This window comes from Thermobia domestica, chromosome 8, assembly GCF_964235325.1.
Source record: "Thermobia domestica chromosome 8, izTheDome1.hap1.1, whole genome shotgun sequence".
NCBI classification, from domain to species: domain Eukaryota; kingdom Metazoa; phylum Arthropoda; class Insecta; order Zygentoma; family Lepismatidae; genus Thermobia; species Thermobia domestica.
The window spans coordinates 204,807,195-204,879,283 of record NC_137461.1 but is presented as its reverse complement, the minus strand read 5'-3'; the positions used below and the strand labels follow the sequence as shown (position 1 = coordinate 204,879,283).

The 72,089-nt window shown below is 34.3% G+C and overlaps 1 protein-coding gene across 1 annotated transcript; it reads right to left on the bottom strand.

Moving 5' to 3' along the window:
- Nucleotides 1–47,371: 47,371 nt before the first annotated feature.
- LOC145692432 (uncharacterized) lies at nt 47,372–55,217 on the bottom strand. The gene is made up of 2 exons (XM_081767741.1): nt 55,184–55,217; nt 47,372–48,807 (listed from the first exon to the last, which is right to left on the bottom strand). Exons 1-2 carry the CDS (start codon nt 55,215–55,217, stop codon nt 47,372–47,374), a joined length of 1,470 nt encoding a protein of 489 aa, XP_081623867.1.
- Between the last annotated feature and the right edge of the window lie 16,872 nt (nt 55,218–72,089).

The following is a 72,089-nucleotide window of genomic DNA, read 5'->3' as shown; positions in this document are numbered from 1 at the left end:
GTTAGCATACGCGCCTTTGGCATGGAAAACCTGGCTTCGATTCCCAGAGGGAGATCATGTAGTTCGGATTCCACGTTAATCAGTTGGTACCGTTTTATATAGTCTCGCTATTGAAAGGGACGTTAAACTCAAAATCAACTCAATTCAACTACTCTCTCTCTCTCTCTCTCTCTCTCTCTGTCTGTGTGTGTGTGTGTGTGTGTATGCAAAGTGCTGAGAACATACCTCGAGTTCGTAGAGTACAAATATCCCATTCTGTTATTTAAAATTTTAATTTATTAAAAGTCATGAATATTTTCCGGTTCATAAAAACATGCTCCACTTATTCATTCGATTCATGAAAAATTGTTCCACTTGTTCCTACATAGTACTGAAAATTGTCTAAGCCATGAAAATTTTCAGTTTCTTTAAACGATCAGTCACTTTTTTACATTTCTATATATGAATTCGATCAATTTTATGAATACTGACGAATTGTTACTTAATCACTGATATTTGTTAAGAACGGAAAATTTTCCGGAAAAATATAGAAGAAAATTTTCCACGTCACATCTCGACTAAACAACGATGTAGGAATATGTGGAGTATGTTTTTATGAATCGGAAAATTTTCCGGAAAATTTTCTGGAAAATTTTCCGTTTCAAAATTTTCCGGAATATTTTCATCACTGCTTGGGGGCCACATTTCGAAAACTCCCGTCCTATCTACAGCCTTAGAGTTCAAGGAGAATATTTGTACAAAATTTCAAGATTCCATGTTTCATAGTTTTAGAGATATGACGAACGGAAAAAATCATTCAAATTACATAATAACTCCTGAGGAGCGGCACTTCAAACAATGTTGTCTTATATACATCTCAGAGTTCAAGGAGATCATTTAAACAAAATTTCTAGGTTATAAGTTTAGTAGTTCCGGAGCTCTGTAGATTACTGAATCAGTGAGTCTGTCAGTGAATTCACTTTTTTGTGTATAACGAGTGTCTCAAAAAGAACGCCGAATTTGAAGCTACTATAAATCGAATTTATTTATCAGAAAGAAGCAAACAAAACACACCATTCTCTTCAGGAGATGTTGAGGTTTAAATATGAAACAATATCGGGCATATGACACCCCATACTAGACATATGCGCTGTCGCTCGGTCCAAGAAATTAACGATCACCCGCTCACACATTTCCCCATCAACTTCGTTGAGGACACGTCGAATTTCTTGTTTGAGTTCCAACAGATTACGAGGTTTGCCCTGGTAAACTCGTGACTTAGCGTATCCTCACAGGAAAAAGTCACAAGGTGTCAAGTCACAAGATGGAAGGTGGGTAGGTTTAGAGTAACGAGATTAGTCTGTCCGGGAACTCTTCACGCAGCAGAGCGATTGTGTCGTTTGAAGTGTGGCAAGTTGAGCCATCTTGTTGGAACAATAAATTGTCGATGTTCATTTGATCCGAACGGGGCCAAAGGAAAGCAGTAAGCATCGCACGATAACGAACCTCAGTCACTGTGACAACCCTTCCTTGATCATCAAAGAAAGTAAGGACAGATTAAGCCCACACTGAACTCGCTGAGGATGCATATATTTTTCGTGAACTACTCTTGGGTTCTCTGATCCCCATATTTGGCATTTATGCTTGTTCACAAAGCCGTTTAAATGGAAGTGAGCTTCATCTGAGAAAATGATGCGCTTTTTTGAAACCATGGCTCTCTCGTTCCTTTTCCATGATCCATTGCACAAATTGCCGTCGTTTTCCATGATCCGCTAATTTAAGTTCCTGTATTAACTGAACTTGTAAGTGTACATTTTTTTGTTAAAATTCTGTTCATTTGCTGGACACACGTGCATTAGTATAGCATAGTGATAGTTGTATTTAAACAACAAAGCAAAGCTGTAGTCCACGATATACTGGTGAATTCTGAGTAAACATATGAGTCACTAAATTCTTATATGAGACTGAATTGTTTCGTATAATTTAACATTTTTTAAAAGTGAAAGGGACGAGTATTCTGAAATTTCAGAAAAAGTATTAAATAGCTCACGTCACTCTTCATTATACGATTGAGTGAAACAAGATTATATTTTTGGATTCATGTCAAATCAAAACTTGACATATTTTTAGAATTAAGAAGTGGAATTTTTAGTTTCATGTGTCATGTGTATGCCCTTTAGGCTAAAGAAGACGAATGATTAATGAAAATAATTGATTATGAAATAATTGGTGGAATAAGAATGTGGGATAAAACGGAAGAATCTTAAGAAAACCCACGTAGGCAATGTTGACCACAATCACATATTGTTAGGAATAAAACCAAAAACCTTTGGCAGTAGAGGTGATCGCTCTACCACTAAGACACTGTATCCCCTTTTAGCATGATTTAGTTAAACGTTACTAAGCACAAATTCCTGACTTACAAAAAATAGCCCTTGTGTCTTGTGTCAGTTTTTTTTCCTCACTATAAAACTGTTCAGTTTGTTTCCTGACAGTCATAGGAATTTTTGTTATTCTTCTGGGTTTCTTGAATCTTCAGTTAGGTCTCACACTAAAAAAAAGTTGAGAAATCACTAGATATTGAGTTATTATGAAATTAATGAGGGATTTTCAACCTTAACTTTGAACTGACCTGACTTGCTTCAAGTTGAACGAAATTGAAAAATCATTATAAACACAGATTTGTCTATTAAAAATGAAAATGAAATCTTCCAGTTTAACGTCCTAACATTATGCCCTTTCGGCTAAGGGTGACGATCATTAAAGGAAGTGAACGATGATGGAAGAATTGGAATAAGAATGTGGGAGGAAATATCTCGTAGAGGAGAGAGAACCCTGAGAAACCTTCAGTACAAACTTACATAGCCGGGGATCGAACAAAGGGCCAAACACGCACAAGGGATAAGCACTCTATCTCTGAGCACCCGTGCCTCTGTCTGTTGATTTAGTGAGGGAATTTCCGTTGATTTAGTGGGTCTAGTGGCTAGCACCGTAGCAGCGTGGTCCCCTGGTTCGATACTCAGAGGGAGAGCAGATTTTCCTCCTTTACCCAAAAGAAGTAGACGCGAGACGTTAAATTATATATTCAATGACATCTTCTATTGACGAATGCTTGAAACACTGCTTGGTGCATTTCGTGAACTTCCAGAATTCTTGTCTGTGATGTATTCGCCTGGATTGTGTCAGCTATAATGGATCACTGTCAGCACGAAGCACATCATACCCGTCATAAACTTATTTGCAAGCAACGTCGGGACTGGAAACATTTGAGGAGTGGACACGCGCTCCAGACATTGGTAGAATGTGTCGATTGCCTTACAGGATTCACGTTCCTTTATATTTGTGAATACGTTCAAAAATAGATCTTTTTTGGAGCAGAAGCAGCAGCGTAGTGCAAAATTTAAACGGCCCATTTCTATGATTCTTGGTCAATTTGCTATTCTTTTCACATATTCTATTTTCTACAAATGGCATGCTATAGTCGAACGAACAACTCTCAGTTCCTCTACAACCTCTCACGACGTTTTCCATGGCTTTGCTTTGAAGATGAACTTCAATTTGTAGTCGCTAACAATCCGTGACTTTTCTTATCCTCGAATCATAAGTTACTACGACAGAATTAAGAAAGCCGACGTTGAATTGTATAATCGAGCACATTTCCTTCTTTTACCTATCACTTTCATTAATATTTGGAAATCTTTGAGATCCTCTGTAACCGAATTTAAGTACGTGGTGTAACGGTTAGAGATCTAAATCTCTATTCCGTAGTTTAAAAAAAAAAGGGGAAAGGTCTCTCGAGAGTCCGGATAATTTGGTTTAGTTTCCTACCCTGTAGTGCTTTCAGCTACTGTCGAGAGGAAGCTTAGTATCGTTCTCCGTATGCTTGGTTGTCAGCGCCAACGGTCATTTTTGGAACTACTCGTTCTACGTTTGAATAGCTCCGGGTTGGGCTAAATATAATAGTTCGGAATTGCTAAGGTGCAACATCACCTAATAAGTGAAGTAAAAATCGACGGAGAAAATGTCTTTACAATGTTTGAAAATTCCAAGTATAATTAATCGTGAAGTTATTACCAGAATTGTTATATAGAGCAAATCCTAATATGAAGTTAATATATATATATATATATTTTATTGTGAAGTGTGTTTGAGTAAGAAAAAGGATTTGGAAGTAAGTTTCATTACTAGTGACCATTTTGATTGTGATCAACATGTGATAATCGGTCATTTAAGGTGGTGTATTTCGTTATTGAATTTTGGAAGATCTCCTATTATTCAATTTATACAGTAAATTGGTAAGTTCTTTAAATATATATATATTTAACGTTAATATTTTTGTATCTATTTTGAAGATTGTTGTAATTCTATTCCTATCAGTTGTATCGAAAAGTCACTTGCTTAGATTTTTGTATTCAACTCTATTTGACCATATATAAATCATACAGAAAGAATTACCTTCTTTTCTTATATAATTAATCATTATATAAACCTTAGCACATTTATATTTGACATTTTGAACTTTAGATGAGTAATTATTTACTTTTCTATGTGATATAAGTTCACGTCATTTTTAAAATAATAATACTAAAAATAATTCTCTCCGATTTTGCTGAGCTACATTCCTATTCTGAACAATTATCCTGAATTAAAGGACCTGAAGCTAATATTCTATTCTGTGCAACTGCATTTTTGTTTAGAATTTTTTATTTGCTAATGTGCGTTACACAGTTAAATTCCGAACTATTATTTTTCCTTACAAGCACCAAAGTTTTGGATAGACCTTGTATAAGTGCTATAAGAGTAGTTTTCTTAAATGTATTTAAGAGAATGATCGTAAGGATAAATGATATTAGCAATCAGTGTCCTTGTTAAGATAGAGCAGTCAGAATGTCAGTTAGGAGGTGTTTCTATTTGTATATTTACATACAAGAGACATATTTTTAAATCACGTAAACTTCAAGTTAATAATTTAGTGTCTAAGCAAGTGAAAAGTACAAAACGTTGCATTCTACATCATAGTTTTGTTGTTGTTAAGTACGCATCGAATCCAAAAGCTGTGCCTTATTAATTGTAATCCTTCTGATAGCAGGAGTATATTAAAAAAAAAAAAAAAAAAAAAAAAAAAACTCAATAAAATGTACAGGAGTTCTTCCAGTAATAGTCGTCCTGAAGGCTTGTGGTTAAACGGGTTTTCCAATGGTGACCATGGCCTCTTTGTTAGGAGTCATAGACCACGAACAGAAAGTAACAGTTCGAGTGAATTGTCAACTCCCGATCCTTTCTTGCATACCTATAGCGATTCTTGGTTAGTTATGTCTGGTAGCTATTCTTCATCGCGTGGTGACAGACAAGTAGGAACTAACGTGATGCAAAATATAAACAATGACGATACGACTCGAGCAGCCGTATCGTGTGTAAGTGCACATAATCCTTTCGTCATGGAACAAAATTCATTAATAAGACAAGAACCAGTTTCTGTTCCGATGGAACCAGGTTTTCATAAGTTTGTAGAAAAAGAAGGAAATAAAAACACAAATCCTTTTATTTCTCTTACCGATAATCAGCCAACAGTATTGGAAAATAGTAGACTTATAAATATTGGAGTACCTTTTTCTACCAATATTGACAAGTTAACAGTAGATATAACTAGTAACAACTTCACAGATATATGTAGATCCATACCAGTATGTGACGGGAGTAACGACCTATTAATTTTTGAATTTTTGTTATCGGTTTATCGGATTGTCAAGCAAGGCATATATCCGATAGAGGCAATACTCATGGCATCTATTGGGAAAACTCGTGGTGGTTTTCATACTGAATTCTTAAGAGAAATAGGGTTATCACATGATTGGATATACATAGCAAATGTTATTTTCACAAATGTAGTCACACCCATAGGCCAGAGACATATTTATGATAAATATATTTACTGTTTACAACAGACTACAGAAAGTGTGTTGGAATACGTAAACAAAGTGATAGACAGTTTTACGATTTGTTATGGTGGTATGCAGGACGATAAATTGAGAGACATATTGTTGCGGGGTTTGAACCCAGTAGTCAGACATGAGGTTTTTCGATATAATATACCCTCATCTTTATCAGTATTTGTGCAGGAATTAAAGAAATACAGAGTTCACCAGCGTAATGTTGACATGTATAATTCGTTGGTAGGTGCCAGGCGTGAAAGGTCGAACTTTACTATTCGAGGGAAGAAAACAACACCGAGGTGTTTTGAATGTTTAGGTCCGCATCTGGTGGCTCAGTGTGATCTACGACGTAGATTCGTTAGTGTTAATAGAGCTACGATTAATAATAATAATGATAGACAGAAATATGCGAGTGGGCAAGGTTCTAGCTTCAAAACTGACAGGCCCTCAGTTCGATCCCAATCCTTGAGAATAGAGCCAGAAGTTAGTGCAGAGAACAATATAAGTCAAAAACATAATGCAAATTGTGTCCTGACATCACACTCAAGAAAACTAGTGGCGGCTTTTATAACAGGTTACATTTTAGGTGCGCAGAATTGTGGCGCCATCGATAGTTGTGCTTCCGCTTCGCTAGTAAATAAAGAGAGCTTTTTAAAATGGAATAGATCTTTGAAAAGACCGGTTAAGATTTTCACAGAAAAATTTATTGGTGTTGGTGTAGGAAATACGAAAATCAAGTTAGACAGTTTGGTATGGTTACCAGTGAGATTATATCAGAAAGTATATAGACTCAAATTTTATTTAGTACCTGAACTTAAACCTATATTTTTGATAGGCATAAATGAATTGAAAATGTTAAAGGCGCGAGTAGATATTGAAAACAATCAGTTATATCTTGAAATAGAAAAAGTGAATATACCTTTACGGTATGAGTGTAAGGAAAACTCGTCTTCGGACAATTTACATGACATTAATAGTGTTTCTCAAAGTGCGGAACAAGTAACATTCAGTGACAGTGTTAACATTTCAAATATATTTTTGAATTCTGAGTTAATGAATATTCAAGATAAATATGTGTGTTTAGGGAAGGAAGATGATGTAAGGGGCACCGTTAAGGTAGGTTCCTCTGAGTGCACCCCTACGAGGGAGATGGAGCCGAATGGACAGCAGATACATCTTGCATCCAGAGATCTTCAATCCTCAAATCCCTTTAATAAAGATATTCCTCATCCCTCTAATCTTTATTATGGTCGCGTTGATAGGTCTATGGAGCACAGGGTTGCCACATCAGATAGAGAATCACGAGTGTCTCATATAAAGAAGATCTTGCGTACTCATGATGGGATCAGTGGTCCATCACATCTCCACATCAATAGTGATCTAACTTCCTCAGTGGCCCATCCAGCATCCAACCATCAACAGATGAGAGGACAGCATCCTTCATTAGATGAACCGAGAACATCTTCTAGTAGTTGGGTGTTACCTTCTCCAAGTGGACATAGTGATCATCAATCAATGGGATGCACAGGTTTATGGGAGAGAAGAGATGCTACATCTGGAGTTACAGTTCAGAGTGACAGCAGTGTTGCCAGTTCTATAGTGAATACAACATTAGTTGAGAATGGTACAAACAATTTTCGGACTTCTTTTATTCATCGAACTTCTTCGAAGGTTGGGGACTTAGACCATACCTTAGGTTCGGTACACAGTGTTGTCAGACTTAATCCTTTTCTTAGTGACAATGAAAATCCACGTTTACATTTGGAACTTAAACAATCCAGATATATGAATGAACATGAGTTAACATCCGAACATGATGTTCTCCCATCATGTTCAAAGAGGAACAGTGTTGCCATCTTCATGCAAGAAAACACCAGTGATAATGATTCAAGAGAAGAACATAAAACTTCTTTGTGTAATGAAAATCTGATGGATTTTAATCAACTTTCTGCTACTCGGAAGTGTAGTGTTGCCAACTCTAAATATTTGAAGAATTCTTTATTAGATGATGGTGATTTGGAACTTCAACCTCTTATCAAACATGCATCTTTTTCGAACTCAGTATCGTGTATTGACAATAATAATGATCCATTTACTTTAAATCTTCATCATCCGAGATTCCAATTTAGGTCCAATGATAATAGATGTCTCGATCCTACTAATGATAGCAGAACTAGTGGTGGAAATGGAGGAGCGGCTTTCCATGATGGTGCCAGTCCAGTCCAAGGTTCCAGTCAGCTATTTGGAAGTCAGGAAATATGGATGGAGGCTAAGCCAAGCAGTGTTCCCGGTAGTCCAGCCAAGCTGAACTTAGGTACTTCTGCCAGTACAAATGATTCTGAGTGTTCATCCCGAATGTTCCAGATCCTGAAGGACGATGATCGACCACCAGCTATGACAGTGGATCCAATTCTCCTAGAACAAGATCCTAGTTTGGATGAATATATAAAAAAGTTAAGTATAAAGTATCCTAGTGTATTTTGTAATAGAGTAGGAGAAGTTCCTAATTTTCAATATAATATTCAACTTAAAGATTATAAACCAATTAGACATAAGGCATATCCGATGTCCAGGGTTGCACAAAGAGAGTTAGACAAAATATTAGATTCACTATTGGAACAAAATATTATTCAACCTAGTTCAAGTGAGTATGCTTTCCCATGCTTTTTAGTGGGAAATAGGGATGGTTCTAAGAGGCTAGTTGTCAACTATACTGATCTGAATAAAGAACTAATAGTCAATACTCAATATACACCACGTATTGAAGATGTCTTAGCAGAATTATCAGAAGGTGTTGTGCTATCTAGAATAGATATAAAGAAAGCTTATCATACTATAAGATTAGCTCCAGACTCATATAAATATACTGCATTCCTCACGCATAGAGGATTATTTGAGTTTAAGTATGTTCCATTTGGCATTGCCTCTGGATCTTTTCTACTTAGTAAATTGATAACAGATATTTTGTATCCTCTGAAAGATCTAGGAGTAAGTTGGTATGCAGATGATGTAGTAATTGCCAGTTCCGATATTCCTTCACATATGAAAACATTAGATTTAGTCCTGAGTAAACTTGCTCAGAGTGGATTAACGTTGTCAGTAGATAAATGTTGTTTCTTTCAACGACGAATTTCCTATTTAGGTCAAATAATAGAAAATGGTAAAATGTATTTAGATCCAGCTCGATTAGAAGTAATAAGGAAACTACCAAGACCTAAAAATAGGCGCGCTGTAATTGCCTTGTGTAGTTTTGCTCAATATTATAGTAGATATATACCAGATTTTCAAGAAATTTTAGAGCCAATTAGTCGTCTACGTTCTCCTAAGGTTCCCTTTGAGTGGAAAGAAGAACAAGATGTAGCTCTTAAGAGATTGAAAGAATGTTTTGAAAGTCATGTAATATTGAAATTACCGGATCTAAATAAGCCTTTCGTTATCTCAAGTGATGCCTCAAGTCATTCAATTGGAGGCGCTATCTCACAATTAGATGCTGAAAATAGACTAGTTCCTGTAAGTTTTTATTCTAGGAAGCTTAAAAAGTATGATGTAAACAAGCCAATCTTTGTTCTTGAACTCATTACAGCTTTAGAAACCATGGAACGTTTTCGTACATTTTTACATCAACCCTTTGAGTTGAGAATCGATAATTTGGGTCTAGCTTATGCTCTTAGAAACTTGAAAAGAGTTAAGAGATATGGTAGTTTATTATATAGGCTTTTTGAATTTAACTTTACAGTTAAGAGTGTACCTTCGTCCTTAAATGTACCTGCAGATTTCTTATCACGTTTACACAATATAGAAGATTTCGAAGATTTTAATGAAGACCCCTCATTAGATGAAGAGGTCATTAACTTATTTATGGTTAATATATGGAATATGCCTTATGCACAACTTTCTATTAAGGATCATCAAGAAAAGGATCCCGAATTGAGCCCTATAATTGCTAGGTTGAAAAACAGAGAGGAGGTTCAGGGATATAAACTTGTAAAGGATATCCTATGCAAGCGTACTAAAGCTTTGAAGAACCCTTACAAGATTTGTTTGCCCAGGAGTTTATCAAGAAACATCATTGAATTCTACCACTCCTATATTCTTCCAGGGGCGCACTTGGGTTTTTCCAAATGTGCTTCTAAGATCTGTGCAAGATATACGTGGCCAGAAATGATAGCAGAAATTCGAGATTATGTGACTTCTTGTATTGAGTGCCAGAAGTCCAAAAGTAAGAATACTAAACCTATGGGACAGTTGGTATCAACCTATGAGACGTTTGCAAACGGGAGATGGTCTTGTGACGTCATTGGACCACTCGTACAGTCCAGTTCGGGCCGATTTTGTTTAATTGTTGTAGATTCTTTTACGAAAAGAATTTTCTTAGAACCTTTTAGAACTTTATCTAGCCAGGTTATAATTAACAAGCTATACAAGTTGATGTGCCGTCATGGATTTATTCACGCCTTATGCCATGACAATCACTCTGTGTTCGTATCAGCAAGATTCCAGGATTTCTTGTATGCAAACGGTATCAGGGATATTAGAATCGCACCGTACCACAGTGGAAGTAACGCAAGTGAACGTTACATACGAGTGATCAAGGACTCTTTGAAAGCATACTTTGCAACGAAGCAACATCATTGGGACAAAGGCATTCATGAAATTGAATTTTCTCTGAATACATCTGTCCACTCAGAACATAAACACAGTCCGATGGAATTAGTATATACATATCCAGTGTTTGATCCACTAAATGTGAAATGGAATGTTGATTCTCTTGATGTTCGACACAGAGATCCAGATATCTGGTTGAATGCCTTGCGGAATATGGAACGAGCATGGCTGCGTAGAAAGAAGCTATACGACAAAAACAGAGTAATGTCATCATATCGAGTGGGAGATAAATTATTAATTAAGTCCCAATTCCAATCTTCCCTTGCAGATAAAGTTACGAAAAGCTTATGTCATCGATGGCTAGGGCCATACACTGTTATTAAGCTGTTAACGAAAAATACAGTCCAGGTACAAAATGATTCGGACGAGCGTGATATTAGGAAATGTCACGTCTCTTTAACAAAGAAATTTAGGGTACCACGATCATAAAGATATGTGTTTACAATTCTGTAAATTGTTATAGTGGGATAACTTAGTGTAAAAGTGATGGTATTGGTAGATATTTCTATATGAATACATCATAATTTCGTAGTTCATTTTTGCATATGTATATAGTAAAATCATTGATATCATTCTTGTATAAATGTTATTTATTTGTATTGTTCCGGAACTCAGTCATTAGGAATTGTAGTATGATTGTTATCATTTGTATGTTCCTAAGTTGTAAAAATTTAAATTAATGTGTGCACATATACTAAATTACTTTTATTTTCAGGAATAACAAAGACCTTAATGTAAATTGGAAGATGTAAAGTCGCTGATTCGACTATTCCATAATTATGTATTTGGCCTTATTATGTGGATGTTATGGAATGAATGAGCTCATCACTCTCATAATTTATCATCTAGTCATTGAGAAATTGGAAATATCTGAAGAAATCTACCATCAAGATAACTATTAATACTCACACATATATAGATTTGAAATAAATGAAAGAATTAAATTTGTCAACTGTTAATAAGACAAATATATATGCATATATTTGAAGTTATATATGATGATAAAATTCTATATATTTATGTTACATATTATTCAGCTTATTATTTATTGTAAAATAGGAGATCAATATATATATATATATATATATGTATGTATAGAGCAGATTTTGTATAATTTTGGATATGTAGTTTGGTTATGTATTTATAATTTATGAATGTATATTGTTGTCATACAGTAAATTTTTATTACTTTACGTAGTTATTTGGGAATTTTCTTTAGTTCTATTCTGTTTAAGTTTTGCATTTAATTTTATTTAATTTCCTTTGGTTTTCTTATTTTGGGTTAGTTTATAGTAGTAAATAGTAATTAACAATTATTCGACAACAATATAATTTCATAATAGCATTTAGCTTTACAGGTTTCTATACATTAATGACATTAGACTTAAGAAACTAGATTATTATTATAAAAAAAATATGGCATTTTTTTTAAATGGACGAAGGGATGTGTGTAACGGTTAGAGATCTAAATCTCTATTCCGTAGTTTAAAAAAAAAAGGGGAAAGGTCTCTCGAGAGTCCGGATAATTTGGTTTAGTTTCCTACCCTGTAGTGCTTTCAGCTACTGTCGAGAGGAAGCTTAGTATCGTTCTCCGTATGCTTGGTTGTCAGCGCCAACGGTCATTTTTGGAACTACTCGTTCTACGTTTGAATAGCTCCGGGTTGGGCTAAATATAATAGTTCGGAATTGCTAAGGTGCAACATCACCTAATAAGTGAAGTAAAAATCGACGGAGAAAATGTCTTTACAATGTTTGAAAATTCCAAGTATAATTAATCGTGAAGTTATTACCAGAATTGTTATATAGAGCAAATCCTAATATGAAGTTAATATATATATATATATTTTATTGTGAAGTGTGTTTGAGTAAGAAAAAGGATTTGGAAGTAAGTTTCATTACTAGTGACCATTTTGATTGTGATCAACATGTGATAATCGGTCATTTAAGGTGGTGTATTTCGTTATTGAATTTTGGAAGATCTCCTATTATTCAATTTATACAGTAAATTGGTAAGTTCTTTAAATATATATATATTTAACGTTAATATTTTTGTATCTATTTTGAAGATTGTTGTAATTCTATTCCTATCAGTTGTATCGAAAAGTCACTTGCTTAGATTTTTGTATTCAACTCTATTTGACCATATATAAATCATACAGAAAGAATTACCTTCTTTTCTTATATAATTAATCATTATATAAACCTTAGCACATTTATATTTGACATTTTGAACTTTAGATGAGTAATTATTTACTTTTCTATGTGATATAAGTTCACGTCATTTTTAAAATAATAATACTAAAAATAATTCTCTCGGATTTTGCTGAGCTAGATTCCTATTCTGAACAATTATCCTGAATTAAAGGACCTGAAGCTAATATTCTATTCTGTGCAACTGCATTTTTGTTTAGAATTTTTTATTTGCTAATGTGCGTTACAGTGGAAATAGATTTTGTGAATATCGTTTCTTTCTATTTATCTTCCAAGCCTGAAAACAATCGAAAGCATACACAGTAAAAAATGGTTGTGTTAATTCAACTCAATTTTAACACAGGGCAGTGGTTCCAGGGTGACTACCATTATGCGGTGTTAGTTCAACACAGACCCCGCGGTGTTGGCGTTTAACAAAGAGGGTGTGTTACGTTTTTATCACACAATTAGTGTTGAGCGGTGTTAAATTCGGATCTGTGTTAGTATTTTCGGTGTTGATTCCATACCATATCAGGGCCGGTAGTGTGGAGAAAAATGTTGAGTGTTACTTGTGGTGGTGTTGCACCAACACGAAGAAAATAACACAGTGTGTAGTGTGTTAATTATTTTGTGTTAATATTACACCACGTCAAGTATCAATATAGCACAGTCTCTGGTTACTACAACATCATTTTCCTATTATCTCAACACACAATATGTATCATAATTCAAGGTCAAAGCCGTGTAAGTAACACCGTTTTGGTGTTAATTCACCACTCCCTCTGTTAAAATGCAAGGTAAGACCACCAGATTAACACCATTTTTGGTGTTAGTTCGACTCCACTTTTGTGTTACTGCGATACCTATTTCGGTGTTGAAATAACTCTGTGTGTGGTGTTGATATAACCGTTTTTCTGTGTTGGAAAACCATGTGGTGTGCATGCTTACGCTTACGGAAGATTCTAATTTTAAAATAAGAATAGCAACACTTCATATAGAAAATCTTCATAAAAATCTTTGTCGTTCTCCCCAGCATTTATTGTGAAGTATTTCTTGATAGTGCGAAACACAACCTTCACCAACATCTTGTTCAAGAATGATAGGAAACTCTTACCTATATCCTTATAATATGTTTGCCTCTTAATTGTGATTCTACTTTTCTCCGCCATTTTTGAAGCATTGTCCCCGGTGTTAACTGGTGAGATCTAGTGCAGTGCAGAAGTGACACAGTAATACGATGTTGTTTCTCGCTGTTGACATATTTCTTCAGAAACATTATTTAAAACAATTGAAAAAACATCGCGGGTTGCATGCTGAAATTTTACGAATAGCTGGATTTGTTTAAGTATTTATTTCTACTGTGTTTGTTTGTAGCTTCAATTCATAAGCCTTTATGTCCAACATATTCGGCAATCACGCAGGAAACAACACCGAAGATTCTACACTTGTGTTAATTTAACACACAAGCTGTGTCATTTCAACTACCGGCATTTGACATACAACTCCAAATGGAGAGTGAGTTGTTCTAACCACTTGTTTATGTTATATTTTAACACAATCGTGTTAACCCATAGGCATGTCGTTGAAATAACACAACGATTTTTTTACAGTGCAAGTATATTGATACGATAGGTTTATAGAAAGCTTAAATTATTTTGGGGGGCTCAAATTAGTTTTTATTGTAATAAGCAAAAGCGAGAGGTTTTTATTTTATGCTGCAAACTCTATACGTATTTTACACTAAAATTGAACATTTTTCAATTTATTATTATTATTTAAGATGACACATGAATGTGAAATTAAACATAAGTAATAAGAAATGGTAAACGAGATTTGTATAAATTAAAATGGTTTTAGTTTGACTTTGGTACTTCCTATGACGTGGTATACAGTAACTCAAAACATGTGCTTTCGAATGATATAGTCCCTCTCGAGACAAAGGGGCGTATCTCATTTTCTTAACTTTTCCAGGAGACAAATTTAAACACTTTCTCATTGTTTATCGTCTGCTTTTAAAATTTAGTTTGATCTCGTAAGTTATATACCTAAATGAAGGATATCAAACGAAATTTAAAAAAAAAGACGATAAATAATGAGAAAGTATTTAAATTTGTCTCCTGGAAAAGTTAAGGAAATGAGATACGCCCCTTTGTCTCGAGAGGGACCATATGTGGAGATAGAATATATTCTTGGGACTTTTAATGGAGTGCACAAAACCGCTTCTGGGTACATATTACCGTTTTCACTCTTTAACAAATAATGTCAAAGCCATAAGTTATTGATTTTTGCCACTTTTAGTTTTAGTACAGAGATTAGAGTGGAAATTGAATATATACGGTACTTGGAGCGTTTATATGATTGCAGAAAACTGCTTTTTGCTATTTATTATGGTTTTTATTCTAAGACGATCAACGTTGAAGCTGAAACTCGCTGATAATGCTACTTCCGGTATGAATACACGGTTAAGAGAGAAAATGGTACCTATTCTTAAAAAGCTAAATTGATTCCGAAAACCCGCTTTTCACTGTTTGTTATCTTGTTTACTTTACGTAGATCAATACTGAAACCGGAAGTTGTAATGGATTTCCACCATTTCCGATTCTAAAATAATGTTTCTATTTATTTTGTAATAACTTATTTATTTTGTAATAATTTATGTAAGTTTTATAAAATAAATAGAAATATTATTTAAAACGTAGTAAACGAGGAACAGAGACAGCATGATAAGTCATCAATTACCGTTGAGTTCATTTTTCTAGTCGTTGCCTTAATCTAGATTTTTGAGTAATTCAAATTCTGGTCACACTGTAATTTCTATGGATGGCAACACTGAAAATTCTTCCAATTCGTATTTTCTGGTGTAGAATAACATTACCTATTATTGTGGTAAGTTACATTTTATTACCTCTTTCCACTTACGAAAAACGGGCAAAAGAAAAAATATTAGTTTTTCAAAAATATTTAGTAGTCTGCCGCCTTAAGGATGGACATCTAGTGTATTATTAGTATGTTTAAGCGATTCCAGAAAATCGGTTCTCTCTATATATACACTACTGTTTCTGAGCGATCACCGTTAAAACCGGAAGTGGTTAATTACTACCACTTCAGGTTTGAATATTGGCTCCAGAAACGAAGTCGATTCCTAACTTCTGACCCTCTGTATTCTGTCCGAATTTGGTGATGATTGGTTATGTAGTTCTCAGGATTTTTTGTCTTCCGTACGGACGGACGGACGGACAGTGTAAATATGTAAACGGGTTTTAGTAAGCCAAACTCATTAACAATGATCTAAATTCTGCAATAGTAATATTAATAGTCATTAAATAAACGAATTTTATGTTTTTATTCATACTTTATTTGATATTGACTTTTAGGCATTATCTACCAATACTTTTTTGATAGTTGAGACCGAGCGGAAGTGAGCGCCATCCGAATTGAGAGAAGTGAGCCCGACCGGTATTTCATTTTTTATTTCTTTTAATTAATAGCATCTACTTCCCTTGCTTTGGTAGGCTTCTTACTGTTTTATCTATGGCAGGACAACTTGCCTCCTGCTTTTTCCCTTTCTCTAATATTTCCTTAATTCCTTTGTCTCTTTTCTTCTTTCGGCTCGTTATAGTATAGCAACTTAAGTTAAGGTATTTTTAGCATGGTATATGAAAACTCAACCAATATACATTTTATTTTTTTATTATTTTTAAGATAAATGAGCTTGAGTGGGAGTGAGCGCGAGCCTAATTTAAAGAAGTGAGGTCATGCGCGTGTATGAGCCTAAGAGCCGCGGTGGCTCAATGGTAGAGCGTTTATCTCTGGTGCGTGGGATCCCTGATTCGATCCCAACCAGCGCCAAGTGAAGTTTGTAGTAGATAAACACCATGTGCGTGGGTTTTCTCAGACTTCTATCGTTTCGTCTCACTTACTTCATTCCTCCATTATCGTCCATCTCATCGTCACCGTCTTCCTTAGTCTCGTTGCATAATTGTGGAACGTTAAAAGCAATAAAAAATGAAGGAAGCTCAAAATGTTAACTAAAAAAAATATATTACATAAAGGAAATGTATTTTACAATTATTGCTCCAAATTTAGCATTTCAGTAATCTTACGAGTCTTAATTTACTTACACTAATAGTAAGATAGGGATAAGAATGACATTTAGATGGCTTTGGTATTTATGGAATTAAAAATTCTGGTTTTATGGAGTTAATAATTCTTCCACTAGTATCTTTATGAATTGCAATATATATTCTTTTAATATATTCCAGGTGTTGTAGGTTACAATTACGAGAAAACATTGAAAAAGAAGTACATATTTCTAAACATATGTACAAAACACTGAGATTTTACTTTTCAAAAAGAATTATACGAAATATATGAATCCTAAGTATCGGAATTATGTGATTTTTGGATATCCATATTCGATATGACGTATTAACTTTCTCATATTTACAGATGGGATTTCATTATTCTACTATTAACAGTGATGGAAATTTTCTGGAAAATTGATTCATGAAAACATACTCCACTTATTCCTACATCGTCGTTTAGCCATGATGTGAGGTGGAAAATTTTCCGTTCTTAAATATCATTGATCAAGTAACAATTCCTCACTATTCATAAAATTGATTGAAATCATGTATAGAAATGTTAAAAAGCGAAACATCGTTTAAAGACTGAAAATTTTCATGGCTCAGACAATTTTCAGTACTATGTAGGAACAAGTGAAACAATTTTTCATGAACCGAAAAATTGTCTGTTCTGTAAAGTAATGAAAATTTTCCGGAAAACTTTGAAACGGAAAATTTTCCGATTCATAAAAACATACTCCACTTATTCCTACATCGTTTTTTAGCCGTGATGTGAGGTGAAAAATTTTCTTCTATAATTTTCTGGAAAATTTTCCGTTCTTAACAAATATCAGTGATCAGGTAACAATTCCTCAGTATTCATAAAATTGATTGAAATCATGAATAGAAATGTTAAAAAGTGAAAAAATCGTTTAAAGAATCTGAAAATTTTCATGGCTCAGACAATTTTCCGTACTATGTAGGAACAAGTGAAACAATTTTTCACGAATCGAAATATTTTCTGTCTTGTATGGAAAAATTGAAGAACTTTTTATGAGTCGGAAAATTTTCATCATTTTGAAGCAAAAAGTAAAACAACATTTTGTTAATCGGAAATTTTTATTGCTGTTTAGAAACAAGTGAAAGGAATTTTCATGAATCGGAAAATTTTCATGACGATGTAGAAACAAATGAAAAATCTTTTTATAATCCGGACAATTTTGGATATTACGTATAAGGATGTTTGGTGGAAAATTTTCCACTATATTTAACTGCACATTCAGCTATAAAACTCAATTCCTGTAGAGGAAAGTTAGACAGCAACAAATTGTCATCCAATTAGCTTTCGGAAACCAAAAAATTTTCTAATATTTCAAGTTGGGAAGTAAAAATATACAGTGTTTCTTTCTCTCTCTCTCTCTCTCTGTCTCTGTCTCTCTCTCCCTGTGTGTGTGTGTGTGTGTGTGTGTGTGTGTGTGTGTGTGTGTGTAAAGTACAGGAAACATACATCGAGTTCGTAGAGAACAAATATCCCATTCCAATATTTAAAATGTAACAAGAAATTGAAAAGAAACTTTTATGAATTTATCAATGTCAGAAACAGAAAATTCCACTATTTCTTCACATGTAGGCTTGCCTATGTAATGAAATAACTACATTAAAGTTCCTTATGAAGATTATTTTTGTAACAGAAAATAAGAAAAAAAATAATTGTATTGTGTTTGACACTCGTAAATCATAATTTCAATATTGGAATTTTGTATGATCAACGTTAGAGCAGATATTTGTATTGTAAAACTACCATTATTATGTATAAAAATGTATTAGAAATAATGACGATTCGATAGAACAAGTACATATATAATCACTCCATCACGAAAAAGGCTACCTGATAAACTGTTTTCCTTACATGTTTCTAGAATGCCAACAATTCCCAGGTATGAAAATAGGACATAACTCTTGTAGTGCCTATGTTTCCTGTTCGAAGCTCCTAAATATCCACAGTCTACTAATACCGAAGCTATAGGGAGTCACGATTGTCCATTGGTAGAGCGCTTACATCTGGTTTTAAGAGTCCAAGGTTTGATCCCTGACCATGTGAATTCGTGTCGGACAACATTGAGAAATAAAAAAAGAAAAGCACAAATACATTCAAATATGCAAGGTTAGAATTGGGAAAACAAACGATAGGATAGCATCAGAACATCGGACTTTTTTGAACACACAATTTTAAATAAAAACATTTGGAAAGCCTTTATCTCTGATCATTTACTGTACACTATGAGAGTAATCACAGAAGAAGATACAGACATTACAATGGATTATCTTTTAAATGGCATACAAAGTGGCATACTAGTAATTCAACAAGACAGATTATTATCAAATAAATTTGAACAACGGATTAAAACCTATCAAAACAGTAATTCTGTCATTTAATTGTTAACTTCTTCCACAAGATATTAAAACCTATTATTTAAGATTCCTGGTTATTATATACATTCCATCAATCAGACAGTGTATCAATTCCTGCTTCAAGTCAGGACATTAAAGCCCAATTGTAGACGGAAAAAACTATTATACAAACATTGTGAGTCTCGTCACAATTCAGAAACTGTAATAATCCTCTAAAATGTCTCAAATTTGGGTTAGAACATTCAGCAGATAGCAAAGACTTCCTTGAATGTATATATGAGAAGCTGTACTTTTTACATAATCTAATGAACATATTCTCCCCAGATATAATATTACTACAGTGAACTTGTTTAATGTCAGAATTCCTCTTAGAATTAAAAATTACAATGTAATTAATCAAATCAGCAACATGGCTATAGAGGAATTGTCACCTGCATTAACAATTCATTATCTTATAACACTCTCACTCTCAACATAAATTATTTTCGTACTAGTATGCAAATGAATGTGGGTAATATCAAAAACTGAAATCTATATGTTCCATCAAATATAGAACGTAATAGCATTATTTAGAACCAAATTTTTCTAAACATTCATAAAATTCATTACACAGGAGCACATTTTAACATAAATTCATTCTTATGGGATTATGATAGAACTGAAAACGCAGAAGAAGACCTATTAGAAGCTTTGTTCTCTCTTCTTATGTTTCCTTAATGGTGAATATCCGACGATAATTTCAGTCAATGGATACAATGCACCTGATTTAACGTTAAGTAGAAATAAACATTTTGTTGAATAAGAATGGAATACTTTTTTCAATAAACGTGACAGTGATTATTGAAATTTCATTCAATGGTGGAATGCATGGAAATTGCAGTCATTTGGCATTCAAGGAGTTTCTAAAGAAATAAAAAAAGGTATTTTCTTTAACTATCTAGCAAGTAAAGCCGGAGCTAAATCGATGATCAATGACATCAGAAGGAAAAGCTGGAAGGGATTTTGTAACAGCACCTATATATTTAAAAGATATCTCATGCATAGGTCCGTTTCACCAATATTTAACTCTTCCTTATGTTAACAATGGCAGATAAGCAATTCAATAATTTGTTCGGTGAAAATAATCAGGAATTAGACAAGCCTTTTTCTATGCACAACTGGAAATAGTACTGACATAAATTGAGGAAAATAATACACAAGGTATGTATGGCATCAGTTACCTTCATTTTAAAAATCTTCCGAAGGCTGGTTTGAACAAATCACAAAATTATTTTATTATGTGTGGAATAGATCTAACGTAGTAAAAGATTGAAAGGAGGTTCTTATTATACCCATACCAAAAGCCAATAAATCAATGAGATTTGCAGAAAACTTTACATCAATTGTTTTATTACTCTGCGTATATAAAAGTTTTGAAAATTTTATCATAAACAGATTAAATTGGTTCTTGGAACATAATGAGATCTCTCCAAACAATATTGCGGGATTTTTAGGAAGAGAATCTGTATCTTTGATGCATTAGCATCACGCAGGACTTTCATTCAATCTTCCATACAAAAAAAAAAAAAAAAAAAAATGGTACCAACATTAATATTAAAAGAGTATAGAAGTTGGTTAATTTAGATCTGTTGACACAAAAAATATTCAAACTCAATATTCCGAGTAAAATGATTCGAGTAGTTCACAATGTAATAATAATCAGCAACATATATATTAAAAATAACACTACTCACAATAGTTTTCGAACAACTTCAGTGGTCTTCTTGAAGGGAACAAATTCACTCTGATTTTATTTAACATATACATTCTTAATTTAATTCTCCAATTTAAAGATCAAATTCAAATATTATGTTTCGTTGATGATATACTTATCAGTACTATTACAGTAATACTGGTAAAGGTAAGGAAAATAGTTACAGCAAATTTTTAACTGGCCGAATAATAATAGTTTTGAACTTAACTGGGATAAAACGAAGTTCATAAATTTTCAAGAAGGAAAAATATACCATAGGCATAAAATAGTTAATGAACAAAATCTAAAATATCTAAGTTTGCATATTAATCAAAAATTAAATTGAAATTCCTCTCTAAATTATCTAGTTACAGAATTAGGAAAATTCTATAAATTATTCAGCAGCTTATCAGCGAAAAGATGGAGCATCAAATCTAATATATTGATAATAACAGCAAAATGTTATATTTGGTATACTATTTGCAATCAATCTGAAGTATTTGTACACTAAATTTGAACAATTATAGAATGAGATGCACAAAATTATATTTTCTCTACCTTCTTTCTGTCTCAAAAGAAGCCTTATTACATGAACTTAAAATATTTCCTATTTCAATATTGATTCAAAAACAAATAAGTAACTTCATCTTATGAAGCCGTTGTAGAATTAATTTACCAATCGTACTAAAACTTCAAAGTATCTTGGATTTAATAAATCAAAAGAAAACTCCATACAATAATAACAATCCTTGGATAGTCAAAATTTATACAAACCATCTATTTTTAAACCCATTCGTACATAAAATTTCGCCTATTGCATGTTTTGTATGGGATTATAATGTCAATTGAGCTCAATTAAAGGAATTATCCCAAATTATATTAAAATGGAAAATAAATCATTACTCAATGAGATATATATTCGATATGTAAATACTAAATTCAAGAAATTAAAAGAACGAGCAGTATGACTCCATATAGATGCTTCAAAGTGTCCGGACTCATATGTTGACACAGCAATCTTTATACCAACCACAATTTCAATTTTGAAAGTTAAATTACCAGTATCCACATCTATATATGAGAATAAGGTTTTTGCATATAACAAGGACTATTATGTATAAAGAAAAATGAAATCGTATCCTCCTGTATATGTTTAAATTCCTTCAGTGTATTACAATCATTATCAAATACTAGCTGAAATATGAAGGAGTCCTCGTTAATTCTTAATTTAAAACAATATATAATAATCTCATACTTAAGAACTATGGTATACAATTCCTGTTTGTAAGGTCATATGTGGACAAAGGAAATAATATAATAGATTTGGCTCCTAAAAATTATGTCAAGAAGAGAAACCATAACTATTAAAAATTCCTTCTCGCAATTATAAGTATACATTTTTGAAGACATTTAACCAAAATATATCAAAGTCGAAAAGTGGTAATCGCTCTGAATCTGGGAAATTCTTAGTCTATAGCGGCCAATAGAAAGCTAAGGCCTTGAGACACTATTAAAAATAGGTCTGGAACAGTAATTGTTAAATCCTATTTTATATAGCTATAACTTCATTGAAATGTTTTGAAATAAGAATCCACATATTACTATTGGGGGTGAGAAATGTATAGGCACGTTCTTGGTTTTGGCTTTTATTCAGTACAACAGCTTATTGCCGATTGTAATTGGAAAGTGATCAAAATGGTCATATTCTTTTTCAAAGTACAGGAACTCAATTTTAATTGTATGACAAACGCTCTCTTCAATATGTGACAAACAAGGATACATAATGTTCAACGATATATATATATATATATATAACCAAAATTTATCTAATAAATATAATTATATTCACAATTACTAAATCACATATAACAGTTCAACATTTTAAACAGAATGTCAATATTTCAATTAAATATTCCTCATCATCAAAGGAAAAGAAACTGAAGAAGATTTCCATTTCCGTTGAAACAAAATCATCCAGGTCATAGGCTACACAAGTGTTTTACTTCAGCCATCATATCCCTTCTAGCACTTATACACGTGAAGAAGTGAAGTATTATGGATTAGAAGACGTTTTCAAAATCAAGGTAATATTACTTTGCGGGATAACTGGCATATCGAATGTATTAGATGAAACTTCATAAATGTTTTCAGAATGCTGTAATAAATAAAAATTAAATTTATGTTGGTAATAAAAGAATATAATTCAGTTATCCATTTCATAAAATTAACATTATGGCATTTACTGTATTATTCCTAATATAATATTTCAATAAAGATATAGCAAGATTTAAGGTGAAAATTAAAAGTATAAATATTTTTGTTAAATCGAACTAATAGTATATAGTATATTAAGCTAATAGTAGAATTTAATATAATTGTTATATCGCTGGATATTGAAGATTAGCGCACATTGGGAAGTTAGGAGAATATTGCCTCCCCTTGAGAGATTGGCCATTGAAATCAAGTTATGTTTATAGAATGCTTTAAGTATAATGAAGATTTCTGTGATATGATGGCACTACAAAATTTTTTGGCATTACGTTTCTTGCTTTAGTACATGGATTTATTCATTCTAGGTAGTTTAGCACTTGGTGTATACACAGATAATTTCTTGGGATATTCTTAATATACTGCAGATTCATATATCCCCAACTTTAAATAAATATTTTTAGTGAAATTTTCTTCAAAAAGAGAAAGAAGAATAAATCGATTATTATAATAGATAATATTTGTTTGTTGGAATTTGCAGGCATACCCATACAGTTTGGAATTAGTAAGGGGGAAGACGAAGGATCAGTTGCTTTAACAATTCAGAGCATCACTACTGATAATTAAATTAAGTGTTAGCGATACTTCTACCATTCGATTCGATAGGTTTCTCTGTGTCTGTTTGTCCATCTATTTCACGATAACTATCGTAAAAGTTATCTAATTTTGACCGAACTTTGTCTGTTCCTTACTTCCCCGTGAAGAAATAACCTATTATTCGAACTTGCAATTCATTAAGTATAGTAGGTAAAATGGGGTAAAAGCACACCACGTTGAAAGTTTAAAGATGAGCATGGAAAACAATTTTCCAATATAAATCCCCTAAAAATTGCTCGATTATGACGAAACTTAACGTATATTTTCATTATAACACTATAAATATTTCCACAGCTTGGAGTTAAGATCTGCCAAGAATGACAAGGTAAATTTCCGTCTATTAATTCTAAAAATATATTCCACGATAATTCTTGTTAAAAAATGTTCTATTTTGTTGTATTATCTCGAACACTTTTTTTTAAGGCTTCCCAGTCTTCCTCTACAGAGGGAGTTAAAATCAGTAAACAATGAGCTAGTGTATTAACGTTCCCATCGCTTAGGATTACTTTTACAATTTCACGATAAATTTTCTAAAATTAATTAGACTGTAATATAATTTAATGCACATTTTATCTGACTTTTTCCCACAATTCCCGGTGTTTGGAGTTAAAATGTTATGTAACAAGAACGAGAGTCATGTTCAGACTCCTAATATGAGATCGATTGTCTCTTCTTCCCAATTAAAAAATAAATAAATAAATAAATAAATAAAACGTTCCACAATAATATCCATTACAAGTGCTGAATTTTGTCGTATTATGTCGTACATTTTCTTTTTATAGTCCGAGAGCCAATCATTGGGTTATATGCAATTTAGCGCATTAGGAAACTATTGTTATTGTGTTGTTTTAGTTTTACTAATAATATTATTCCCTTGAGTGTTTTATTCCAACTCACTAGGTGTTCAGGTAGTGACGTCATCAAAATGACACCTGAAAAAAAGCACGTGCTTCACGCCTAATTAGTGTTCTTTTGACAGTTAAAGACCGCTTAAATCCACGCTGGATAGTTTATTCTCCTGGTTTCGATATGAAACTAACCAACTAACTCTATGGCCTATGGAACTCGGAAGTTCAATGCCGCTTCACAAAAGCTCTTCATCCTTAGCCAACTGGATCCAGTTTCTACTTTGTATCCCCATCTCTGCGAGATCCATCTGAATATTGTCTTCCCATTTGCGTAGGTCTTCCTAATGGTCGTTTTCCGATTGGTCTTCCAGTCAAGACTTTGAAAGCGTTTTTACTTTCTTCCATCCTAGCTACATGACCTGCCCACCTAAGTCTCCTAGATTTGATGACCCTAACAATGTTTGCTAAGTCGTATCAATTATGTAGTTCCTCGTTATGAAGTTTCCGCCATTCCCCATTCCCGTTCTTCTTGGGTCCGAATATTCATCTCAGGATTTTGTTCTCAAATACTTTCAGTCTATGTTCTTCCCTCAGAGTAAGCAACCATGTTTCGCAACCATACAGAGCAACAGGCATGATTATCGTTTTATATATTTTAAGCTTCAAATTCTTCAACAGAATTCGCGACAAGAGAGTTTGAACTGAATAATAACACGAATTCCCTGCTTTTAGCATACATTTAATTTCTTCGCGAATATGATTTTCGTCTGTTAATATTGATCCTAGATATTTGAAATTATTCACTTTATCAAAAGTATAATTTAATATTTTAACGCAGGAGTTGGTCAAATATCCATTCCACTTCTTCGTAAAAACTGTCTTTTATATCGTCATCCTTATCTTCTGTTGAGGCATGTACATTTAAAACAATATTACACAACCAACCCTTAAGAGTAATAAAAGAAAGTACCCACTAACAAATTCAACTCGCTTAATTGCTGGTAATATTCGTTTATGAACAAAAAGCCCTATTCCTAATTGGTGATTTTTATTTCCTTCCCCATAAAAGAATATAAAATTTCCGAAATCCACAGTTTAATTTTCTTCCCATCTAACTTCCTGAACTCCTACTAGGTCCATCCTGTATTTCTCTAACTCACTCGTTACGGATTTTAACGCGCCTGCCCTATAAAGACTTCTAATATTCCATGTTCCAAATCTCATGTCCATTTTCTTTTGCTGAGGTCATGCTAAATTATCAGTCCTTGTCCGAGGTTTTTGTAAATGTTTCTAAACAAATGCTTTTTTTTTTTTTTTTTTTTTTTTACAGGATGAGGTTGTTAGCCTTACCCAAACCCACAAGCTGGAGGACCACACCTTGTAGTCTCTCCGCGACTGCTTATTCAGTATATTCACAGCTAATCTCTGTATCTAGAGGCCTTCTTCTCGATCCGTAACCTGAGGACGCGCCATGCCGTGGTGACAGGAACCCACGTTACACGGTTCGATATGAAAAATGTTTAATATTTATGTAAAGTAATAAATTCCAACGCTAGATAGCAGTACCGTCTCCATACATGCCTAATGTATTTTTTCCTTTACATGTAAAAGATAACAAACATTGTTCCTGTAAGTTCCAACGGATAAAGTTCTACATTTCAGAGAATAACACGTATTACTAGCTGCAGGTTACTGTAAAGCAGTGTTTATTCCAGACCTGTTTTGGGGGGGGGGGGGTCACTGCCCCCCGGAGCAGACCAAAATAATACATTTATAATATAATAATAAATAGAATAGTATGAGCAGTGCCCTCCCCCAGAATACTAAATGTGCTCCCCCGGAACATTATTTCTGAAAGAAGCACTGCTGTAAAGCATCTTGGATTTCTATTATGTTCATTGTTGATACTGCTTCTTGCATGTTCAATGAAACCTGAAACAGATTGTTTTGATAATGAATTAAACAGAAATTCAAAATTCTGAACAGATAGATAACCTGCAACTGATCATGAACTTTATTCTGTGAAATTTTGAGCTCGATTCGATTTGTACGGACATCTAGCTTGGAAATCACCATTTTACATTAACCTTAAAATAATGTTTATTTATCCCTAAGAAATCGCGAAAACATTGGTCAGAACTTTCAAAAAAAAAAAAAAAAAAAAAAAAAAATGAACGTAAGCATGCATATAAACTCAAGTATTATGTAAGAAACACACATTAAAATACACTTGCAATACAATAACAACTATTATTTTTTGTCATAGACCCACCCACGTGGGAGGTTCGCTGGGTCCAGACCCTGTGGAACTTAGTAACTCAACATATCACACACCTGGTGGAAGAGTGTTACAACTCAAAAATTGGCAATTGGCACTTATCATCGCTCAAAAGAGAAGAGAGAAAGAGAAGCGAACTCCACCTGGTGGTATTTTCGCATAAACAAAACTAAACATGTGAAACCCTTACATGGCATAAATACCAGTATGCCAGGGAGCGATTTTGATAGAATAACAAACTTTAAAAGTCATGTTCTCACAAATGAGCATTTTTTGGCTTGTAATAGTCTTCCACCGGGTGTGCGATATATTTGTATACTTTCTTCATAAAAGTATAATTGTTTAGCAGAGAAATTATTGATGTACCCTTGGTGTTACACTTCATTCGTATTTTTCGTAACTTATAAAAACAAGCTATAATTGTACCAGAAATCAGGACTTGGTTATTTATTAAGCAAAATGTAACAGGTAGCTTTAGTTTGAGAATGTAGGCCTATTTGAAAATGTGGTGGGGACACCTGTCTGGGTAGTTATCAACCACAGACATCTCGGTATCTCCAATTTTCTGTAGTTTTTATTGGAGCCCCAGATGATGTAGGCGAATGTTTTCTACTTAGACAATTTCACACATTTTATTATCGTGCGTACTTCTTTAACTGGTGATCTAAAAATACAGTAAAAGCTCCTTATTCGCGCTTCCTTCATTCGCGTTTTCACTATTCGCGGATTAAAAAAGTGCGACCCAATTTCTATATTCGCGGCTAAAGATTTCTTTATTCGCGGATCTAATCAGTACGTACATACATAATAATAAAAAGGATTCCAATAGGTATCCAACCCAATATCCTTTGTAAACGTCGTCAAATGGACTAATAAAATGTAAAATAGACCTTATTATAAGTTTGCCTAAAGTATGTTGTTAAATGATATCGCCGCTGTATTGGTTCGGACTTTGACATAAGCCGCCTTCGCCGCGATTGGTGTTTTTGAGAATGTAAACGAACAGAATGAAAGCAACCTTATTACTCAATGAATAAAGTATATTTTTAAATGCCGCCACATTATTAGATGTTCCGTCCTTTGGTAAGAGCCGCTTTGCGTGTTTTATTGTTTCGTCTTTCCATTCGTTACAAAAATTGTGATCAAGTAACACGTCTCTACCGCTGTCTTCCTAATTTATACAGTAATGTCTAAAAAAAATGAGAAACGAGTTTCGACACGAAAAAAATCTGTGTTACCGCTTAAAGTGAAAATAGAAATGCTTGATCGTTTACGCCTTGGATAGTCGTTTGCATTCATATCACGCTCATTCAATGTCAACGAATCAACTGTAAGATCGATAAAAAAATCCGAAGATAAAATAAGGTCGTCTGTAGCTTCAACTTCACTGTCAGCGAAAATTGTTCGTGATCCAGCAATAGAAAAAATGGAAGTGGCGTTGTCATTATGGTCGAAGACCGCAACCAAAAAAGAGTGCCCATGAGTGGTCCAAGGTCCGGGAGAAGGCAAAGCGTCTTTACGCTCATTTTAAAGAACCTGGTGGTAGTTGTAGTGGTGAATGTACAGATGGAGGATTTCAAGCATCGGAAGATTGGTTCAATAAATTTAAGGTGAGAGAATCATTGAATAACATTAAAATCGTTGGAGAAGCTGTATCTGCAAACACTGCTGCAGCAGAACGATATCCAGAAGAATTTGCAAACTTAGTAGCTGATGGAGGATACAAACCTGAGCAAGTATTTAATGCAGACGAAACTGCACTGTTTTGGAAGAGAATGCCAAACAAAACATTCATTTCTAAAAGCGAAAAGTCTGCTCGGATTTAAGGCAGGAAAGGATAGAGTTACACTGCTGCTATGTTCTAATGCATCTGGAGATTGTGTCATTAAACCATTGATGCTTTACAGATCGTTAAATCCTCGTGCTTTAAAAAATCAAAACAAGGACTACCTGGCAGTGTTTTGGCGTGCTAATAAGAAAGCGTGGATTACAAGCGCTATTTTTTGTGACTGTTTTCGGAATTGTTTTCTTTCTGAAGTTGAAACTTATTTTAAAAAACAGACTTTAGACTTTAAAGCAGTTCTAGTTTTGGACAATGCACCAGGTCATCCTCGCGAACTTGAAGCTATGCATCCAAATATAAAAGTGACATTTTTACCTCCCAATACGACGGCTTTGCTTTAACCTATGGACCAAGGAATAATCCAGGCCTTTAAGCTCTATTACATTAGATGAACCTTCAAAATCCTATTGGATAATATGGAATGTACTCCTGATATGAATGTTATGGAATGTTGGAAGAAATTTTACATAGCAAAATGCATCATAAACATAAAAGAATCATTGGAAGAACTGAAGCCACACACATTGAAGTCATGCTGGAAAAAACTGTGGCCTGCTATGACTGCGGAACATGACGAAGAATGTGTGCAAATTCAAACTTTGACTGCAAACATAGCCAAAATTGCGAATGGAATAGGACGAGATGGGTTGGAACAGATAGAATCAAGTGACATTCAGGAATTGCTTGAATCGCAACATGAAGATTTGACTGAAACCGACTTGGAGGAAATGTTAAATTCACAGCCCATTGAAGAAGAGGCTTCAACAAGCACTGGAAACGTGACATTTAATTGGAAAAATTTTAGTGAAGGTTTAAGAATGACAAATGAGCTTTGTGATTTCTTTATGAAAATTGATCCGTCTATGGAACGGTCTTATTTTTAAGAGGCAAATTGCTAATGCCATTGCTGAATATCAGTCTGAATTGAAGGAGCTTTTAAAAACTGCCAAGCAAGAAAAAAAAATACAAAATTCTTCAAACCATTGCCTAAGCCTGAAGATAATAATTAATCAATATGGTCAAAAACTTCAATTACAGTAAATTGATTTTTTTATATATGTATTTGTTTTTTTTTATTTTGTCACCTAGGAACGCATTCCCTATAACCCCATATAAATTACCATTCCGTATTCACGGTTTCTGTATTCGCGGCATATTTATGGAACATATACCCCGCGAATAAAGAGCTTTTACTGTATAGACATATCAATTACAAAACTTTATAGCGAAGAAAAGATCAATACTCACTAAGATAATGAAAACTATATATATTACATTTATACACACAGACTCAATTCAGAAATTGTAATTGAAAATAAATGGGGAAGATATTAAAATATGATTTTCATTCCTTTTGTATCATCTCAAACATATTGATTTATTATAATCCTAGGTTTTGGGATGTCTACTGGCATTAGCTAATTATGGGAGACCAAAATTCCCCCAATCGGGAAATATTCGTTTATCTCCCTAATGTTCTTTATATCTTTGTTTTCAAACTTCACAGCTGAATGTGTTGATACCAATGGAAAGTTTATATAGGACTGAGGACAACAATTAGCAAACCATTAGCTCAGCTCAATGAAGGAATTTGTGGAGGTTTGAACTTCCCTACTTATAAATATACATAGTTGCATTCACATGACATATCAATATCTCTGCGTGTTACGTCACAAACCAATAGCGTGGTACCAATATTGTGCTGAACAGAACGATTTTCAAATCGTAAATTTAGCACTAGTGCAGAAAGGGAGTGAAATTCTGAAAAATTGTGTCAGTTGTTGAAGAATTGAAATTCCGAGAAAATTCTCTATTTGCATCCCCTGTCACGAAATAGCCCTGTAAGTGTTGTGCTGTTTAACAGTCTTGTCAATTTTAAAAACAAAGTATAAACAATAAGCCTAGACCAATTAGGTATAGACCAATTAGGTAAAACTCAATCTGTTCACTGAAAGCCCCATCTTCAAAGGGTTAATATTGTTACTGTACAAAAACATTCAGGTTATTTGAGTTATTAATGGTTCACAAATACGAGAACAACAGTAACTTCCTTTGTATCCTGACCTACGTACTACTTCTGTAGTTAACAACGACCAGTGGTATGGATTACTTCCCTCAGATTAATAAAAGTAAAATCCAAGATATCTTTCCTAAAAGTTTTAGATTTTCATGAAATGTAGCGTATCCTTTTTGAGGCTTCACATTCATTCTCACTACCTGGATTTAAAATCAATCGAGAACGAGTGAATCTCTTCCTCATCAGGTCAAAAGAAAGAAAAAATATGTTCTATTATGGCTTTAGAAAATATTGTTGGTTTGTAATTATGTGTAGTATTGAGGTTTATGTAGTACAGTATATGTTTATTGACTATTATGTACAAAACGTGCTTATTAATGTTTTCACATAATTTCCACTCCTGCAGTTGTACTTATTCAAATATCAGAACTCACTTAACGCCAGGAAGATACACTGACAAAGGAACATTCCGATTTGGTGAATTCAATTGCTGAAAATGATTGCTAGCACTGGATTCAGCAACCAAAAGTAACAGATAAAAAGAGGGTGTTCAATGGCAGACCGCATACAGGGTTGGAGATAAGTGAGGGCAAAGTGCGAAGATAATACCTAGAAATACCTAGAAAACGTCTAGAAATACCATGTTAATTTTGAAACGAGTAGAGCGATTGAGGTCAAATGTTGGACATGAGGAATGCATGTAGAACTCCAGTGAATAGACGTAATGTGCATCATGGGAGACATCTGGAAGGCCACCATGTTGGAATTAGCGCAAGAAGAATATACGGGAAAGGGGTACATGCAATAAACTGACAAACTTATCTTATGTGTTCAGGATCTCAATACAAGAAAAATGTTTTTCTGCGACCTTGGTCGGAAACGCTTAATTACGGAGAGAGCTAATTAAAAGTAATTACTGGAATTGGTCATTCCTGTTACACTTTTATTATTCCTATCTCTGTAAGTAAGCGTTTTCAATCAAAGTTGCAGATTATTTCATTAATGAGGTTCTGTATACATGTGAAATTTGACGGCTTTTCCTGGAATATCCTGTATATGAATACGTAATAACGATATACACATAAATTGGTAAATGATGTGTTTATAATGTTTAGTATCACATACATTTATTTCTTTCATTAAAACTTAGAACTTATCTTCATAAACATATTTTATTTTATATCTCAAATTACATCTACTTCTGTCAACAGTTAAAAATTATCATTATCATAGCACAAAATCTGAGAGTGATACGGAAAAACTGACCGAATTTTCTTTTTGAGGACGTTTGATTTAGTAAGGATTGCATTCTTTTATCTCTGCATATTTCTGAAACTTGAAATTTGTAGATATGTGTTATCAGTGCTACAAAGTTCTTTTACTAAAACTATATGTAAAAACTCGTGACTATGTACACCACAGACACACGCGCTAACTACTAGACAAGCGCAATATATAACTACGGAGTAGTGTTGTAAAAAAACGGTTTATTTTTCTGTGAAGTTTGTTTTCAATAAAAAACATCGCTCTTTTTCATGTTTTTTTCAAATATCTGTTTTTTTTCTGGCAACTATTATTTATTGATTTACGTTGCAGATTATTGAAATAATCAACAGAATTTAAGTCGAAGCCCTCGTAACTTACAAATCTTTTGTTTCTTTGTACCTATATACTAGCAAAATTGTGTGATTACTCCTTTCGTACCCAGGTCATTTTTGGCGTTTTCCTACATTTCCAGTTAGTGACTTATTGCTCAAAAACCATTCATTCGATTGATATGGTTAAGGCCTTGATTTTTTAGAAAATGGGTGTGGCTATTTTTTGGTGTAAGTTGCATTGCAGTGTTGCCAATGGGTGGGAAATTATTGAGGGAAATGTAGGGGTGAAAATTTACAAAAAAAATTCCCTAACCGAATTTCCAATTTTTTTTTTTATCTAGTACCACTGCTGCTATATGGGTTCAAGTCACCTAAAAAAATTTTTTTGGTGTGTTGGCAAGGTACAGTGAAATCCTGACGTCGCTGGCTTCCATTCAAAGAAATGGGAAAGAAAAAATTCTGTCATACACATGAAATTTTGACACTTTTTACGTCTCACAAGCAAAAATAAAATATGCCGGGGCTACAGCTTCTCTAATTATCCTATTGAAACTTTTTATAGTGCGTTCTGTAGAGCAAAGAGGAAGCTTTCAGGAAGTGGTACGTTTGTTTCAATGTAGCTAGTAAGAAGGTAATAATAGAGGGGAAAAGGGGAATTTTCCGAATTTTTCACCTAAAAGCGGGAATTAATTGTTTTGGCTGGAAACATTGCCATCAGACAGTCGAAAACTATCTGAAAATAAACCTTAGTACTCCAAGAATATATCCTACAAGTATCATGGCGATATATAACAAAGTAAGCATGAAATTTTAAAAAAATCTCATTCTATCTCAATTCACCATTTTCTTACAATTTCCAGAACATGGTTTATTATAAACCTCAACTGTACTTTACTTAATTATTCTAGTGAAACTTTTTATGGTGCGCTGTTTAGGCTAAGGATGAGGCTGTTAGACACTGGTACTTTGTTCGAATGTAGCAAACAAGAAGGAAATAATAGAAATAAAAAGGGAATTTTTCCAAAATTTGCCACCAAAATCTGGAATTAAAATTTTCTGTAGCTGGCAACACTACTATCAGACACACACAAACTATCTTAAAATAAGCTTTGGTATCCCTCTACTTTATCCTACAAGTATTGTGACGATATCTAATAAAGTAAGCATGCCAATAAAAAATATCTCATTCTACCTTTTAAAAAATCACAGTTATCTAGTGTTGAAAAATTTCATGAAAAGTTCAAACTTGAAAAGTTCGCGCGAAAGTTCGGCTCATTTTTTTAAGTTGTCCATTTAAAAAATCCCTGTAAAATTACAAACATTTTGGTATATAACATGGCTATATTAAAAATCGAAGTAAATTTATTTTAGTTTTTTCTCTTTCTAATAGTACATATTTTTCACATTTTTTCAAAAGACGTTACGGAACGTTACAAGCATGTATTTCAAATTTCAAGCCTATATCATAAAACAGTTCGGCAGAAACCTTCAATTTTACATGATGCTGACAATGGAAAACTTAAATTTGACTTGCACAAACAAGTATATATCATAAACTCACGCATTACCAATCCAAAATAAATCATTTTATTTAATATTTTTTTTCTTTGTGGAAAGCACTGATTCAGTTACAATAATGTGTTTTACATGTTTATCCATATCATGTATAATGTCAATATGTGTCAGTCCATCTTGTATCATTATGGTGCAAATAACTATACATAGGTAGCTCACAGTCATCACACTATGTTCAGAATAAGTTATTATAAAAATGAGTGTCGCTAATTAGTAGATAAAAGAAAGTGAAAGTTCTGGAAAAGTTGCTTATGAAAAGTTCGGAAACGAACTTTCGAAAATGAAAGTTCGCCTGAAAAGTTCGCTCATTTACATCTCTACAGTTATATTCCTAATTAGAGAACAAGGTCTAATGTAAACCTCAACTGTATTTCCCCTAATTATACTGTTGAAACTTTCTATAGTGCGTTGTGTAGAGCAAAGACGAGACTTCCAGATACTGGTACCTTTGGTCCGATATAGCCAACAAGAGGGAAATAATAGAGACAAAACAGATATTTTTTTTTCCAAAATTTCCCCCTAAAACTTGGAATTAAAATTTTCTGTAGCTGGTAACAATGCTACCAGACAGACGCAAACTATTTTAAATTAAACATTGGTACACCACTAGTATATTCTACAAGTATTATGACGATATTTAAGGAACAAAACTTCTAATTACCAAAAATATATTACGGTAAACAGAAAAGTAGGGAAAAACTAGAAAAATCAAGGGTTAGAACCTAAATACGAATTTTTCGTGCGTTCCCTAATTACCCCATTGTAACGATCTGTACTTGCATTTGTTAAGTAAGAACAAATGTTCGATTGGCGTAAGTTGACTTGCACTCGGACGTATAGGTACGGATTTATAAACAAAAATTTCTAATTTTTTGCCCAAAATTAGGGAAGTTTTAATTTCCCTAATTGGCAACACTGCGCGCAGGCCCGACCTATTAATGTCAACAGTTAGGTATCCATCCGAGGTATATATCTGGCAAGTATTAAGGAGTCTTTCTACAACGAAAGAACCTACAGAGAAAAAAGAAGTAAAGGAAATTCGAAATTAGAAAATTCTCGAATTTTTGACTGGGGTGAAATTTGAGAAGGAAATTCGACACCAAAAGAAAAAAAAATAATATGATAAACTATAGTCCAACCATATTTTGCAAGAATAATATAGCGATATCTTAATTAGTGTTCACACAGGAGCAGATTAAACAAATGACACACCCGTGTGTGCCACTTTGGCCACCTGGGCCACGGAGTATACATTTGATTACATTTTTTTGACTACTAACTCGTGTTGTTGTTGTAGTTATAGTCTTGACTAATAATAATATCGCTGTTGTAAACAATAACTTTATAAAGAAAATTTTCTCTCCTTTTTACATCTTAGTTCCAACACTGTTGGTGAGAAATGCAGGGTGTTTCAAAATGAATTTTGGGGTTTTAAGTCTTCGTAGTAATTATTACATTTTACGTACAATTATAAGCAATGCATCAAGTAAAAGAGCACCTCAAACAGTCTTTGCTACAAGTGTTCAATGTGAGATTCATTAGTCACACGACACACATCTAGTCGATAGGCGAGAAAGGCCCATAAACTTTCCGCCATATGGCACAAAACACATTCAATTTAGGGGAGTCTCGTTTCAACTGTACCATCTCCTGAGGATTTGCTGACGGCCAGATACAAACATTATGAGTGTTCACATTAGCTCTTAGGTGAAATGTCGATTTATCACTGAAGACGGCACGATCCAGAAAATCTTCATTGTTATGCAGCAATATTTTACTTGCGAAATTGGCGTAAACCGTAGTCTGTAGGCTTTAGACCTGTAGCAACTGCAAACGATAAGGACGTAGTTGCAAGCGTCTCCTTAATATTCTTCACATAGACCGTTGCACTGTACAGATTCAGTCTTTATTAAAACACAAAAAACTTTCTGCTCTCTAGTCTACATCTTTGCTGCTTGTTCTTTCTAACAAAACTGTTTGAGCTGCTCTTTCATTTGATATAATATTTATAATTGTAAGTTAATTGTAATAGATACTACAAAGTTTCAAAACCCTAATATTAATTTTGAAACACCCTGCATTACTTCAAATTGTGTCATCCTATGTTCATGTCTTTTATATACATATCACCAGGGCCGGTCCTAGTCAATTTGTCGCTCCATGCAATGGCATAATTTGCCGCCTCCCCCTTTCTCCAGAAAGAACAAATCTTAAAAGTCATGATTTTAAGTATGCTACTCCAGCATGAACAACAAAGGTGAGGGTAAGTGCAGTTGCACTCAGAAAGGCTTAAATACTTACTAAAAATGCAATCCCGTTGTGTCTTTTTTTTTTTAATATTAATCTATTATGTTAGTGAAAGATAAAGCAAACAGACCTGCAGAGGAAAGATGGTAATCCTTTTTATAGAATTCACTATCAAGCTTCAATCTCAATGTATCAGTTTGCAATTCCAGTGCAACTAGCTCTTTTATCTTTATTTCTTGATTTCTGTTCTATATCTGTTAACATTTAAAAAAAAACTTGTTTCTATCTTCTATGATAAAGAACTTGTTTCTGACAAAAACAAGATTAGTTGTCATATCAAAACTGAGATAACTTACTAAATGGGACAGATATTCACTACTATTCGAGAATTGAATTCTTGCATTTGGCAACAATCAAGCAATTTGTGCTCAGATTTATTCGACCATTTGCTTTTGCATTGTCCATGTGGCCTTAAACTAATGCAACCTAAACATAATTTATGAATGTAGTATTCAAATAGAAGGTCAGCTTAGTAAATGTAACTACCATCATCATGAAGTCTCTTTCCAACAAGAAATATTTAATTTAAATAATATACTTATGACATATTTTGCCGGACCATCCAAACTTGCCGCTCCACGCAAATGCACGTGTTGTATATATGGTAGAGCCGGATCTGCATATCATATATATATATAGTTGACAAATTATTCATATATGACATTTAGAAAAATACTATTAGGCAAATTAGTATTAGTTTTTACCTTTAGACAAGTTATTTGAATTTTATACTGTTCTTGACATTATTTTCGTACTTATTAAAGGCCTGCTTTCACGATAAAACAAAAATTTCATTTCTACTTTTATTTCTTAGTTGATATTGATGAAAACTGCTGAAACCCGAATTGTTAATAGGTATGGTATTCATGTAAATTGTAAAATATTTGTAGCGTATCAGTATCTAGCGTTTAATTTATGTTGCATTGTACGGTGATTATACCTACATAAAAATATTTAATACTTAAATAGACGTAAGATGCATTACAAACGACTATTTGAAAAGAAAACGAAATTTAGAAAAAAAAACGAGAGGCAATGTTTTTTTTTCTAAAAAACACGTACATTTCTAAAAAAAATACGAACGTTTTTTTTCTATTTACAACACTACTAGGGAGAACGCAATATATTATATATATATATATATATATATATATATATATATATATATATATATATATATATATATATATATATATATATATATATATATATATTCTACAGACCTTGGTGCAATTTATTTGTAAGCCTGGGGCTGGGGGGCACCGCAAAATGTTCCCAATCGGGTTCCGCACCACCATAGTTTCAGAGCTAGGGCTGTCCAGAATGGCGAAAAAGCCAAATTTCAAGAGGTCCTATTTCGAATTCGAGAGACTGTGGACGCAATCCAAAAATGCATATTTCATTAATGTTCAATGGGTGTACAGATTATTCCCTGCAGGGTGAAATTCCCAGACATGTCATCGACCGAATTTTGAGATAGGCTCTGACTTTATGATTGGTCCAAAGCAGGCAAATGTTAAACCTTGATAGCAGTGAACACGGAATCCTTTGGCGCGATGTCGGAAGTTTAAGGATCGTCAGCAGCACGGTCTCTCGTACTCGGGAAAACGCATTGAACGATGTTTTCTTTCATTCTTATAAGTGAAGAAAACGTGAAATATACCGTGACGAAATACATATCATCACACATTATTCCGAAAATAAAGAAACAAGAGTTCCCTGTTTCTAACACTTTCGCCTTCCCTCCGAAGCATTGGATGTCCATTGTTGTCAAGGATTACCTCCTGCCCACTTTGGACCCTTCTTGAAATCAGGATGTATCTGGAAACTATTAAAAACATATCTGAAAATTACACCCGGTAGGGAATATCCTCTACACCCATTGACAGTTGATGAAATATGCACTTTTGGATTGTGTATGCGTGGCTTGCTTTACGCTGATAAGAACCACCATCCACAGTTTCTCGGTGTAGTTCATTAACACCCTATATATATATATATATATATATATATATATATATATATATATATATATATATCCACAACATACATTTGTGCTTTTGATCTTCTGTTATTACTTCAATGTTATCTTGTATAATGATATCCTCAAGCCAGGCCGCGGAAGGCTTGTGGGAAAAAAAGTTTTGTCTCTTTTTGTGTGGGACTCTGGAAAGAATGCCACCATCTTTCGTCATACCGCCACAGTACTTAGTAACATAACATTTGTTGAAAAGCTAAATTTCCTTACATTTTATCTCATATTCGTAAATTCTCCCTTTTTCCCTCCTTAAAAAATTCTTTGCTGAACCTCAATATTCCGTGCCGCGGGAAATTTCCCTCAAACTAGCATGGAGCGTCATTCTTCTGATAGTTTTAATCGTTTCCGTCAGATGGTATCAATGTTGAAACAGGATTTTGCAACGTAAACATTCACTCCATCTATCCCTTCGATTGAAAACTATCAGCAGCTCAATTCTACAAAGCGCATGACAATGTATTAGGCCGGTTTTAGTTCCCCCAATTGATAACAGTAATATGATTAGAAGCTTTTCCAAGTTAACACTTTTCAGTTCCAAACCTAAGCAGGGACGAATTCAGGGGGTAGCCCGTGGAGGGAACCTCCCTCCCCCGAAGAAAATTTAATCCTCCCGAAGAAACTCTCAAAATTTCAATCACAAAATGTAGAAATTACGTCACATAATTATTTGCTTTTCTTTCTGTGCACGTGCAGACAAAATCTGATCTCTCAATATATTTATAAATGACGCAGACCCATTCTATATAAATATTAAATACAGTTTGTAACATGTAAGATAGAATACCAATTATTCAATAGTACCTGTGTTTCTTAACGCTATGAGCGAGTTTGGCACATGAAATTGTCAACTGTTGAAAGGTTCAGTCTTGGACTGGTGGGTATAGGGCCGTGGCAGTGAGCCTCCCTTTAAGTGCCCCATCTTCCCTTCCCATGTAGCATGTAGGAGCATTCAATATTCAATATTCATTATTATATATTATATTTCGAGAGGGCCTCGGCAGGTATCCCTGCCCTCCTGCCCTGGCCAGTCAGAGCCTGGAAAGGTTTGTAGCTTAGTAGGTACTATACTCTCGTCCTATATTATATAATAGTAGGGCTAGGTAGCATTAGCACAAATTGAAATAGGAAAAGAAATATAGGGAAGGTCCTTCGCTCATTCCATATTTTCTCTGATGTCAGCAGACTTCAGTTCTTGAAAATTAACAGCTCTTGCATTATTTGAAATAGAGCAACCTAAATCCCATTTTTCGCATCGGCAGTAACAGACATGTGTTATACGATTGTTAAAGTAAACACGTCTTTTTTAACTAAATTAAAGTCAGTTAGAGGGTGAGGTACAGAGGGTGTCATTTAGAGAGATCAAGGAGGAACAGTTGCTCAAGGGGCGGCGATTAGGGGAGGCAAGAGGGGGCAGTTACTCCCAATTTCTTGAAGTGACCCCTTAATGTACATAGTTTCATTTGGAAATGTAAAGTGTTTGTGTGTGTTACTGGTTCATACAAAAAATGGTGCCATATTATATTTACTGTTGCGTGTGTACGTATTTTTCCTATTGATTATTTGGCTTTCCGTGGAGTTAACAAAGCTACAAGAATGCGTTTTAATTGCAATTCAAATTAATTATTATCGCAATTGCGTATTTCTTTAAATGTTTTAGCATATGCTTGTGATAGTTACTGTCTTTTATTTTCTAGGAGAAATAGCATACATTTAGTGGCATGAGTAGAATTAAAAATATAAATTGTTCGTTAATCCCCAGTTTCAATATAACTTCTACAAAACAAGACTCATTATTCATTACTATGATTAATATTATCCGTTCTATTTTTCGTTTTGCAAATATGTTATTAAATAATCTGATCACACAATTTTCTAGACAGAATTTTAAGGTATTCATGAGCAAGGAATGAAATCTCTTCTTATACCTTAGTTGTTTAAGAGTACAAAGGGCTAGTACCTACTTGTGTTGCTCTTGTCAATTTACTTAATAAAATATGAAATACGATATACTGTATTTTAACTGGAAAAGATAATATTCTATTAGTTATACAACCTTCCGTCAAAGTGTTAGAAACAACCAGGAAAACATACAAATATTCAGATCATGTCTTGCCGCCCCCACTTTTAACATCCAATCGCCGCCACTGTTTGTGTCCCCCCCCTTCGGTTTGAGATTTATGTAGATTTTATCAATAGAATAGTAGTATATCAGTGAAAGATTGTCATTGAAGGTGACAAAGATCCTACTGAAGATTTCGTAAACAAAGTTATTGATGTGTATGCAGCGAAGAAGCCAAGTCGAATATGCTTGATTTAGAATCAGAAGTGTGAGAAAGAATGAGAATTTTTTGTTAAAATATTTCTGTGCATGTTTGTTTAAGGATAATTAAAATATTTGAGTTATTTTAAATTTTCTTTTACCAAACTTCTATATTAATAACGAACAGTAACCACTGTAAATAGGAAATAATAACAAAAATAACTGTTGTAAATAGCAATTAAAGTTTAGTCTAAAAATGCATTTTTGACGTCTTTATAATTATTTAGTGTTTTCGATAAAATTAAATGATTACTTTTTTTTTAAAAAAAAATAATAATCTTACATTGATTATTTATCCGTAATTAGTCTCAATATTAAGTAAGATTAGAGATGGGCGAGGGGAAAAACCCAATGGGAGGGAAAATATATTTTGGGTTTAAACCTGGATTTTTTTCAAATAGTATTTCCCACCCAAAAATGGATTTAAGCCTTTTAAATTATATCGTATATTTTTATACGATGATGTAGTATCTTCATTCTTCGATTAAAAAGGTACCAATAAAGCTTTCTATATTTTTTTTTCAAGCCTGGAGGCTTGTGGAACAAGTTACGTATGTTTTCAAGCATTTCTGCGTCGAGACATAGGGTGTCATGACGTCATAACTTGAAACAAAGGAATTTTTCACAGGCCTATTTTTATTATTTTTGGCGGGCTTACTTTTACACCTAAAAGATTGAAAGTTTGCACACGCATTTAGTGCACCCCGTAGTATTTTTCAGATTTGTGTCAGATCTCTTCGTTAACATAGGGGGGTCCAGAGAGGCAAACAGTTTAAAAAAATATTTTCTAATAAAAAATCGCTTTTTCGCGATTTTCCTGCCTCATATACATGGCAGAGATATGTGGAAGGTACCGTTTGAAACGATGTTCTATTCTGAAAAGAATGAGGTACGAACCGTGATCTTAGGATAAATATCTCACTGAAGGTTTACCTGAGATTCTGTTATACGGGAATCTTGGGAATTGTGGGGATATTGTTAGCATATTGTTAAATATTTTTTACATTACTTTTCCAGATAGAAGCCTGAAATTTTGTATACACCTTTAGTATACCACTTAGTATTTTTCAGTTCATTTTGAGATCTGTGCGTTAACACAGGGGGAATCCAGATGGGCCCAAACTTAGAAAAAAGGGATTTTTCACCGAAAATCCATTTCCCTCAAACTTTCCCTCCTTGGGGACATAATTGGCTCATCTGAGTTGTACCGTTTGAAAGGCTATTCTATTCTGAAGAGAATGAGGTACAAAATATGATCCTATGATTAATAGAGATGTCTCAGGAAAATTTTATATTGCATGCGTGTCATTTGGGGTCATCTGGCGCATTGTTAGGATGTTTTTAGCTCATTGCTAAACATTTTTCCTGCCCTTACTAAATAAGATAGAAGCTTGAAAGTTTGTACACCCCTTAGTATTTTTCAGTCGGTTTTGAGATCTATGCGTTAACACAGTAAGGGTCCAGAGGGGCTTACAATTTTGAAAATATTCAGAAAAAATCCTGATTTCTCTCAAAATTTCCAGCCTCAGGACATGATAGTTAAATGTGAATGATACCGTTTGAAGGGCTGTTCTATCCTGAAGAGAATAAAGTACGTACCCTGATCCTAGGATAAATAGGGATGATGCTATAGCTACTTGACTCAAAGTCTACAATTTACCTTTAAAAAAAGGCATTCTTTATAAGGATTAAGATAAAACAGAAACACGTTATTTTTAGTTGATGTTTATTGATTTTAATTTTCAGAATCTTTACCAGTGTAACCTATGTCAATTTTAGACATTTACCTTCTTTGAAATCTGGTAACACTGGAAACGTTATTCACTCACGCAAGAGGTGAAAGTTCGGCTGTGTAGTCAGTGTCATTTCTGTTTCTGATATTTGATAAACGCTTCGCTCTAAGAGTGAGACGGCGTAAAGGAGATATCTGGAAAGCGTACACAAAGAAAGGAAATAAATCGGTGAAATGTAAATTCTGCCAAAAGACCTACAGAGTTCCAAATGTGGAGAAAATGTCAGTCCATGTATTAAAGTGATACAGGTGTCCACAAGATGTAAAGAGAAAGCTGCTACAAACTAGGTGGAAGCGTACATCTCTATTTAGTAGGCCTATTCAAAACAAAGGGATAAATACAAATACTAGGCAACCAAATTTATACCAATCTGTAAATTCTAGTACATTGTCAGTGTGCAGTTTGAGTGGAACGGCATCACCACAGTTAATTGAATTAGATCCGCAACAAAGACAATCTTTAACCATAGCTTTGTGGAAGTTCAAGAGAGAAAGAAGTAAAAGAGCATGAGATTCGTTCTTTTATGGATAGTATGGCTGAAGGAGAAACGGCAAGCGCATATTTCGTCCATAAGAAAAAGTTTTCAAAATCAAAGTTTACGGAAAGGTAAAGAAAACTAGTCAACTTTACTTACATATTACTGACTTGAGGTTTGTATCAGGCGTAAGTGTATTTTAAAGTAAAATACACTTACATATAACATCGTAAATGTGATTTAAAGATACTTTGTCTCTCGTACATAATAAAATTATAAAATTCTTACCGTTTTATACGTGTTATAACGATACAATGGTACCTTGTATATTAATACTAGGCTTGTACAATGATGCTACATTATATATTAATACTAGCTTGCTGATTCATATATGCAGAAGAAGAAAAAGAAAATAGATGTAATGTGAATGTTTATAAAATATAGATTTTTCAATGTTTAAAATAATAAAGTTTGTGGCAGCCCGTTGGCATGACAACATAGTATACTGAATATAAATAAAAAATGGAAGAAAGTCACTAAAGGAAGTGTATGTATCTATTTTAGTGTGACTCTTGTTTAATTTAATTTGAATTGCAAACCAAGGCTATATAGCGGTTATTTATCAGATTTTGATTCATTATCGTTGTATTAAAATGGTGCCGGAAACATCGGGACAGTAAAGAAATTAAGGTATCGTCTGAAGTAAAGTAAAGCGAGCACCATAGAGCCTCACAGAGATTTCACCCTCCTACGAAGTGGGAAAATAATATCTATAAAGAAAGTGAATATTATGGCTAATGAAACAATAGATACACAAATACCTCAGACCGAAAGGAATGATCCAGAAAATGTGTTAGATATTCTGAAAGGGATATCTCAGCAAATCAAGGATCAGACCCAACAATTACAGGACCAAGCTCAACGTGTTGAGGAAAAGCTTGAGCATTTGCAAGGACGTAATGACGATAAATGTGAACGTCTGCAGAAACAACTAAGCCAGATGAAGCAGGTGATTACAGCTCAAATCGGATATCGTGATGATGAAATGGATCAATGTGACTTGATAAAGACCACAAAGAAAACAAATTTCGAATCTGCATGGGTGGAATGTACAAAATTTCCACAGAAGAATAATGCCGTTCTGATTGTATCAGATTATTCCAACTTCTTTCCTCGTTTGAATGTTTTTGGCTGCTTTACTGATATTGTTTGCAGCGAAGACTCTGGTATGTATCAGTTTGTGAAAAGCTATGATCATCCTCATGTTGAAAACGCTATTAACTGTTTGCGTTACCCGTTAGCAAGAAACAAGTTGATTCCAATATTCATGAGATGTAGAAAGAAGACGTGTGTTTTCAACTGTGCTTGTATTGAGTGGCCGAATGAATTAAATCCGTTGAATTGTGCATTCAACAAAAAGACCGGTATGATGTCAGTGAGCACAGTGCAGTGTGTTGGTTTCCATCATCCGAATATGATGCTGCAAAGTTTAGAAAATACATCCATGTTTCAATACAGGGTCCATGTTCCGTTAAGGGGCTCCAAAACTACACTGGACTCCCTTAAGCTAAGCTAAGCTAACCTAACCTAACCTAACGTAGCATAAGCTAACCTAATAGAACCTAATATAACGTTATATTATGCAATCAAACAAAAATCAATAGAAAGAAGTGATGTCAAGGACACTGGACCCCCTTAACGGAACATTGACCCAATACAGTAATAGATTATATCGAACGAACCTTCGTAACCAAGTTCGAAGTGGACATGTGAAACTAAAGTGTAATCACAATGTAAAAACCAAGCCTAACTACAGAAGAAACAGAAACCATGGAATTACATACCACCGTGGATGTCACGTAAAGGACAAATACCGATCCTTTAGAAGGCATGATATTTCACCTCCAGTGAAACGAAGGAGAACTCAACCTAGTGTTACCGTTAAGATAACCGAACCTAATCTTAATAGTGACGATAAATGTAATACCGGTAACATAACCGAACCTAACATTAGTAGTGACGGTAAATGTGATTTCGATTGTGTGACTCAACCTAACCCTAGTGAAGTACGATTACGTTTGTCTAGAAAGCATGTAAGTACAAGATCTAATCACGTTCAACGGAGATTACGTAGAAATACCGAAGATGACGAAAATCCTCAAAATAAGAAACAAAGAACTATAGATGCAAATAACGCGACATATTGTATTCATGTTTGTGACTCTCAATGCAACCCAAATAAATGCATTGGTCATGTAACTTAACCTAATGTAGGAGCGTCCGGAAAGACATATCAACTTGATTTTTAATTTGACCAAATGCTTTACTTTAATGTTATGTGTTTTCTTTGACATGTGTATTATAAATTTCATTATTTATGTTCCATGTTATTGAAGTATATTTGAAAGCATCTTTGTAATGTTAGGGTATAAATTGAAGTTAATAAGTTTTCTTTTCTATAAGCAATTTTATAATGTGTCTGAAAGGGCCCGTACTCAATTGATTATGCTTTATGTTATGTGTATTATTTAATGTTTGTGCTTCATATTATTTATGTGTTTTCCTGTGATTACCAAAAGGAAATATCAAATCCCATTATTATTGTTCTGATGTTAATAAGACATTAATTATTATGTCATGTCACGATTAGTATCGATCTTTCAATCTTAATTTATATTTTGTTTAACTATATCTTATAATCGATCATTCTTTGCTAGACGAACAACTATATGAATATCACATACATCTTTCTCAAAATATTCTTCATGGTGCCTAAATAAATAATTATTAAATTGTAACAGAGAATGTAATGGCCCCGAAAAGGAATCAAACAACTTGTAAAAGCTTTTAATGGACCTGAAAAAGAACATAAATAATTTATTAATCTAATTTCGAATGTGCCCTCATCGTTGTTGAAATGTATAAATATATGAAGATGATGATAAATATGATGATAATATTGTTATAGAAGTAAATATGATATATATGCATGTATAATTATATAAATTATAATTTTTAAGCATACGAGGTGCATTCCAAAACTCGGATAATTCTCATATGTATGTAAACGGTCCAGAATTCTTTTTCCTTTTTATAAAAGTTAACAAATAAAAAGGAAATTCCGTTCAGGCGCCATAATATATAACGGTACAATGGTACCTTGTATATTAATACTAGGCTTGTACAATGATGCTACATTATATATTAATACTAGCTTGCTGATTCATATATGCAGAAGAAGAAAAAGAAAATAGATGTAATATGAATGTTTATAAAATATAGATTTTTCAATGTTTAAAATAATAAAGTTTGTGGCAGCCCGTTGGCATGACAACATAGTATACTGAATATAAATAAAAAATGGAAGAAAGTCACTAAAGGAAGTATGTGTATCTATTTTAGTGTGACTCTTGTTTAATTTAATTTGAGTTGCGAACCAAGGCTATACAGCGGTTATTTATCATATTTTGATTCATTATCGTTGTAGTGTAGTAGACCAGTATTTTGATCCTTGCAAAAGTTTATATCATAATCGGTTTTTCACTAGCTATGCACCGTTAACCAAACAAGCAAAACTAACCCAACCTAATTCCAGTAATTGAAAGTTCAACTCAAATTTAATTTTTCCAATATGGAAAAAAATCATGTATTTATATTAACAACGTCTTTGGGTTCTTTTGCTATTTCTTACTAATGTCAATGTAATTTTTATTGACCTAGAGAGAAATTATGGCAGTGTGAGCCAGCCAACAGCTACTTTTCAGTCCAACCCAAAATTAGTGACATTTGTGGTCAAATGTCTGCATCTAGAGCTCATAACAATTATTTATTAGTCATTAAGCAACTTTATGATACAATGGACTTCATCAGTTAATACACAAGTACAAACTTTACAAACAATATACTATTATTAGCATACTTAATGTTCTCTTATTTTACACATAAATCATTTGGCTTAAGTTATTTTGAGTGTTTAAGCCTACTTACTGTTAGTTTGATGTCCATAAGCTACACATCTGGAATACAAATGATTCTGCTCACTCACTGTCTGTTATATTCCATTATTCTATTATATATTGTCATATTATTGTCATTATTATTAATAATAATAATAATAATAATACGTATGTGTATTTGTGAGTTACTAATGCTTTAATATTCTGAAAGATTTTGGTTTCCTTTTAGTATACTTACAGAAAGCCCGCCCCTCTTGGAAAAGTAATGCGCCCCTTGGAAAACTTGCTGTCTACACTAATGTATGAACAACTCTTATGAATGAATGTTCTTTTGGATTAATCTCCTTTTATACTTTCATATTATTTTAACTCTCTCTTTCTGGCATTACTTACCACGACCAGCAATAAGCATGATGAATTCACAATGGGACGTTTTGAAACATATCCCCGAATATTGAATTTAACAGAAATGTTGTTAACATGTTAAGAGTAGACCTTCATAAAATATAAATTTTCAACCAATAATGCTATAACACTAATGAAGAGTCCAGAAAGAAGTAAATAGAAAGGCGTCTGAAGATGAGATAGCGACAAAGCAACATCCTGATCCGAGACCAAATTTAATTCTTGAACTTCATAAATTTTCATAAATTCAGAATGCCATTTGTTTTGTAAACCCCCTTCTATTAGCCTTCTTATTGCACTGTTCATTCGTGGAAGATAAGGCGAGCTTTTAGGAACTGGGAATGACGTCAGAAGAAAACCAATGTGATCTTTGGAGATGTGATATAAAAGTGCCTGATCCTCTGACCTGCAATACTTAGCAATAATTTCAATAGTGAAAAGCATATCAATTACTATTCTGTCTTGTCGCTGAGCAAGGAGCTTTAGAGATCTAACTCCACTTTGCACTGGATGAGTTCTTGAACCAATTTGTTTCATTGTTGCGTCATCAGCATCTTCTACAATAGAAATAAATCTATAGAATATTTCTACAGGAAGAGAAGACTCCAGTACACCTTCTCGATTTTCAATGGAAGAATAATACTGTGGATCGATAGTATAACTGACTAATGAACCTTTATATAGAGCACTAATAATCACAAAACTTGCAGCAGAAATTATAAATACAGTTCGGATTGGTCTTAATTTCGGTTGACGATGCACTGACATTTCCAAAGCAATTGATAAAGTGTGTAATAGTATTCTGGTGACTGTAGACACTTTTCTTCCATCTAACAGAATGCAATAAGTGAAGAGTTGAGTTACGACAATGTACAGTAGCATTCCAGTTAGTAGACCCCATAAACTGTTATTGAATGGAAGAAAGAACCTCATCCACTGTGGTATTGGAGCTGGATTTGGCGATACAAAAGTAAAATGTATAAAATGTGTTATTTGCGTGAAATCTACTTGATCATATAGATCCACCAATAAAGGAATTGGTGACGAAGTGATATCACCATGAGAAACAAGAATTGTTACAGCATTTTTATAATCACATTTAGTGTATTCATTGTCTTTATATACAAGCATAGGGGTAAAATTCATGTATGTAGTGAGTACTTCTATCATTTTATAATTAAAAGTGAGCCGGGCTTCGGTAGGTTTAACTGAAGTTTCGTCTGCTAAATCAAATTCCACCACACGAAGGGAATAACCTTGCACGTCTTTAGTTTTATCTGGGAACATTAAGCTTGGATTCAGTATGCTTCGTTCCGCTATATCTAATGCGTAACTTTCTTTTATGCTCTCTTTTTTACTTGTACTGAAAGGTGTATAAGTTATGCTCTTTATGCATCTACTGATTTCGTGTTCATCACAATTTTCTGAGTACACGAGAACTTCTACATTTAAAATTCTATTTTCCCAAAAGATTTCAAATATATTATGCAAAATTTCAGCATTAACAGATACATCTGAAAATATAACAAAAAACTTTCCTCTTATATCCCAATAAGAAAATGTTTGAATATATTGCAGGACATCATGTATTATCGGAATACATTTTGAAGTAATAACAACACATTCACTTTTGGCAGTTTGTGTAGAAGTGTATGACATCACTGTATCATAATTTGAGTTTATTTCTTGTACGACCAATGGTATGTTGCATTGCTCCCACAAATTGTGCATATAATTTACTATTTTATTTTGTTGTGTTGTAGTAATTACTCTTATTTGCCTATCCTTAGTGCAATGATGGCAACAAACTTTTGTTATGATGTTAAGTTGTTGACTAATATTATTCTGAAAGCTATACCGATCGTGGAACAAATAGTTGCTCTCAATAATGTGACTATGAGAATAGAACAGAAGTGTAGTAATAAATATGCATTTCATCAGCCTCAATGATTCATCCATTTCTTGTTACGTAAGAACTGTTCATACAAAGTATATTGTCAACATTCACAAATGGTCATTGCTTGCAGATTCTGAAAAAGAAAGGGAATATTTTTACCTTTCTAAAATAAAATAAAGTATATAAAGCAAATAAAATAGAATTATAATCTAACATCACTCTTATATTTTAAACACTTACTTATTTAACTCTATAAGTCTCTTTGCTACTACTAAGTTTTAAAAATCAATTTGTAAAACCACATCTTTGTGGAACATGAAATATTGCTAAAGTTGAGTGCAAGTCGGATTGCGGATCGTTTGCTACCACTGCACAGCATGCTAGAGAGAATTTAACTACAGCGTTTCCACATGAGTGGCTGTGGGATAGAAAAGCTCAAATTTGTTGATTTACGAATAGAAATGCCAAACCAACAGAGATCAAATCGCTGATAATATTTGCGTTCATTCCACGTGTCCACCAGAGTTTTCTTTAAGTTGTTACTGAATAAATTACAGAAGCTGTATCACTGTATATCAATGGTCGCCAAAGCTATGAAGCTTCTGAGCTACCGTGTTTAAATCCTACTGTGAGCTACCAACCAAAAGAACTACCATTTTTTTAAAATCTTACATTTGAAGCGCTTACAGGATACAGGTGTAATGGGTGTAATGTAACAAATTGAATATGACGGGCAAATTGACTTCCACAGCTTTGTCCGTCAACATACCGAATTCATCGTTTCTAAATATCTTCACTCAGACGAGGACTCACTAAATAATGAGTTACGTAGCAGGATTAGCATATAACATATGCGTAAACCGCCGGAATGCAACGTTTCAAAAAATGTAACTTAACATCTTTATCCTCTAAGCGCTTCATTTGTTTATTACCTACAAACTTACATTTCTAGTAAATATGAAATCAAACTATCCAAGTTAGCAAATATCTAATATACAAACGAAAACATAACGAGCGCAACCTCACGCTTATACAATGAACTGTGAGATGAGGTTGACAATGACAGTTACAACAGGAGAAACAAGCAGTGTTGTTGTCAGTGCTTTCTGTCGTTAGCGTCAGCTCAATGGAAGAATCAAGGTTAGCCAATAGTAGCGGTAAAGTGATCTTGCGAAAAAGTCCCTGCGAGCTACCCGAACGGTTTGGCGATCACTGATCTATATCGTAGTTTCATGTTATGTAATTATTCTTATGATAGTTAGGCTCTACTGTTCAAACGTCAAGAATGGTGTATAGAATGAATAGTTCAAGTACATTCTTGCATGTCGGCTTTTTCTTTATGTGTTGTATATGCATTTGCATCATACATATGCTACTTCTTTTATATGTATAAACATCAATGACTTTGTTTCATTACTCGTGTTTTGAAATGTTGTAAGCATTGGATCCAGGGGCGCACCCACGGGAAGGGTACATCGGATCCAGACTACTGCAAACTTTGTAATTTGATACAGGTTCTTTTACATCCTTAATAAAATATGGGGGACTTACTTGCTTTAACACAGAAATGATTGATGCAACCTAAAGTTTTGAACTTACTCTTCATTTGCACTCTTCTTTTAACTTTCTTATAAAACAATTTACATCTATAATTTAGTTCTGAGAATATACGTGATAGTAGTTAAAAAATACTTAATGTTTTCTTTCCTGGTGTAGAATAACAACAGTTCAAAACTATATAGATATACTGTATTGTAGCTAGTAGTGGCCAATTTTGCTTTAGTCAAACTTTTATATTTATTTATTTTGTAACACCAATTGCTCACAACAAATTGTTCATTTCGTACAATGACCAGAAAATTCTACTTTCTCAAACAGAGGACAATCATTCCATGTCTGTCAGAATGTTCAAAAGTTAAACAGTTTTTGTTTCGATGTTCTCATAACATTACTTTTCTCATTCATGACCTTTCCAAAACTACTGATTCGTAAACTATCTATCTATCTATATAGGGGTATAGGATTTCGTTGTAATTTCGCACCCGAGAGATCTAGGGTACAAATCCGGCTCCTGTTTATCCCTAAGAAAGGTTTCCCATTCTTGTTTCCTCAAATCCATCAGGCAAATACCAGAACGATATCTTTCAAAACAGGGCTTTGAATAACTCCTTTTCTGTTGTTATAGATGTTACTCGAATGTTACTGACTGCAGTGTAAATTGGCCTAACAGGCTGGACCTGAACTAGTGTTGAAACAAATAAGCGGGATACAGAAAAATCGTGGTTAACTACTTTGATAAATATTATCTAGTTGTGTACAGACATTACACAGTTCAATTTTTGTGTACAATCTAGATTTTCCTTCGCTGCCCCCCCCCCCCCCAAAGAAAAATAATTAAGTACGAGCAGCATCTTGAAAACTCGTATGAACTTACGTACAAAAATATATATGCAGTATCTACACTGAGAAAAAAAATGTAGGTGGCGTACTTAAAAAGATAGGTTAAATGCATAATTCCTGTAGTTTTTGGACTTAACGTACAGCAGACGTATAACTGAAAACGCATGTGTTATAATACTTTCTGTATAAGTGTTCGATCTATACGTACTTTCTTTAGGAAACAATGTAGGCGGTCAGGATCTCACATAAAATGGACGTATATAACATATAGCTGACGAAGGTAAGATAAGTATATGCTTGTGATATACGGAAAACTGTTAGATGTCAGACATCCTGCAACGGCATGATGTAACATCTAAGGGTAGTGCCTATGTATCATACCGATAACGTATGCTCCGTACTGATTTCTATAGTAAGCAAGAGGATACCGTATATTTGTACAATATACCGCTGTCCGGAGAACGGATCTTCTCTGTGTAGGCTCTACTTCTTCGAACGCAGTACAGGGAATCTGCACCATAACACAGACGGCGATTCTCCTATTGTGGCAGGAACCCCATGAAAGAAATGAAATGAAATGAAACCTTTAAGTTTTACGTCCCACGGTTATGCAGGTTAGGCTAAAGGAGACGGTGATGATGAGAGATGAGTGAAATGGTGGAATGAAGAAAGTGGGAGGAAAAGGGAGAACCGCGAGAAAACCCACGAGCACGGTGTTTGTCCACCACAAAGTCCACACGGCGCGAGCTGGGATCGAACCAGGGACCCCAATCACCGGAGGTGAACGCTCTACCACTGAGCCACTGCTCCCTCAAACGCCATGAAAGCTTCCTGAAGTCGGAGTCTACATATTTTCCTTCTTAATTCATTCTGTTCGTGTATGAGATTGCCAATAATCGATTTCCTTAGAAAATTATTGAATGAGGAGACCTCTCGTGACTGACATAACAAACTTCAAATGACACGCTATATAGTGACCAATAGAAATGAGGGGGGGAGTCTTGTTCTCCAGTCTATACGCTGGTTGGTGGACAAAATAAGATATCTATTTAAGTACCTTCCATCTTATTCGTTGACTAAAGAAGATATACAACTAATGAAGGTGAATGATAATGAAGGATTTGACGGAAAGGATATAATAAATAAATGAATAAGAAAAACGGAAGGAACATGAGAAAATGTACAAACATGATGTAGCCCAGTGCAGGGACGCGTATGAGACGAGTCGAGACAGGATTTTCCTGACAAAATTCGAGTCGAGACACGGCTCTTCCAATAGAGAAATATACATTTTTCGAGTCGAGACCACTTTTACAGCACATTTTCGAGACGAGACAGCAACAAATCTTGTCTCGTGCGCATCCCTAGCCCAGAGCAAGCTTTAATGGCCTTAGATCGAGGAAACTAATTTTAGTTCTCTATGAGATTTCTATCAATAGCCATCATGTCTTCAGTTTATAAGAATTATTTTAATCATTCTTCTATATTGTACACTGTATTTACAGTTACTTGTCCTTTTTTCTAAATACTATGTCCTGTTTCGAAACTTACGAGAAAATACATTTTTACTACTTTTCAACTTACGATCAGACGTAAGATATTGCGCCGTGAAGGTGAGTAAACTTACCGCAAAACTACGCTACATTTTATAATTTTATTATAACTTTTGCTTGTATACTTCAGAACACACAAAATTAGGAAGAATTATTCACACTAAGTCAACAAACATGAGCAAAGTAGCACTGAGAAATTTTGATTCTCACCTTTTGAAAGAAAGAAAATGAGAAAAGATTTATATTCTAGTTTATTTCTATTTCAACACTCACAATCCGTATTACTGATAGGTCAGATGGAGTTAAGCGTCCCTTTTCAGCACTGACTTGGACTTTCAATGTTAATATCGAATTCGAACAACCACAATGCATTCAAACTTAAAGATAATATTACCGGGAAACGAACCCGGGACTCCGTGTAGCATAAGCGGTGCTTTATCAACTATACCAGAGCGGTGGAATATACAAATATAGTAATGTTTTAACTGATGAAACTTAAATGCTCGGTGCACCAACCGAAGATTAAGATCGGATTACGTTTACAACATGACGTCATTCAATATCATACGTTTGATTGGCTAAAACAGTGCAGTATCAACTGAAAATCGATTTACGTAGCATGTGGTAACATTTCGTACTAGATATGGAAAAGAATCGCGCGAATTAGACTCTTCGGCAAGGCAAATATGTTTTAATGCTTGTGGATAAACACATACTTACCAAAATAAATAAATAAATAAATAAAAAATAAAAATAAAATACTGAAAAGGAAGCTGTTTCTGATATTTCAAAATATATATATATAGGGGCGCAGTTATTTTTTATTTTATTTTATTTTATTTTATAAGAGGGTGGCTTGGAAGATCCGGCGACGCGGCGGGAGCTCATGTATGAATCTTCTGCTGAATCTTCTGGAAGTGATCCTGCAACAAAATGCTGTAAAATATCCAAAACAGAATACTTCGACAAGTGAAAAACAAACACAAAATTCATCGATAAAGTACTAAAAGGATTTTGCCTGTCTCTCATTATTTTTCTAGGTCTGATAGCATATTCTATTTCTTCAAGCACTTGAAATTCATCTAAAATACCCAAATATTTTACAAGCATATTCACTCTACTCATAGCTGATCACGACGTTATCAAGGATTAATCTCCCGTTGTCGATGGTTAATCATAACCCAACGATTTGGTTATATAATCTTCAGATTAGTGCTGGTGCAATACATTATACTCACTGCGATGATTAACTTCAGTTTAATTCCTATCCGTGGATTAAAATTCTCGGTTGGTGCAACGTAGCATTAGATAATTGCAACATATTTGTTTAAAAAGTGTACAAATTACCTAGCAAACGTAATTTAAATATCAAAATTCGGTATTATTCCGTAGATATCAACTTGAGCTAAATATATACACAATGTTTCCAAACAACACTGACAACGTTTGAGAGGTGATTCCTGACTCCAAGATAAGACAAAAAGTATAGACCAACCTAGGTGCACAAATGCTTCCTTTCGAAGTTATAAGCTGCAGAAAATTATGAAAAAATAAACTTTAAACTTCCATAACCCCAAAACTATGGGACCTACCGTAGTCGGGTCAAGGCTTTATTTAGGAACTAGTTAGTACCTTATCGAAATAATCGTGTTTCGGGATCCTAAAGTACTCAATTTTTATAGAGGAAGTTTACATACGGCCATATAATTTCAAGTACTCACCAACTACCTCTATAAAAGTTGTTGCGGAAGTAATGCAAGATTCTGAAACACGGTTATTTCGATAGGGCACATACTAGTTCCTAAATAAAGTCTTGACCCGACTACGGTAGGTCCCATAGTTTTCGGGCTATGGACCCTTAAAGTTCATTTTTTCATGTTTTCGGCAGCCTATAACTCCGAAAGGAAGCATTTGTGCACCCAGGTTGGTCTATACTTTTTGTCTTATCTTGGTGTCAGGAATCACCTCCCAAACGTTGTCAGTGTTGTTTCGAAACGGCCTGTGTATAGCTTGTCCGGTTTAGAAGCTTTTGGTACTTACTTGTTTCATTGGCTTTCTGCTGGCTTTGTCTCATTTTACACCTACTTTGCAGATGAAGTTAAGTCATACTCTTATTGTTTTAGTTTATATTCTAAGTAAGCTTTGTATTCTGTCAATAATTCAACTTCCTTCGTCATATGATTTATATAATTATGTGCGGAATATATGTTAGTCATAACAGAATCTGATATCAAAACTATATTTCAACGATGACTTATTCCACTGAAATATTGAGTTTACTAATGGCTTTTCTGAAAGCTTCTATATGTAATTGGTATGTAATGATTCTGACATTACTTCTTGATAAAAGCTAATGTACCATACCATTATTACAAACCAACTGGATATACGTGTTAATTACTGTAAATCAATAAAAGGAATGAGAAGTAAAACACGAGAGAGATATCTTTTATATTTTAACTCAGATCTTTCCATTAAAGACTAAAAAATAATGTGGTGACGTGGTGACTGTTGAATGTTAAAATTTATTTAGTGGTCATATATATATATATAATCATATATTTTCCAACTATTTCAAAAGCATTCTTTTATTTTATCAATTTAAATTTAAATTTGAACTTACCATCATTCATCATTATCATAAAATTTTTCATTAAAATTACAATATTACGAAACAGTTATTTATTACAAAAGTCAGTGATATGTGGGAACCTAAGTCTGCATATGAGGATATGCAATCTATATTAAAGTGTACAAGGCAAGAAGACAACTAGCATACTTCGATACAGAGTTAGTGAGGTAGGAACGGGGGGAAATGGCTACTACTAACATATAACACTTCCCAAGTGTAACACGCCGATTTTGATAAAATTTGGCAGGTAGATACTTCACACGAAATAAACGACATTACTCGAGCTGACGGTTCGACCAAATTTTGACACGTTTCTTACATTTTCAGGTTATTTTAGAGCTTTGTATCTGTTTTAGCAGAGCATGTTCTAAATGAGGAGCTCCGATACTACTTGCAGTTTGGCTTCAGGAGGACTCAATATAAATAAAGTGGGGACGTATCAGGCCCGTGATGGACCACCGGGACATGTCCCGGTGCGCCCTCCGAAACATCACATTATAAATAAATATACAAGTTTATATATATATATATATATATATATATATATATATACACAGGGTGTCCAATATATAATGCAACCCGGAGTTCGGGATAGTAGAACTTTTGAACCTGAAGTGATACACAAATAATGGTTATACCAAAATGAAACCTTGTTCATGCATATATTTTTTAAACTAGGAAGCAACGATTGAAGTACACTAGGAACCACACCAGAGATGGAGTGGGTCAGTGGGTCAGTTGGTCAAGTGGGTCGAGTTTTCTGAGTGGGTCAGTGGGTCGTGGGTCAGCGGCATGTGACCCACTGTGACTCATCACCCACCGTGACCCACTGCGACCCACCACCCACCGTGACCCACTGCGACCCACCACCCACCATGACCCACTTCGACCCACCACCCACCGTGACCCACTGCGACCCACCACCCATCATGACCCACTGCGACCCACCGACTCAGCATGATCTACCGACCCACTCTGCTCACTGCATTGTAGACAATATCTTCTGAAGACTGGTAAATTTGTCTTCGTTTTACTTCCAAGACCTTCATTTTCCTTCCTTTTCCACTTGTTTCTGTCTACTTACCTGAGGTGAGTATATCTAACCAAGTGTAAAAAGAACTTCAGGCGCTTTTGGATATTGATATTTTTAATTGTAGTAATAAGAATAAGACTTATACTACTACGTGGCTTTCGAGATCTGTGAGTTTTTAAAGGAACTAACTACTGGAAAAAATACATTTTTGAATCACTGTAATATATAAATTAGGTGTGCCTGATCATCACGGCCGAATTGCAAAGTCTAATGAAATTACTTTTGGTATGTAGTTAGACCTTAATCCCAATTGGGATGTTGTATTGCTTTCATTATAATAGCTACATATCCTAAGGAGGGTGAGGATCCGAATTTTTGCGAAAAAAAAAAAATTAGTATCTCGCAAGTCGTTATACCTACTGAGCTGAAATTTAGTGTATTAACTCTTTATTGAAAATAAACAGAATATGTCCCAGCATATTTTTATATTCTCCTTTATGGAGGGGGGCACTTTCTATATATGGAAAATTGGTACTGAGTTGGTTTGTAAAAATGATCGAAAACGATCGATGTTATTTAAGAAAAAAAAATCAGAAACTAAAAATTACAGTGCTTGGCTTCATATATCCATTGCTTTCTACTATAATAATTGCTGAAGCTTATGTTTATTATATGGAGCGCTTACAGCACAGGGCAATCAACCCAAAAACTTGTGACTAAAATAGGCATAAAATTTGTACTGTAAGCTTAATTACACGGAAATTTTAAGTTTTAATTGTACGCATAATTATATGGAAAATTTTACACTTTTTTCCCTTTACGTTGGTCTACTTAACCTTGATTTGGAACTTTCAAATTTCATCCTTTTTTCCACTGAAAAGTATCGATAATTCAACAAGGAAATAATTATACTATGATAATTGAAATTCATCGTTATTTGGCACATGGCAAACAGCAGTGTGGTAATTGAAGGGGAAGGAGAGAAATTCCCATTCACCTCTGAACACTTTCCAGGAACCACGTTCTCTTTCGCTTTCTAGACGGGGGAGGGAACTTCGTAATGGCATCAAACCTTCATGTGTAATTACAAAAATTAAATTTATAAACAAGTAAGAAATCTTCAGTTTATCAGGCTTTAATTGATAATTTATTCACAAGATTCCCTATCGAAGGCGTGATAGATGAAGTTTCTGTTCTCCATGAGTCGACATTGCCAACTGAAGTGGTCGATATGGAAAAGATGTTGTATGCTAATAGAGAGATGATACTTCTTGCTGAGTATTTCAAAACTGACCAAGAAAAATCGTTATCAGACTTAAGTCTAACAAGCAGATTGTCGATGAGAAGTTGCAGAAATCGGGTAGAAGTATTATCAATTTCCACGACAGAGTGCGAACGGGGACTTCCCCTTATGAATTTACAGATGACTGATATTAGAAATAGACTAAGTGCTCAAACATTGTCTAACTTGTTGTTCATCAATGTTAATGGCCCACCGCTAGACAAGCTTAAAGTAGACGAGTTATTTTTTTCTTGGCTGAAAAATGGACATCATTCCGCTGCGGATGATTTACCACGAAAAAGTTACCAACAGGAAACAAACCCGATTTCAGGTTTGTTTTAAAGTGGAAAATTACGAGCTATAGAAAGTGTATAGGCCTACTTGTATTACTAATGGCTTATTTGTGCTATTCAACTTTGTACCTATTTTTTAGTAAGTCTCTTCTTTGCTTTAGGTAAACTACTTTGAATAAATATTCATAACTAGGAATGCAATGGATATACCCGATTGCAATGAAATGAGCTGAGCGAGCTTAAACTACGTAATCAGGAAGCGTTTTTCGGTGATTATTCCTCGATGGTACATCGGATTTTTGATTTCGACCTATGTTGTCACTCAGCACGACATACTCTATCAGCGTGCTAAGTTTGGTTGAGATCGGCCAAACGGTCTAGGAGGAAGCGTTTTTCGGTGATTATTCCTCGATGGTACATCGGATTTTTGATTTCGACCTATGTTGTCACTCAGCACGACATACTCTATCAGCGTGCTAAGTTTGGTTCAGATCGGCCAAACGGTCTAGGAGGAAGCGTTTTTCGGTGATTATTCCTCGATGGTACATCGGATTTTTGACTTCGACCTATGTTGTCACTCAGCACGACATACTCTATCAGCGTGCTAAGTTTGGTTGAGATCGGCCAAACGGTCTAGGAGGAAGCGTTTTTCGGTGATTATTCCTCGATGGTACATCGGATTTTTTATTTCGACCTATGTTGTCACTCAGCACGACATACTCTGTCAGCGTGCTAAGTTTGGTTGAGATCGGCCAAACGGTCTAGGAGGAAGCGTTTTTCGGTGATTATTCCTCGATGGTACATCGGATTTTTGACTTCGACCTATGTTGTCACTCAGCACGACATACTCTATCAGCGTGCTAAGTTTGGTTGAGATCGGCCAAACGGTCTAGGAGGAGTTCGCGGACAATCAAACGGCTAACCCGAGTATAAGAGCTTCGCTTCGCTCAGCTCAATAATTGCAATTATGCATATTTGTAACTTAAATTTAACGTGGTGTTTAGTGATTATACAAATTACAATTATGAGCATACTTTATGGAGATGCTCTCAGATAGGGTACCGGAGCACCTTTATACACTATAAAAAACTGATTTTTCAAGTCTTTTCTGAGAAAAATACTGTGAACTGAGAAACCATAACATTTTCAATATTGTACAGGGGTATTTTCCTGCGAATAGAAGTTTCTTTTGGAATGCGTTAAGAAATTAACACTTGCAAGAATACTCTCTTAGTGCAAGTATATTTTACGCACACACTAATTTCCCCTCACCTCGAATTGTTTCAATTTCCTCACTGACAAATACTTTATCATTTTATATCATAAAGATCAGATCCACCGTTATTCTGACAGAGCGGTGCTTGAGCGATTGACTAGAAATTCAAACTCCGATTAGTGACAATTTCACAGTCATGTTTTATTACAAGTGTAAAGTCTTTATTCAGTACAGAAGAGGCCGTGAATCGTGTTCAGAGTTGATGACGATGGATTTTGGTGAGTCAGAATAGGTCACAGTGGATGAGAGTGGTTTATGGTGGGTGGTGGGACTCGGTGGGTGGTGGGTCATGGTGGGTCAGAGTGGGTCACGGTGGGTGGTGGGTCAGAGTGGGTCACGATGAGTCATGGTGGGTCGTGTGTCAGAGTGGGTCACGGTGGGTGGTGGGTCAAGTTTTCATTGACCCACGCCAACTCTGAACCACTCACTGCTGCCAGATGTAACACTCTGAATTGGCAACTTTCCTGATGTTTCAGTGCATCAAAAGGTGTGCTAAGGATCTGTCTACATTGTGCAATTCCTGGAAACAATGAAAAACAAACTTTGAAATTATCGTGATAAAACTTTTATTTACATGCACCCGGCAACACTGTTATTCATTTCTATGGGGCTATTTAAAGCAAGACGTATACAAGAATAATTCTTGAACTATTCAAGACCTGGAAACGAACATTCGCAGTCCTATTGAGAACATTATCACTTCTAGTCTTCGTGAAGTTGTTGCCAACCTGGTGAAACTTGTAAACCTATGTTTGAATCAAAACAGGGGACACTCCCAGCATCCGCTGTAGAGCTGGTAACTCATTTCTGATAGTAGCAGTGTTGCCGGGTGCATGTAAGTAAAAATTTTATCATGATAATTTCAAAGTTTGTTTTTCATTGTTTTCAGGAATTGCACAATTTAGACAGATCCTTAGCACACCTTTTGATGCACTGAAACATCAGGAAAGTTGCCAATTCAAAGTGTTACACCTAACAGCACTGTGTGGTTCCTAGTGTACTTCAATAAATATTTTTAAAAAATTCTTCTGTATACCAATTTTGTATTATACATTCATATAGTTGCTATTGGCAGAGAATCAGTTAAGGAGTACAATCAGTTTTCAGAAAATATGTATAAAGCCAGTAAAGCAATTAACATGTAGGTTTATTTTGTAAGATCTACAGAGAATAGTTTAAACAATTTAAGTTTCTTTTAAGCCCTTTATTTATTAATTTGGCTGTTCCTGTGTGTGTTAGAACAGTGTTCGAATAATCAGTGCCTATTGTATTTCTAAAATATAGTTATATTGATTTAACTTATTGGTATATATTTAGCTTCATTTTGTTTGATAAACATTTATTACAAGAACTGAAAAGTGTTTCTCTAGTAAAGACGTTTCCACACTTTAGCGATTTACATTACTAAATAAATTTGATGTTTTTTTAATACATAAAATGGCGCCCATATATATGCAGGATGTAACTTAATTAATATAACAAACGTCGCGAGGTGATTCCTGACACAAACACACACAGTATACACAAACCTGGGTGTATAGTCCAGGATCTGAGGGGGGTCGAGCATGCATGGAAAGCCTAACGCAGTTTTATTTCTGATTATTGTTATAGGTACTAAAGTGATCGTGAAAACCGATATCGTCGCCCCCCAGCGTGGTCGACAACTTGTGGGAAGGGAAAAAAGGGGTGGGGTGTAGAAAATCGTAAACCTTCACGTTGGCAGTCCTAGTAACCCTCCTCATTGTCACAGGGACATGAAGATACCTCGTTGGAAAGCTTATAGAACGCAAATTCCGACGAGGTAACTTTTGTATACCCCGTGCCAAACATGTAAAAGCAGAAGAAGAAGAAATAAAAAATTTGGAAGAAAAACGAATTTTTCTAATATTTGTGGGGCAACGACAGCAACACTGTTGTTTGTCGTACGCGGGAAAAAATAATCTCACATGTACGCCATAAATTGGCAAGGATCATATGGAAAAATGAAGAGCGTAGACACAATGGCAATAGAGATAAAAATTCGGAACTTCGTACCTCCGATGGTCACTCTGTACATATTTTTCGATGGACTATCGTCACGTTGGCAGCCCTAGCGATTTCCCTAATTGTTACAGGGACATGAACTATACCTTGTTGTAAAGCTTATGGGACATAGATTTAAGAGAGGTAACTTCTGTGCTCTCCTGCGTACGACAAAGAACAGTGTTGCCAGAGTCAAAGTTATTATTTTTCATTTTTGATTTTCTTCTTTTAAGGGTTGAGCATGAGGAACAGAAAAGTTACCTAGTTGGAATCTGTGTTTTATAAGCTTTCCAACAAAGTATATTTTTATGTCCCTGTGACAAAAAGGGGCGTCGCTAGGGTTGCCAGACAACTTGAAGGTAGACGACAAATATACAAAGGTCGTATGAGCTTCCGAAATTTTATCTCCCTTGCTTCCTTTCGGCGCCTTGATCGTCCGAACATTTGTCGGAAAAATGTAAAAACAGCCATAACTCAAGAACAAAACGTCTGATCAAAGTATTTAATGTCCATTATTTTAGTCGTATATTCTATTAGTGTACTTTCGAATATAATGTAATGGCGATGCAAAGGTGACTCCCATAGGAACTGAAGAGTATTTCTTCGAGTATTTAATCAAATGTTGAATGACGAAAATGAACAACATTCAAGTACAAGATTTCAACAATTAAAAAATATTGCATCTTCAAAATAGTCAAAAGAAAGATAAATACACATCTGTAATTGATCTATTTTGTCTAAGCAGAGAATAAACTCTTGGAAGAAGATATTAAATAAAAAGATGTCTTTAACGTATCACAGTTATATATTTTAGGTTAATGGTAACGGATGATAAATGAACGGCTTCCTGTCCAAGTTTCAAGAAAAAACAATGACTCGCCCTTGCTATCTTAATGTACTTCCAATGCGCAATAAAAATTGCGCGTATACTGTAACTCATGATTTTTCGCATTTAGTCCATTTTCCTTACATTTATAGGTAAAATTAAGTTATTAGTATGTAGAGATAATAGAAAGCAATCCATCTAAGGAGATATTTCCAAAAAAAAATATATATAATAAAATAATAAAAATATAAGCAAAAAAACAAAATTATGCTCGATTTTGTGTATACTGGCAATCATGATTTCTATGGATTTTTTCAGTAGCAGAGCACGATTGCGGAAAGAATTCAGTAGGGAAGTCGAGGAGTTGGATCAAGGAACTGGATAGTGGAGTAAAATGTTGCATTTATTGGTTAAAACCTAGTGTATAGAATGTCTGCCAAATATAAATTAGCTTCTGTAACCAAGATGTCGTACGGAAATATAGAAACAAAGAGGAAATCTGTCTTGAGGTTGGAAGTGACATGTGCTATGGATATTAGCATTTATTTGTTAAGAAAAAGAGAACAAGCAATAAGTAGTTTCCGTGGTTAGGTGGGTAGCGTGGTGGATTAATAGTTCTTAAACTATTTTGACACTAGATAGAATCCCATTCTTCTTCTTCTTTTTTTTTTACAAATTATAATTTTCATGTTAATGAGAACCGAAGCAATATAATGACATAACTTATTGATATTTTGCTGTAGTGACGTATTTATCCAGTATTAGAGTACTATTGGTAATAGCTATTGTTTTCAGTCCATGCTGTTGTATAGCTTCTCTCATCCTGTTTCCTTGGAAAAAGAACAATTTTGTCTCCAACAAAGTGTGAAGGTATATACGGACAGAAAAATACATCTTAGTACCAAACGTGATTTATCGTGATGAAATGGACTAGTTTGCCATTATTAAAAAAAAGAAAAGAAAAAAAACTAAAATTATTGAAGTTGGCTTCTCTTTAGCTTTTAGCTAAAAATATTTTTTTCTTTATAAGACTATACTTTATAAGGCAAGGTGTGTGATCATACCCACAAATTTAGCTAGGGAGTGAAAGATAATTGTTTATACAAACATTTTACAGATTTAGATGCGTGAAACATCAATACACCATGGTCTCGCTTATCTGACCTTCCTTTGTTCCACATACCGTATGATCCGACATATCATTGCAGATAGCACCAATCGGCAAGAAGAACTGCAAGTTGTGGTCTTAATTTGTTTTTCATGCTCTGGAGTCTACCTAGCGCGCCCGTCTACACCTTGACTCATATGTCTATCATTCAGTACAGACACGTATTAGGTTTTCTATTCGGAGGGGGCCCAACAAAAATCCTCGTAAGCACGTAATTCTAATGTTTTAAAAATATCAATAATAATAATAATAATAATAATAATAATAATAATAATAATAATAATAATAATAATAATAATAATAATAATAATAATAATAATGCAACAGTTCTGTATTTCTCTTAAACTTTTTTCCTACTTTTCATTTATAAACCGGTTTACTTTGGAAACTGCATTATAGCAAAAACAAAATGAAACATAATTTCGAGAGAAATGTAACTAAAGAAAACTGTCTGCTACGTATATTACAGAACAAAAATAGCAAGAAGACAGTGAGTTTATCGTTCTAATATATTAAAGTTAAAAACAGAACGGAAACGAAATGTTAATCCTATTTAAAACTGTTCTTTAATCCCATCTAATATAATGGCATTATGGTATGTTCTTAGAATTATAACAAGACAACAGCATATTGCCCAAACTTTGGACACTGACTCCAAGTAAACTGGTGTAAAAGAACATCAAAAGGGTAAAAGCAAGTTTATTAAAAAGTGCTTGTGTTTCGGAAGGGGACAGCCCTCAGGCCCTCACGCTGGATATGTTCCTGATTCAGTGCAGTGCATTTATTTGTTATAAAACATGATTATCAGATGCGTAATGTGTAAAATTATATCATAAGTTTTACTTTTAATAGCTCTTTTCTTAACACATTTATATTATCCGGCGTTCTGCCTGCCTTTTTATGTCGGATAAGCGAAACTCTACTGTATTTCCAAAGCTGGTATATACATGAACTAGAGTTGTATCGTCCTAGAACAGACAATAGTGTGAAATGCTTATATTAAAAGGCTGGAATAAAAAAAGCATAAGAACTGTTTTGGTAGCGTGAGAACAAATTAAAAACAATTCAATATATTTCCTAAAAATCAGATTACCATCTTATTGTGTCGATGTGTATTCTTTTTTAAACATAGTTTCAAAAGTCATACCATTCGCAATATTTCTAAGGAAATCGAAAGAAAAACTCCTATGTGCCTTTTGTGCCAAAGCGGCTTAAGTGCATGGTCCGAAACCGATTCCCACGTTAAGGTATAGATAGAGTTCCCATATTTCAAAAATGCAAATCCGGGATGCTACTAAATTACGGGAATCTTTGAAATGCTTAAAATTGAAAGAAGTGTTGAATACTAATTTACTTTCCTCCATTAGATAGAGTTGTTCAAGTATTACGTTATCACATTTTTATTCATTTCTAATCAGAGTGCTCCTTTAACAGTGCATATTTGACGATAACTGTTTGGAATCAGATCAAATGCACTCACCATGTAATTTTATAACAAAATGGTAAGCATCTATTTACTTTTTTCATAGTTTTCCCATATTCACTTGCTAGTGATCGGCGACAGTTGCCATCTAAATTCATACAATTATACGCACCCATCTCAAGATTTTTCACTTCATGATGTAAAGGCAGGAGTTACTCTTGACCTCCGGAGCTCAAGTATTGTCCTTATAATAAGAATTCGTCAGGGAAAAATAATATATAATAATAACCGCGTGCACATGACTGGCGATAATTCGTGTTGGTCCCTTTGCGATTCTCCGTGACAAATCAAAGGAGCGCGGATCAAAATGAAGTCCTCGCTGTTACGCGGTGGTAACTTCAATACCCCCGATTCTAAATATCTGCTTCGACTCGACGAATCCCTGCCACTAGTGGCACACTAGCGACAATCCTTCGACGCATCGCTATATCGACGATCGGCATTTACTGGCAAGTGGGCCACTAGGTGTTGGCGACGTTTACGGCATGGGGAAGCTCATAAACAAACAAACCAATAAATAAATCTAAAGCCTTATAAAAAAAGTTTTCCCAAAATTTACATCTAGCAAAATCATTTGTTGGTATTCCAGAGCTGTAAATTCATCTTTATTCATAATTTACTTTTATCGTAGTTTTGATATGAGAATGATATGTCTGAAATTGTAACACAGGTCATTAATACTTTTTTCTTTTCTTTTTTCCTTTTTTCTTTTTCTTTTTTTCTTTTTTTCTTTTTTTTTGCTTTAGTCAGATTTAGCAGTTTTACTTAACATTCAGTCAATTTGGATCAGTGATTTCAGAGTTTTAGAGATTTCTTTATTTTTTTCATTTCTACAACAGTTTGCAACTAACACCATTAACGTATCTCTTTCGATATTTCCATAGGTAATGGCTTGGTCACTCCCAGTATATTTCAAACGATAAACTATTCACGGTGTCTTACTCCATCAATCCGAACTACATTTAATATCCAACAACTCTGTGCATTTTCCCTTAAATCTGCAAACTTTCTACTAGGTTAAAACTGAGTATATTCTATTTTCTTCCTTTCTTGCTAAAACGAATGTGTTTTTTAGACAACCTGAAATGATGACTATACTACATTATGTTGCATAAGGCATTTTATGTAGCATATCATTTGACAGTTGGACACTTTCTTTTTATATTGAAAGCAACAGGGATTAAGTAATTCTACACTTATATGATAAGTAAACACATTCTTTTTAATTCGTGGAATTGTGCCAATGCACTAGGTCCAGAGAGTTTTTAATTTAAGATAATAATAATAATAATAATAATAATAATAATAATAATAATAATAATAATAATAATAATAATGGTTATTATTATTATTATTATTATTATTATTATTATTATTATTATTATTATTATTATTTTATTGACTTAGGTTTTCCTGAATATTAAGCAATATTTCACAAAAAGCTGGTATTTTTAAACAAATGTGTTCGATATGAAGTTTTCATAAAAGTAGTCATTCTCTCCTATAAATAATTTCAGAGGGGCCTTGGTGGCTCAGTGATAAAGCGTTCACCTTTGGTGCATGGGATCCTTGGTTCGACCCCAGCACGCACCAAGTGAATTTTGTGGTGGAGAAACACCATGTGCATGGGTTTTCCCTGAGTTCTCTCGTTTTCTCCCACTTTCTTCGTTCCACCATTTCATTCATTTCTCATCATCACCGTCTCCTTTAGCCTAGCCGGTATAACCGTGGGTCGTAAAACTTAAAGATTTGATTTCAAATAATTACAACCCAAACAGTTGCAGGAAGTATGTCATTTCGAATAAAACAAACTACTCTATAAAATTCCGAGTATTATTATTTTTTATATATAAAATTCTAGCGGACCTTATTTCTAAATCGAAGTTTAAGAAGACTAAATTCACTCTCTTATTATTATAGATTCATTTCAATTGAAGCAGTTAAAATAGTTGGGAAAAATTAGAAAGCCATACCCTATATTCCAGTGTGCCACAACCGGATAACACAGCACACTGGCGTGCTCAGCAAAATGAACAGTGTGACGTCAACTTTTACCTATTATTTACAAGAATATTTGTCGAGTTTATTTTATTTATTATTATCAACGATTATTCCACGGATCAGCTGTCTGTATACAGTTAAACAAAGAAGTATCACATTGAGGGAATGAGTGTAATTATTTACTTTAATAGTAATAGAAAGGTATATTTTCTTGTGTTTTCTACTGGGAATAACTGAATCCAGTCTAGAAAGCTGGAACTAACAACAAAGGAACCCGATGTGCAACCACACACCACCCTATAGTCGTGAGTGCCACAAGTCCTTTTCTACGTTTTGGCACCCTAAGGGTTGTTGCCTTCAAAGAGAGAGAGGGAGAAATAACTTAAGACCATTGCACTTACATGCTTAAATAAATAAATTATGTAAATAACTGTTTCGTTTTCTGTTTATTATTATTATTATTATTATTATTATTATTATTATTATTATTATTATTATTATTATTATTATTATTATTATTATTATTATAAATTTCTTAGGAAGTTGACTGCCATATGTATGCACACGGCTCTCCCGTGCAGCGCCTCGTGTATGATTTTCCATACACAAACTATATATTCCAAGTTTGTTGTGTTTGTTCTATAGGTGTGTATGTAATTAGATGCATATGGCCTAGAAGTCAAAATTCAATGTCCACGCTACGTATATGCAAAACCATAGACAAAGGAATCTATGAACAAAGACATTTATGGCGCTAAACAGAAGGCAAAAATAAAGAATTATTGGCGGATTGTTGATCGTAGTGCACAGTGATAACGGTTAACAGTGTTAAATTTAAACACAGCTTTAATTAAGCACGAATTTAACTTATAGTGTACAGTGGGGAAGGCTCAGGAGTTCTCTAGGATCGTTACAATATGGAACTCCGTGAAGTGCACTGCAAACCTGTCCGCAAGCCCCTCGTAATGTTCAAGAGATATTGCGTATTAATGCTCATTTCAGTGCAAACATACATAGGCCTACGGACTTCAATACTCAACGAAGGTGAAGACTATTCATGAGTTGCAGTATTAAACTCTCTCACCCACTGTATTCTCCTAACATGTCTCCCAGCGATTACAATATTTTTTGGTATCTCAGTCACTTCTTAGTAGGATAGCTTTACCTAGAGACCATGATTAACCTGGTATTGTTTGTTTCACTTTCTTACCTTTGGAGTTGACAGCCATCGGTTGGACATTTCACACGCAAATATCTAATATTAACAACGTTTCTTCTATAATTTCGTAATATTGTATTATTTCTTTGTATTATTCATTAGCTTGGTTAGGCTTGTTTAAACACTTTTCTCTTTGCACCTACTTATTACCTATACCTTAACGTTGGATAAAAATACACTAGCTCTCACCGGGAATCAAATCCAGAACCAATGCACTTGAACCATTTGGCCACAACAAGGCACATTTAAAAAAGAAGTTTCTATTTTGTTAGGAAAATTGTGATTTAAAAATATATTTAAGAATGGGCACGGATGAAACGCACTGAATTTTCTCGCTCGAATTTCTTAAACTGACTCGTGTTAGGGTTCAGCTATTACTGAAACATTTATTTGGGAAATGCGAATAAAATAATGTGTTTTGGAAAACTTTGTTCGAAGCAACTTACGTTCAAAAGTAAAGTAACCATTGGTCATATTTCTGTTAGAAATAACTTATGCCATATATTAGAATTATTAAGGAAATAATTGTATGTGAACTATGAGTAAAAGTGTCTGAGTACTTTCCGAGAAAATCGTCAAAAAGTCATCCCCAAGAATAAGCTATTCCTTGTGTATCTTTTCAGGACAAACAAGTTATGCTATTTATGAAATACAAACAAAATTGGCTGAGTCGTTCTCGACAAAATCGTAGGGTAAAACTTGCTCCGAAGAGTAATATACCATTTCTAGCTTTTTAGGATGATGGAATTATACCATATCGTTAGGTTATTTATGTAACATTTATTTATGTAATATGAACAAAATTGCGTCAGGCGTTAGTGCGAAAATCGTCGGAGAAGAATAAACTACCCCTTCTGAATGTTTACAGGACGAACGTGTTGTGTCATATTGTAAGGTTATTAATGATACATTTATTTATGAAATGTGATTGAGAATATTGAGTTGAGTTGACTTTGAGTTTTACGTCCCGTTCAGCAGCGAGGCTATATGAGACGTGGACCTACTGATTAACGTGGAATCCGAACCACATGAGCTCCCGCCGGGAATCGAACCCGGGTCTCCCACGCCAAAGGCGCGTACGCTAACCGCTTAGCCACGAAGGAGCTCGTGATTGAGAATATTGTTCGAAACAACGCATCACATACAGTAAATTACACCTTATGTATTTTTTCAGAGCAATAATTCATACTGCGGTGAAGGGTTATTAATAAAATATATATATTTGTAAAAAAAAAAAAAAAAAATAAGCAAAATCTTTACAGCTATTTTTGAGACAATTTAATTATTTTAAATGTTCATCCTTCAGTAAACTACCCTTAATTTTAGGTGTCGGGGGATATAGAATTCGAAACGATAAAGTGTTATAAAAGCTTCATGTCTAGAATTCGGTCCTGATACGTCGAACAATATGCCCTCTATTTGAATGCATGAAAAGCGTGACGAACCGACAGACGAACAGATGGACAGACATCAAAATCACTTTTTCGATATGTGGGGGCGTGAAACTTGAATTCATTGAAACCTCGAATTCGATTTTTTATCACTATCACTACAATTTCTTCTTTCGTCACTCGAACGTGAAAACGAATAGGAATACAACGACACGTAAGGTGATAATTTGTAATCCCTATAATTTAAAGAGTTACGTTTAATGTGTTGCCATGATAGAGAAAAAAGCTTATACCTGATTGTTATATCATTTTAATATCAGTTTTTCACGCTACTACACGCTTCTTGTTCCATTTCGTAACACCCTATCCATTGGCGTTTTAATTGCGTATTTCAAGATTGTTACTGTATTGATACCCATCTTATAGCTCCACACTTTACTATATTCTACTATTTACTGTAACAAAGACTATATATTTTTGTGGAGCAATGCGGCATCGATAATTGACCGTTATTATACTAATGAAGAATTAGCTACGTTGCTTATGATGCTTATTATGATGTTTGTTTACCCCATTTCCAAACCATATGCTGTAGGTATCCATATGATCACCGTACTGTGTATGGGTGTGACCTTAGTGGAAACTTCGCCCCATGGTCTAAATGATACTAAATTTATTAACTAGTTTCGTTGTCATTGGTCTTTAGGGCTTAACCACACACACACACACACACACACACACACACACATATATATATATATATATAGGGTGTCCGGTGAGAAAAGTCAAAGATTTTGGGAGGTGATAGGGGAGGTCATTCTAAGCAAAAATACTTATGAGAACATATGGTCTATTATCCTCATTCCAGAGATGTGGGTGGGGGTAATTTTTTGGCTTTTGCACTTGCCAAGTTTCGTTTAAAACATTCCAGCACACCCTGTAGTTGGAATTATGTTACATATTATAGCTCGTTTGAAAGTTAATGAAACTGGCTTGCAGATGGTATACAGATTGTCCCAGTACTGCATACAAGAAGGAAGTAATGGAGGGATTTTTTAAAATTTCCCTATAAAATTCCCTTTTTAAAAGAAGTTTGCACTGTTCTAGAGTGAAAACACTGTCGCTTGAGGAACAGTTTTTGATTAGACGAAAATGATACTGTATACCAAAGATCCAGGTGAGGTGTCAAGCTTTAGCTTTATTAGAAGCCTCCCCCCCCCCAAGTCATTCTTTCTAACTCCTTACTTTAAGAACATAACACTGTTCCAACTTTCCATAGATGACTTGGTTATGAATATTAATAAACGAATGTTTTATGCAAAATTGGAAATACAATACTATTCCCTAACATACGAGAACCCTACCTTTCTATGCGGGAACACTAATTACAGTTCTGAACAACAGTTGGCAGTGAAACAAAACCCACTTGAACTCGCATAACATAGTACACTAGAATGTCCATTGCTACTAGGTTAGCGAAATCATAAATAATTACTTCTAATAATAAACAATAATTACTTCTAATGCATACAGATAGAGACGTAACCCTACTAACATTAACCTTCAACGTAATTATTTCGCAGTTGCAGCAAATGTTCAAAGATATCACCATGCTCCGCAATGCACTTTGCATTGCGCGTCAGTACATGCAGTATTGCCCAATGGATGTCTTCTCGGCGTTCTTTCGTGGTGTTTAACGCCTCTAGAATGATCTGAATTAACTCTTCTCGTGAGTTGGTCTTTCGTCTGTATACAACGTCCTTCAACCACCTCCACAAACAAAAATCCAAAGGTGTACTTGTAAGATCCGGGAAGCGGGGCGGCCAGTGAATAATCGACCTCCGTCCTCCGCGACCCATCCACTGATGAGGAAACTTGGAGTCAAGATATTGGTATCGTATGAGAGGGAGCCTTCTCGTGCTGGAGGTACATGGACGCCCGAGTTTGAAGAGTCACATCTTGCAGTAGTAGTGGTAATTCATGGCGCATGAAATGCAATTAATATTCACAGGTCAAACGCTGAGACAGAAAAAAGGAACCTGATCACAGGTAATCCACGCCCATACATTTACAGAAAATCGTTCCTCATATTGTCTTACTGTGATTGTCCTAGGATTTTCTGCACTACAACGATGCCAGTTGCAGGTGTTGTTTATCCCACTCGTAGTGAAATTGGCTTCATCGGTGAACAAAATGAATAGCAAAATATTAGGATGCTCCTGTACCCATTGGAAGAAGCCAACGCATAGTTCACTGTCTCCTGGATAGAGTTGTTGCACTCTTTGGACATGGAATGGATAAAGCCCTCCTCCTCGCAGTA

Bases quoted from the DNA above. Each gene is read 5' to 3' on its own strand.
- LOC145692432 (XM_081767741.1), bottom strand. From the start codon at position 55,217: ATGAGACAAAGCCAGCAGAAAGCCAATGAAACAA. The intron at 48,808-55,183 runs GTAAGTACCAAA...TTATATTTTCAG, and splicing joins GCAGAAAGCCAATGAAACAA to ATGTATCTGTTAATGCTGAA.